This window comes from Lactuca virosa, chromosome 7 (assembly GCF_052849685.1).
Source record: "Lactuca virosa cultivar CGN04683 chromosome 7, Lactuca_virosa_CGN04683_v6, whole genome shotgun sequence".
Lineage (NCBI taxonomy): Eukaryota > Viridiplantae > Streptophyta > Magnoliopsida > Asterales > Asteraceae > Lactuca > Lactuca virosa.
In genome coordinates, this window is record NC_136432.1 from 170,902,372 (window position 1) to 170,974,460 (window position 72,089).

General features: G+C 40.4%; 3 protein-coding genes and 1 long non-coding RNA gene across 7 annotated transcripts; 2 read left to right on the forward strand and 2 right to left on the reverse strand.

Moving 5' to 3' along the window:
- The first annotated feature begins 14,568 nt into the window (after nt 1-14,568).
- LOC145123883 (transcription factor GTE4-like) lies at nt 14,569-18,533 on the forward strand. Of its 3 annotated transcripts, XM_079059075.1 has the most exons (6): nt 14,570-15,110; nt 15,263-17,052; nt 17,126-17,180; nt 17,282-17,401; nt 17,518-17,604; nt 17,948-18,533. In XM_079059075.1, the coding sequence occupies exons 2-5, from the start codon at nt 15,301-15,303 to the stop codon at nt 17,583-17,585; spliced, it is 1,995 nt and encodes a 664-aa protein (XP_078915201.1). In that variant the 5' UTR covers nt 14,570-15,110; nt 15,263-15,300; the 3' UTR covers nt 17,586-17,604; nt 17,948-18,533. The 3 variants fall into 3 exon arrangements, with proteins under 3 accessions (XP_078915202.1, XP_078915201.1, XP_078915200.1); XM_079059076.1 differs by having other exon boundaries at nt 14,569-17,052; nt 17,518-17,599; XM_079059074.1 differs by having other exon boundaries at nt 14,570-17,052.
- A 2,367-nt stretch (nt 18,534-20,900) lies between these two features.
- On the reverse strand, nt 20,901-22,797 carry LOC145124778 (multiple organellar RNA editing factor 8, chloroplastic/mitochondrial-like). Its single transcript, XM_079060237.1, has 4 exons — nt 22,368-22,797; nt 22,039-22,136; nt 21,883-21,948; nt 20,901-21,801 (listed from the first exon to the last, which is right to left on the reverse strand). Exons 1-4 carry the CDS (start codon nt 22,727-22,729, stop codon nt 21,152-21,154), a joined length of 1,176 nt encoding a protein of 391 aa, XP_078916363.1. The 5' UTR covers nt 22,730-22,797; the 3' UTR covers nt 20,901-21,151.
- Nucleotides 22,798-37,206: 14,409 nt separating this feature from the next.
- Nucleotides 37,207-39,827, reverse strand: LOC145124976 (cold-responsive protein kinase 1-like). Of its 2 annotated transcripts, XM_079060458.1 has the most exons (9): nt 39,696-39,827; nt 39,406-39,528; nt 39,126-39,245; nt 39,002-39,037; nt 38,783-38,898; nt 38,476-38,686; nt 38,149-38,386; nt 37,889-38,039; nt 37,207-37,811 (listed from the first exon to the last, which is right to left on the reverse strand). In XM_079060458.1, the coding sequence occupies exons 3-9, from the start codon at nt 39,181-39,183 to the stop codon at nt 37,425-37,427; spliced, it is 1,197 nt and encodes a 398-aa protein (XP_078916584.1). In that variant the 5' UTR covers nt 39,184-39,245; nt 39,406-39,528; nt 39,696-39,827; the 3' UTR covers nt 37,207-37,424. The 2 variants fall into 2 exon arrangements, with proteins under 2 accessions (XP_078916584.1, XP_078916585.1); XM_079060459.1 differs by lacking the exon at nt 39,696-39,827 and having other exon boundaries at nt 39,406-39,537.
- A 6,601-nt stretch (nt 39,828-46,428) lies between these two features.
- On the forward strand, nt 46,429-48,215 carry LOC145125793 (uncharacterized). The gene is made up of 3 exons (XR_013716154.1): nt 46,429-46,587; nt 47,624-47,744; nt 47,923-48,215. It is a non-coding gene; the product is annotated as an uncharacterized LOC145125793 (long non-coding RNA).
- The last annotated feature ends 23,874 nt before the right edge of the window (nt 48,216-72,089 follow it).

A 72,089-nucleotide genomic window follows, 5' to 3' on the forward strand; every position in this document is an offset into this window, starting at 1 on the left:
GAAAGTCAAGTTTTGGTCCTAAATCCCATCATCCTAACTCCCAACCAAAACCTAACTCTGTAAAGGATATCAAAGGAAAGGGAAAGCTCGTCTCAGATTCTGAAGTCCAAAATACCAAAAAGTCAGCTAACCCTAGGACTCCAAAGAAAACCTCAACTGTGAAACAATCTAACAATAACAAACACCAATTAAAACAAGATGAAAATAAAATCAAAGCTTACACCATCAAACGAAAAGATGAAACCACTTTAATAAAAAGAACATATATGGTTGATCTTTCGGTTGCAATTCCCTATTCTGTAAAAGACTCACCAGGGCCCAAGAGACTTTGGGTTCCTAAATCTGCTTAATTTTGCAGGTTATCAGTGACGAGCAGTTTGATGATGAATGGTATATTGACAGTGGCTGCTCTGCTTAGGGAGTTTCGGTCCCTTAAGAATTATGGATGTGTTAAATATGGAAACCACTCATACGGCACGATCAAAGGGTATGGGATGATCACCAACAGAGAATTCTCAATACGGAAAGTAGCCTACGTGGAAGGATTACAGCACAACCTCATCAGTGTTTCTCGACTAGTCATGGGAACCGGTTTGAAAGTCTCGTTCGATGATGAGGGATCAGAAATAATTGAAAAGCAAACAAATAAAGTTCTGTTGAAATCTGAGCGCAAAGGGGAGATGTATCCTCTAACTCTCAACCCGATAAAAGGAAAGCCAGCAATATGTTTGTTGTCGAAGGCGAACTCGGATGAAAGTTGGTTGTGGCACCGAAGACTATCGCATCTGAACTTCAAAGATATTAATAAACTGGTGCTTGGTGATCACGTGCGTGGACTTCCTGTTCTCAAGTTTGACAAAGAACACCTCTGTACAGCATGCAAGATGGGCAAGCAAAGCAGAAAGAGTCACCCTTCTCGTATCAATACAAAGATCATCGAACCTTTTGAACTACTGCACATCGACCTATGTGGTCCTTCGGCTATCGAAAGCGTCGGTGGTAGTAAGTTTATACTTGTAATTGTAGATGATTTTTCACGCTTCACCTGGGTTTTCTTTCTTAAACAGAAATCAGAGGAGACTCCCAAGCTGAAGGTTTTTATCAAGCAAGTGGAATGGCAGCTGCGAAAGGTGGTAAGAAACATAAGAAGCAATAATGGTCTAGAGTTCAAAAATAAAGACTTTGAAGAGTTTCTGGCTGCAAAGGGAGTAACTCACAACTTCTCTGCTCCCTATACTCCACAGCAGAATGGGATTGTTGAAAGGCGAAACCGTTCATTGTGTGAAACCGCCCGAACCATGCTGAGTTTCGCTTCCCTTCCGTTATACTTCTGGGAAGATGCTATAGCTGCTGCAAGTTACACACAGAACCAGTCCTTCCTCAACAAGCGATTTTCCATCACTCCATACGAGATTTTGAACAATCGCAAGCCCAATGTAAAGTTTTTCCACGTGTTGGGTTCAAGATGCTTCATTTTCAACTCCAAAGAGAACCGAAACAAATTTGATGTTAAGGCAGACGAAGGGATCTTTCTTGGCTATTCGCTTACTTCAAAAGCATATAGGGTTCTGAATAAACGCTCAAGGAAAATTGAAGAAACCTACTATGTAACTTTTGATGATAATTACATGAAGAAGATTCAAGCAAGCGAAGGTTCAACAGAAGAAATCTTTCCGGAATCAGGTAAAGTGTCAGTTCCCATTTCCAATCTGTTTGAAGAGTACATGCTGCTCTTTGATGAACCAGAGAAGGCGATCCACTCAGAAGCGAAAGCAGCAGATAACAAAATCGATACCTTGAAGAAAATCATCGATGAAGCTGCTAAAGACATGGAAAGCGAACCTCAACAACCAACCGAGAAAGTGACTCAAAGCAAACCTACTGCATCAGGTGATCATCCAGCTACTAATGACCCTCCAAGAGAAAGCACTATACTCCAGGGGGAGGGTTCGTCTACACCAAAAACAACCGACTTGCCTTTCCAGGGGGAGAATCCATCAAAAACCCCAACCCATGAAGATCCATTTGAGGGGGAGAGTAATAAACCTGACATGGGATTCGGTTCGCCATTTGAGGGGGAGAATGAAAATGCAAATGACGAAGGCGATCTGTTAGAACTGGAAGAAGAAGTCAATGCTGAGCTGGATCCTGCCTATGATCCAAATTACCCTCCTCTCATAAAATGGACAAAGGATCATCCTAAAACTCAAATCATTGGTGAATCATCTGAGGGTGTTCTCACACGCTCTCAAATGAAAGCGAAGCAAACTGCTTTATTCTCTCAAGTAGAATTCTGCATGTTTAATTCGTTTGTCTCTAAAGTTGAACCGAAGATGGTAAATGCTGCTCTTGATCACTCTGATTGGGTGCAAGCTATGCAAGACGAACTCCATGAGTTTGAACGAAATCGTGTTTGGAGGCTGATTCCCACACCAAAGGATGTATTTGTAGTCGGTTTAAAATGGGTTTTTAGAAATAAGTTAGATAAAGAGGGTAACGTCATTCGCAACAAAGCGAGGCTGGTGGTGAAAGGATATTGCCAGGAAGAAGGAATAGACTATGAAGAGACCTTCGCTCCAGTAGCAAGGTTGGAATCAGTGAGAATCTTTTTGGCATATGCTGCACATAAAAACTTCGAAGTTTTCCAAATGGATGTAAAATGTGCTTTCTTGAATGGAGAACTAGAAGAAATGGTATACGTTGAGCAACCACCAGGATTTGTGAACGAGAGGTATCCTGATCACTGTTACATACTGGATAAAGCAGTCTATGGATTGAAGCAAGCCCCGAGAGCCTGATATGAAACTCTAACACGCTTTCTCAAAATGTCAAAATTCAAACAAGGTTCGGTCGACCCAACCTTCTTTCGCAAGAAAGAAGGCGAACACTTAATGATAGTTTAAATTTACGTCGATGACATCATCTTCGGCTCCACGAATCCTAGCTTAACAGTTGAATTCATGAAGTTGATGGAGACTAAGTTTGAAATGAGCGCAATGGGTCTGATTAACTTTTTCCTTGGACTGAATATAAGACAGGGACCAGAAGGCATCTTCATTAATCAGGAAGTATACACGAAGACTTTGTTGGCAAAGTTCGGCATGACGGGAGATTCCAAAGTAAAGGTTCCAATGGCATTTGGCACGAAGCTGACTCCATCTCTTTAGAAACCGGCTATTGATGTGACTCTCTATCGTCAGATGATAGGATCTCTAATGTATCTAACAGCTAATAGACCGGACATAATGTTTTCTGTCTGCTATTGTGCCAGGTTTCAAGCAAATCCTCGAGAACCTCATATGGTTGCAGTGAAAAATATCTTCCGGTATTTGAAGCGAACCTCGTCTCTCGGTCTTTGGTATCCTGCTAAATCCGGCTTCTTTGTTCAGGCTTTCTCTGACGCTGATCTTGGTGGATGTGGATTGGACCGAAAGAGCACAACCGGCGGATGCCAGTTCCTTGATGGCAAACTTGTCAGCTGGCAGTCAAAGAAACAAACTTGTGTGTCTCTTTCCACAGCCGAAGCTGAGTACATCGTTGCAGCATCATGTACATCACAGGTCATATGGATACAAAGCCAACTTAGAGATTATGGCTTAAGCATGAAGAAGATCCCTCTCTACTGTGACTCTGAAAGTGCGATTCGAATATGTCACAATCCAGTGCAACATTCCAAGACTAAGCATATTGCACTGCGATACCACTTCATCAAGGTCCACGTTGAAGATGGAAATGTTGAAGTTCACTTCGTTCGGTCCTCAGATCAACTGGCTGACATCTTCACTAAGACCTTACCAGAACCAAGCTTTAACAAGATACTCCAAGGCTTGGGAATGATGGAAGCTGAGTCAGTACCGAAACCCCTTTCTTCTCACTAAAATTGAACAAGCGAAATAGAGCGAACGCTCGGTCTATTTCGGTTCTAGAATTTTCGGGAACCGAAATGAACCGAACGCTCGGTCTATTTCGGCTCTAGAATTTTTCAGGAACCGAAATGAACCGAACGCTCGGTCTATTTCGGCTCTGGAATTTTTCGAGAACCGAAATGAACCGAACGCTCGGTATATTTCGCTTCATCTTTTCTAAGGTATGGTTTCGGTTGTATATTTTTATAAAGCTTTCTTAATCTTTCGCGTGTTTATATTTAGTATTTATTTTCTTTTCTGTTTTTATTATTTTTTTCAGAAATTCCAAAAATCCAAACATATTTTCTTTTCTGTTTTTATTATTTTTCAGAAATTCCAAAAATCCAAAAACAATTTTTTTTCTGTTTTTATTATTCAGAAATTCCAAAATTCCAAAAATATTTTATTTTCTGTTTTTATTATTTTTCAGAAAAATCCAAAAACTACAAAAATATTTCTATATGTTCTTAAGGTTTATCTCTCAATTTTAAAATTTTATTAAAGTTCACGGATACGAAACACAATGACGTTGGGGCAGGTATAACATTCTTATCTATGTACTAGTTAAGAGTCCCTAGAAGCATGCTGCTGCATGTAGACCGAAGCCTCCATGACTCTGAGTGAAGCCTTAATGATTCGATAAACACCAATCGTTTCTTCCCAACCAGGCTACTAAAATCACTAAAGTCATGAGCTACCTTACTCTTCTCATAGTGAGTTAAGAGTTTTCTGCTTTGTCATTCTTATGTAGCAGAGGTACTTTCGGTTCCTTCACCATCTCCTCATATTTCTCCATTAAGTTTCGCTTCATAAAAGTAACCCTTGAGAATCTCAGCAATTGCCACTGAGGTTTATGGTTACACAATCTCTGTGTTGATGATCTTAGTTTCGTTTACCACGTGCTAAGTGAGACCCAAAATCCAACACCTTGAATGAATTGACGGTGAACGCTAAAATGTTCAAACTATTACTTGTTACCTCACGAAATCTCTTTTTATTTTTGTGTGATCTTTATGAAACTGTCTAACACCAGGACGTTTCTTCGCATAAGATCCAGTTTCTTTTTGTTTTTGAGATTTCTTATTATTATCCAGTCACTGAATATATTCTCCAAACCTACTTGTTCAACAAACCACATCGGTTTCACAAGTACTTCATCCAACTTTCGGTCTTATTTTAAGTATCGATGTTCGGTTGAAGATAAACTACCCACTAAAGCCTATAATTGAAAAGATGCCTTTCAATGTTTCTTTACAAACATTTGATTGTATTTCACGGGAAACCGCACAGACACTTCCCAATCTCTCTTGACTTTGAAGGAAGAGATTCGTGCCCGGGATCCACAGTTTCGTGTCTAAATAGACATCACTTAAACCCCACAAATATTTTGCTTTATTTCTTTTTCATTGGCACACTCTACCACGAAGATCTTTATGATTTTCCAAAGTCTTGTTTGTGGTACTCATGGCACTTTTCCAGATTTGTGCTTTTGGCTCTAACAGAGTTGGTTGTTCACTTTAATATGGAGCGAAGGTTCCTTAGTATGAAGAAAAAGGATGGGTCACGTTTATGGTGGTGATGATTTATTTTAATAATAAAATAAAATACGGGTGAGTCAGCATGAATTTGAAACGGTTCAAAATTTGAACAGGAGATAAGGATGGAAAGGCGCGTGAATTTGAAACGGCACCTAATATCACGCGTGATGACGTCTACTTCGGAAAACCCAGTTATCAAATCACGCTTTTTTAGGCGTCGATTCAGAAAATATTCAAATCATTACTGTGGATTTTTCTCTCTCCTAGCGACGGTATAAAAGGTTTTCTCACACCTCTTAAGTTACTTTACCAAATCTCACCTCTCTCAAGAACAAATCGGCGATTTTCCACTGTTCATATTCTTCTTCCCACCTGAAACAATGGCTGAATCTTCATCGGTTTACGAACAATCCGCTCAGTCCTCTCTTCTGACCATCAAACCCAATCAGAATTTGATCATCGAACTGAACCCCTTTGTCTACGATTCGTACATGATGCATGTGGTTGAATGTATCAAGTATTCACCACTGGTGGTGGCTCTCACACAGGTGGAAAGCGTTCCAATGTCGATGCTCTCTCACGTCTACTCCACTGTTATTTACGATAAATCTAAGGAGCGCATCTTTTTCGAGATCGTCAATCAAAAGACGTCGATTTCGAAAGCTAGGTTTTGTTTGCTGCTACGCCTTGCTGTCGCCGATTCCATGATTAACCCAGACTGCATTACAACAACTCAGCTGTTCTCGATGTTCTATGATATGGGGTACACAGAGCTTCTCACCACTGTCACCAAGTTCAAGAAATCTTGTCTTCCTCCTCAGTGGAATGGACTCTTTACTCTCCTCTCCAAGGGCTTATCGGAGAGGGTTGCAGGTTCCGATGGAACGAGCAGGGCATTCATGACCCTTTTATATGGTCTGTATCATGGGGTGAATATGGATTATCGGTCAATCATATGGTCTCAACTAGTTCAGAGTATAAGCTCTTTTTCAAGGTACTCTGAAATTTCGTGTGCTCGATTTTGGACTATCATCACTTATTGGGCGATGGAAAAGTTTACTGTTCCAACAATGGCGGATTCACTCAAGTCATCGTTGCTACCTTCCACACGACGAGGATCCTTTTCTCAGATCCCTCCAAGTTTATCTTCATTGGTTTAATTCTGGAGTCAATGTACAGATGTGTTTCCCCTGAAAGCAAGGTTATCAATGAGTATAAGAAGCTAACCCCTTCAGGGCCACGAAAGCTTACTCCAGAGATGCAAAGCTCGTTGGACGCTGCAGACAAAACGAGGGAAGAGGCCTGATAAAAAAGGGGAAAAGGACGGTCAATCCTCCAAAGTTTCTACTCCCAAGAAACGCAAGTCTTAGCAAGCAGCGCCTACTGCTCCAAAGAAACGAAAGCTCAAGATGAAAGCTCAAAGACCGAAGTCCCCTTCCCCATCTTCCAGTGACTCTGAGTATGTTCCTTCTGACGAACAGCCTGGACCCGAGTCAACTGACGACGAAGCTATTCAAACCGAAAGTCCACCTAGAGGTAATTCACCTCCACCCTCACCAACTAATAATAGTAACCGAAACTCACCTCCTCGTTCTCCTTCACATTCGGTTCCTATTACTATCACTCCCTGTCCTCCACCTATCTCATCTACCACTGCTACCTCAATCCCTATTCCAACCCCACTGTTCACTACAGTTACTACAACTACTACTCATCCAACCGAACCTAATGTTCGTGTCAACGTATATGATACGGGGGCATCTACTTTCGGTTCTGATCCTCCTGTTACCTCAGCACCTTTATCCCCACCTCCATCACATGAATCCGAACCTGTTCTTGGCGGGGAAGACATGGAATTCGACTCTGTTTACTTCAGTCCTTATCGAGTACAGAGTGATGATGATGATGATGCTCCTGTGACCAAAAAGCATCTCAAGGCCATGAATGACAAACTTGACCAACTGCTCTCTTCCTCTTCTACCAGTGCATATTCAGAAGCAACACTCAAGGCTCTGTTCGCATCTGTTGTCAAAGAGCATGAAACTTCCATCTCCAGTGCTGTTAAAGTCATTGAAGCCTCAACCTCCACCTATCAGAAAGATTCACTTGCAGTTGAAGCCTCCACCAAGGATTGCAAGCAGGCGATCGCAAATTTCGAAAAACTAGTTTCGAATGCACAGCTATTTCTTGATTCTCTTCAAGTTGTCGCCCAGAAGAATGCTCAAACAGTGAATGCTTCAGTTGATAATCTTACGCGTTCACTGGAGGCCAAAAATAAACACTTTGAGGAAGCTCGAAAAGCAATTCAGGCTGCCAACACTGAGCTTCACACTTCAGTTGATGCGCGTCTCACTCAACTTGAAGCTGAGCTTGCTGTAGAAAACAAGATTATGGATGAGCTGGATAAGCGCACTTCTCAACTTAAAATTCAGAATCTCAAGCTCAAGACTACAAACAAGGAGATTGAAGACTTGAAAACTGAGCGTGAAATAATTAAAAGTTCGGTTGGTGATGTCCACTCCTTTCTCTTACACCTCCTGGAAGCCCATTGCTCCATTCTTACCATCTCAATTCGTCGCAACTTAGCTGAGAAGTTGAGACCTGCTCTGGATGTTTTGAGCAAAATTGAGGGTGTTCCGGAGTCTGTTGTCCCTTCGAAACAAGGGGGAGATAATGTTACTCAGGGCAAGGGCCAACCTCATCCACCTCCAAAACCAAAAGTCACTACTGAGCCAAAGGTTAATGAAGCTTCGGGCAGTATGAAGGACAAGCGAAAGAAGAAAATTGGTGATGATGATGTGGATGAAAACGATGATGACGCTGATACAGAAGGAAATTCTTCTAAAACTGAAAGTCTGAAAGTCAAGCCTAGTGATGAAGAGATTCGGGCGAAGATTCGAAAAGAGAAGGAACTTCTTGATAAGGAGATGAAAGCGAATGAAATGCTTGAACAAAGGAAGTCTATGTTTCCTGAATGGACTATGGATTCGCTTCAGAGAGAGGTAATCGATGCACCGAGCACTCATTGGCTCGAACCAGTTCTTTCTTTCGGGCTTGAAAACTCCAAGGACTCACAGTTTGACATGCCAATCACCCGAAAGGCATTCATTTTTCACTGTTTTGAGTCAACAGCTGGCATTCCTTCCCCAGACCCGAAGGTTGATCGGGATTTGCTTGAGTATTATCTTGAGTTTGCTCAGCCGCAATACCTGACATGGAGTAATCAGAAAATCACAACAGTCAAGGTGCTGAAACCCACTTCAGCAGGGAAATTTATCAACATCAAATTCAAAGTGACCCGAGGCTCTGATAGCTCGGTTCATATAATTTCCCTGGCTGATCTGCCAAACCTGAATCCTCATGATTGGATACTCCTGAATAACATTTTGCTGACCAATCAAAAGGAGTATCAGCCTATTATTGATCACAGCAAGCGAATGCTTGTGTGCTATATTCATGAAGTCGCAAAGATGGATCAGGAAATCGCTTTTGCCATACATAAGAAGACCACTATGAAGCCGATAGGGAGGGCAAGTGATGTCAACATGATGGTTAAGGGAAAAATTGACCCCAAGTTTCATACTGTTATGTTCATTAGGGGTGAAGGTCAAAAATGCCTATTCGCTCTTATTAACAAACACATGTTCTCCACCGCTTGCTTGGAGCATATTTTGGAGATTATACATGGGTGTAATCAGAACAGTGAAGCTGATAAAAAGATGTTTACTGATATGCTTCGGTGTTATATTTTGTTCAACAAACTCTTCTTGCCATCATCCCCAGGTTGTTCAAGATTGTGAGGAAGACTAAAGTTACTCAACCGAAGTAGTCTCTTGCCTCTATTGACTCAAAGGGGGAGATTGTTGGGTTTAATTGTTGCGTCTTTGGGCTCGTTTAATAGTCCATTTTGTTTAACCGATTTGGGCCTGTCCAACCGTGGATTATCATTAGGGTTAGATTATATATAATGCATGCATGTATAGCTCTAAGGTTATCGTTCTCATTAATAGCTTTTGCATTGTAACCCTAGCACACCTCTACAGACGAAGTTCTTCATCGAGCTCTTCTGAGGTGTGAGATATTAATCATTCGACACCATTTGATCCATTCTTGTGTTCTTTACTCGATTAATATTGTTTTTCTGCTTAGAATCTATCGATCTATAGCGCTTTATTCTCATCAGTATTTATAGGGGTTTTTGTGGTAGGTGGTGGGGTCCACCCGACATTGGCCGTAAACGTGTGTACGGCCGTACACGGGTGTATGGCCGTGAACCCAAGTCTGACCGAGAATGGTTGTTTTTATCGACGGAAAATTCGAAATTTCGCGTAGTTTTGGTCCCGACTCATATATGAAGCTCAATTTTATAACAAAATGACTTTCCAGGCCAAAGGCATTCGACAGGACTCAATAAAAATCCAAATTTTATTAACGGAATTTGGATAACGGAAATGGAAAAAGGTTCGGGTTGTCACAGTTACGGTCGGATTATATAATATCAGTAGCTAAAAAGCCAGTTGGGAGGTTAGTGCAATGAAATGGGCAAAGATTCGGTCTGGGAGGTCTGTCAGGGAGACAGACCATCTCGAGACTTCAGGTTTTTGATTGAGTAAATGGGACCAGGTTTCAAGAAATTCGTTCATCTTTAAGTTTTAGAACCCTGCGGGGTCGGTTTTGGTTGCCTTGGAGAGGCTATGGTATGCTTGTGGTTGGGACCATGTCGTCCAAGTTGCCGGGCGTGCAAGGGATGGTAAGGAATGATTTCGAGGATGAAATCTAATTTAAGTGGGGGAGAGTTGTAACATTATGTTTATTTAATAAATAAATAGATAAATATTGATGAACGAATAGTCGCCCTAAAACCAATAATATTTGGCGGAGAGTGGTTTCGGGGAGCCAAATGATATATTTTAGACTTTCGGGGTTAAAGTGTAATTTCAGGACTTGTTTTGCAAAGGATTTTAGAAGTCAGGGGGTGTTTGGTATTATTTGGGCTTAATATGTAAGGATTTATGGAAGCATGGGCTGATTGGTAACATTTTGGACTTGATTTGAAAGAGGTTTCAGAAGGCCGGGGCTAAATTGTAAATTTTGGAGTTGGTTTGCAAAGATGCTGATGGGGAGGGACCAATTCTGCCATTATGGCAATATGTTTATGGTGTCGGGTATATAACCCTTAAGGGAACCCTAACCCTAAGAGGAGCAATCAGCCGCCACCACCACCTTATCTCTCTCGTTTGCGGCCGCAAACCTCATTACCCCCCCCCCCTCCTCCACCGTTGTTCGTTGCTGTTGAAGCCGGAGAACCGCCAAGATACACCGTCGTCACCCTTGTTGCTGTTCGGTTGCTAATGAGCCGAGAACGCTGAAGAATGTCGTCATGGCTGTGTGCTGCCATGATCGGACGTGCCTCACCTTCCTTCTTCTGTTCGTTCGGTTCGCCGTCATTCACGTTGCCGGTGTCAAACAATAGCTGATGTGTCCTTCTTCTTCTTCTGCTGCTGCTATGGTTGTGGTTTTTGGTGGTGGATTGCCACCATTTCCCCACCGTAAACGCTCCTCTACCTCCATTTTTGGTTACACCTGTCGCTTACTGCCCAAGCCACCGTAAAGCGCTCCTGCTACCACCTTTAGCCACCCCGAAGGGCTGCCATGTTCGTGTCTCATGTGGGTACAAGGACGTTGCTACTTCAAGTTCGTGTGGTGGGTGTTGTTGTTGTTGTTGTCATTCAGGAGCATGTGTGTGTTTTCGGTTGGACAGAAAACCCCGAGATGACCACCATGGTGGTTGTCGCCCTATTTTTGTTCAGCCACCACAAGGGTGGTTGTGTATGTGTTTATGTTAGTTAGTGTGTGTGTTTATTGTTGGATTAAAGCATTGTAAGTGTAATTAGCAAAAAGAATAATGAAAAGAAACTCTAACCACCACCGTGAGGTGGTGGCCGCCGCTGTAAGCCGCCATTGACCGCCACTACCCGAGGTGGTAGTGGGTGGTGCCCGACTAGCGAAACCCTAATGGGCCTAGCAAACCCTAATTGATCAAAAGACCTAGCTATTGGGTCTATTGGGCTATGACTGGGTTGAAAACCCTAATTAGGGTTTGGAAAACCCTAATTTTGGGATTATTGGTTTGGACTTATCGGGACCCGCATTTTGGATCATTGGAGTGAAGTGATGACTCAAGCCCGATTTCATTGTATGTTTGGACTTGATAGAATAAGCTCTTAAAGGATTAAGTCCTTAATGGGTTAAGTAGGAACACTTAACCCTAATCGACATTTTATGTGAAAAACCCTAATTGGGTTTGGGTTCTTATTGGGCCACTTATTGGACTAAGCTGTTGTGGGCCTTTGTGGGCCAATTGGGAACATATTATGGACCAAGGAAATTATTGGGCCTTAGGATAAGACCCATTAGAGAGGCTTGGGCCCAATTTGGAAAATTAGACCATAAGTGGGCTATAATTAGGCCTTGAGGATTATTAGCCATTGGGCCATCATAATGCCAATTGTTTGGACTGGACTAAATGGTTGGGCTTTAGAATAAGACCATGTAAAGGTTTGGGCCCAATTTGGAAAATTAGGCCATATGTTGGGCTTTGATACCTAGTTTGACTTTTGGGCCTTGGGCTTGAATCAAGCCAAGATGGGGTAATGTAGCCTGCTACTCCAAGAACTTATGGTTATGTGTTGGGACCCAATTATTAATTGGGTGTCATTTTGATGTTGATAGTTCGGGAACCTGTCAACCAGCAGCTAGAGTTTTATCCGCGGGAATTCAGCAGTGCGACGTGAGTCTCCTCACCATACCAATAGGTCTAAGGCACCAAGGCCGGCCCATTTTATGATATTTGGTTTACTTGTTGTGTAAAGGTGTGTGGCATATTTATGCAGTGTTATGTGGTAGAGATAACTTTTGCAGCTAATGGTAGAGATAGCCTTCAGGGCTAATGGTAGAGCTAGCCTTCAGGGCTAAGGGTAGAGATAGCTATTATGGCTAAGTATAGAGATAACCTTTGCAGTGTTATGTGGTAGAGATAGCTTTTGCAGCTAATGGTAGAGATGGCCTTCAGGGCTAATGGTGGAGCTAGCCTTCAGGGCTAAGGGTAGAGATAGCCATTATGGCTAAGTGTAGAGATAGCCTTTGTGGCTAATGGTAGAGATAGATTTGATAGCTGATTGATATGTGATATGTGGTAGAGGTAGCTTTTATAGCTAATTGACATGTGATATGTGGTAGAGGTAGCTTTTATAGCTAATTGTTATGTGCTATGTGGTAGAGGTAGCTTTTATAGCTAACATGATATGTGGATTGTGTGTGTGGTATGCTTTGGGAAACTCACTAAGCTTCGTGCTTATATGTTTGTTTATGGTTTCAGGTATCATCGTTTTGGAAAGGAAGAGCCCGGATTGATCGCAATGCACACACCTATGATTTTCGCAATGAATGATTTTGGGACGGACTCTGATAAAAGTTCTACTTAATGAGGATTTGAAATGTTTGAAATAATTGGTATCAATGTTTTAACTATATTAAAAATGAAATTTTTACCCTTGATTTTTTGGGTCGTTACATATTTCAAATAGCCCTTGCGATGGGTGTTACAAAATCATAAAGATACCATACATATCTTATATAACTTAAGAGGACTTTCGTTGATTTATCGCAATGAGCACGTTTATAGGCCACATGACGTGTCTAATGGAGCTCTATTTGATAATAACAACATCTGGTAAAACTTCATTTTCCAACGTGTCGTTATATTTAGTAGGTTGTAGTTACGAGTTATATTTGGTTGCTTAATGACAATCTTTCATCTTCCATCTATCATTGTAACCGGTCTTCTTGCATGTATAAATAAGATATCATATAGTTGTTACATGAATATAGTTGTCATTTATGTTCCCTTTATTGTTGAATTTTCAGGTATTGGGTATAAATACGGTGGCTTAGGTGTGAAGAATGACAATGGAATGAGTTTCAACTTTTTAAAAAATGATCAAGTGAATGTCAAGTTGTTCTACAATACATAATTTAAATGTCAACACAATTAAATAGTTTCAAAGAACGTTATAAGAGCTATAATACTTATAAAAAACACATACTAAATACACTTTACTAAAAACAATTTTAGTCGGTTTCTTTTTTTATATCTAATTACCACTCAAATTTTTATTACTACAAATCTATTCTATTATAGATACTAATTATTGGCTATTTGACACTTTAACCTAAATGTCATATCGAAAGAATAACATACTTTGGGTTATCAGATTTTTGTTTATTTGATTAGGTTTAATCATTTTTTAATATAATTTTGAAAGAATATTCAATCAAACAAAAGAAGATTCAGTTTTTCGGTTTGGTTAACCGGATAAGCAAAATAAAATTTTAATTATATATTTATTTATCAAGATAAAAGGTTAGTGAAATAATTTGAAATTACTTGCAATGGTTTAATATATTTTTATCAACACACGTTTATACCCTTTGCATTTGATACTTTCGGTTTCCTTGCGCCAGAAACTGTGGAGCTACTCAATAGAGTCCAACGGGTCATGTATAGTAATGTTATGACTTCAAGATCTATAGATGTTGTTTTTAAAAGAATTAGTTTTGTCATCCAAAAAGGGGTTGCGGCACAGTTTGTTGCTCGTTTACCCGCTACGTGTAATACTTTCTTTTTATGTTTTATATAATAGATTATCAGGAAATCTTCACAAAAATCTTTTGACTTTATTAACGAAAAAACCACTCCTGATTTGTGCTAAATGCAAACGTTAACAGCATATAAGACATATTTTGCAAACATTTACTCGAGCTTAATTATTAAAAAAAAAATCAAAAGTTATTTTTTCGTTAATAGTGCAAAAGTATAATAATTTTTCTAAATATTTCCCCACAAATACACATACAAAATTTTACCAGATATAACTAAATAGTAACATTATATTTTATATTACACTATTCATAACATCACATTTAATTTGAAAATGACGTTGATTGAATTAAATTACACCAAAAAGGATTTTCGGCTGAAGAATGCCCTATGAGTAGTATAACTTTTCCCAAACCGACAATAATAGAAAAAGGCTGATTTTGTAAAGCATTTTTTTTCTTGTGAACAGAAAATAAAGAGACAATAGTGGAAGGACCATTCCTGCAACTTACCTCTCGAATGTGTGTAGTGGCAGAAAACCCCCAATTTCCATCGAAAGGCGCGTCTACAAAAACATAAAAACCACATAAACTATGCCTTTACGCTGATGCAGAAAGAACAGTTCATCGTCTTTGGTCAATCGCAAACACAAGCGCGTGAGTTCCCAAATTCACAATCCCCCACTAACGCTTCATCAGCAAGAGAGCAGAGTTCGGATCGATTACTCCCTTCTGAATCGTTGTTTGATTTTCGGTTCCCCAAGAACTCCAAACCCTAATTTTTAATTTTTTTTCTAATGTTCTAATTTTCTATTTTATTTTTATTTTTTTAAATTTTTTTTGATTTTCTTTTCCCTCTTTCGTTCCAGATTAGGTAGATCATCATACCCGTTGAAAACCCTAGTTCCGTACCGATTTTGATCTCTGTTTTCCATTGAATCGAACGATTTTGTCCCAGATCTGATGTTATGGTCGGATTTTTTGGAATTCTAGGGCTTGAATTTAGAAGGTTTGAAATTCTAGTGTTTGATTAAATCGTAATTCCGTTTCTTCGTCGGTTTGAACCCTAGCCTCGTTGATCGGATTCGATTTCTTCGTTTCTGAAGAAATCGGATTTAAATTTTTCTGAATTCTCTTTTTCGATTGCGATTTTTGTTATAGCGTTCTCCGGGGCGGCCGGCGGGGGTGTTCGTATATGTATGGCTTCAGGGATATTAGATGCGGACAAGATAAGCAAAGGAAAGAGTAAGTGGGGAGAGGAGGGTAATAAAGTCTACACGAGAAGATTCAAAAGGATCGCCAAGAACACCACCGCCGATACCCCCTCCTCCCCAACCACTACCGACACCGTCACCGTCGCCGCTACATCTCCGCCTACTACCAGAACCAACACATCCAATCCAGCTTCTCCACCCACCGCCACAAACAACGAGCAAAATCTAGCTACTGAAGACGCGAATTCGGAACATCAACATACTCTATCGCCGGTAGTAGAGGTATCAGATGATCATTCGGTTCAAATTGCCGCTTCCCCAAATCGGCCCACCGGGAACGGTGTGATAAAACCGGTTGTTGTTATTGTCGGCGATCGGGTTAAGATTAATTTAAAAGCGGCGAAGTCTAAGAATGAGATTATCGAGCTTAGAGAGAAGCTGAGAGCCGAGCTTAATCGAGTCCGACGTGTATCTCAGAAACTTGAAGATAAAGAAGCTGACACCTTCTCCGCTGTTCTTGCTGTTCCTGCCGACGTTGAAGCTTACAGTCATTCACAGTATTCAGGTAATGATATCATCGAGAGGAGAGCTTTGCTCAGAGTGAATTCAGAAATGGGTACTGATTTTGTGGACAGGAGAGCCTTGATGAGACTGAATTCTGATATGGGTTCGGCTCCCAATACTGACATGAGGCCTTTTAGGCAACTAAATGTATCAGTTGTGGATAACAACAACCATGGAGTCGGTGAGTTTGTTGAAAAAGAAAAAAGGACACCAAAGGCTAATCAGTATTACAGGAATTCAGATTTCCTTCTTGGAAAAGACAGATTACCACCTGAAACCAACAAGAGGCAGAAAGCTAATGGTGGAAGAAAACACAGCAAGGAATCAGATTATTCTTCTGGACATGAAAGACACAGGAATCAGATGTTCAAGAACTGCAACAATTTGCTTCAGAGGTTGATGAAGCACAAACATGGTTGGGTGTTTAACGAACCTGTTAATGCAAAGCTTCTTGGACTCCATGATTACCATGACATAATCAAACACCCGATGGATTTTGGCACAATTAAGAGTCGACTTGCTCAAAACTTCTACAAGTCTCCAATGGAGTTTGCAGAGGATGTGAGGCTGACTTTTTACAACGCCATGACATATAATCCAAAAGGACAAGATGTACATGTTATGGCAGAACAATTATCAAATATATTTGAAGAAAGGTGGTCAGTGATTGAATCTGAATCAAACCCAGATTGGAGATATGGAATGATTTATGATGCAAACACTCCAACTCCAACAAGTAGAACACCCACTTCAAGAAAAGCTCCTCATTTTGCACATGCTCCTTCAAGAACACTGTACAGGTCAGAATCCATGTCTTTACCTTTCATGAATCGGCCAAAACCCAAAATTGCCCCTCCAAGTAGGACACCAGCACCCAAGAAACCCAAAGCTAAAGATCCCAACAAGAGGAACATGACATATGAAGAGAAGCAAAAACTGAGTACAAATCTTCAAAGCTTACCTTCTGAAAAGCTCGACAACATTGTCCAAATCATCAAAAAGAAGAACACTTCACTTTCTCAACATGATGATGAGATTGAAGTTGATATCGATAGTGTTGATATAGAAACTCTATGGGAACTCGATCGGTTTGTCACAAATTACAAGAAGAGTTTGAGTAAACACAGAAGGAGAGCTGAACTTGCTCAACAAGCTAATCGAACTGTGTTACAAGTAAGATTTTATCATTATACTGTCTCTTTTTCTTTTTATCCTCCAAATTTTACATTTTAAGATGTAAATGCAGAACCCGAACCCTGTGACATCCACTATGGAGGCCCCGAAAGAAAATAATAAAACAAGTAAGATTATCTTTATCTTTATCTTTATCTTTATCTATCTAAGAATCAATGATGTTATTGATTTGATAGTAAATTGTGAATGTTTGTTAATGGTGTTGAAGGAGGTGAGAAGAGCATTGCTGGAAGTGGTGGTCCTGGTGAAGGAGGAGATAATGGGGTTGGAAGTAGTAGGTCTAGTAGTTCAAGCAGTTCTAGTAGTGATTCTGGATCATCTTCAAGTGGTAAGTTTTTATATTAATTTGATTCTTAAGTTGTAATAATCAACATTTTGAGTAGTTTAGTTTTGTTGTAATGTATATGTTTGATATGATTATGAATTATGAATATGATTATGCAGATTCAGATAGTGATAGTTCATCTGAAGATGGATCGGATGCAGATGCAGCTCATTCACCTACAACTTGAATGGCATAGATTAAGTAAGGTAAGCCAAACAATGAATTATATGTAGTTTTACTCTTTCAAAACTGATTTTAAAAATTCAAAAAAATGATTATTGCATTTAGTATATAAGAAAATATAAAGTTGGAAATATTCAATTCCGACGGTTTTATGTGCAATTACGACGGGGTGAGAATCGGAATCGGAATCGGAATTGGAATTCTTTGAGTTCATTTTTCAGTAACTCGGTATTTAATTATTAATTTAATATGATATCTTTGATGGCAACTTGATAAATCTTTTTTCAACGTTACTAATCTTCCATATTTGCAGTTATTATGTGTTTTTGACTAAAAATTGTTTGTTTGGTTTATGGTTTGTTGCAGATTTTCATCAACAACTCAACTGACAGGTGTCCTAAGTCCTAACAAAGAAAAAGAAAAAGAATGTTTTTGTGCAAGTGCAATTGGCCGAGATTGTTGATTGTTGATTTGTAATTAAAGATGGTGCCTTGCCTTTTGTTATTAGCAAGTAGAAATTAGTAGTAGTAGTAGCAGGGTGTATGATATAAGAGAGTTGGATTGTGGGCCCCATGCGATCAATCAACAAAAATATATATATATATATATATATATATATATATATATATATATATATATATATATATATATATATATATATATATATATAAGTTGCCAAATAGGTTTTGAATTTGGATGGGGGTAGGCTTGGAAAACCACAAATGCAGTTGTGCTTTTTTGCTCATTCTTTGTGTATTATCTCCCTCCCTTTCTCTCTCATAAGTTGTTAAGTTGGAGGAAATGAAAACTATAGCACAAGGAGCAGCTAGTCATGACATGTATAGTTTTGGGTTTTGCTTGTTAGTAGTTAAATAGATGTTCTGTTGTTCTTCTATCACTTGTTTAAGCATTGTTAGTTAGTGTTTCAATAAGTTTAAAGATTTTGATATTATGCTTAAATCCCATATTTGCCCAAGACTTCTTTGTTAAACTTGCAAACTTAATGGGGTTTGAAACCTCCTTTTGCTTTAGAACAAGGGGTATTGCTATAAAAGCCCTTATATTTACATGTGTGGTTATGCCTTAATTTTGTTTTTATGTTTAGTTATGCTTCTATTTCCTTATGTTTTTTTCATTTTAACCGTTGTTACCAAAATTTGCATCCTCTTAGTCGGTTATTATCGTCATAGAAGCTCTCATATTTACACATCACAACCACCACCTTTTGCTACCAACAACACTGTCTACTACCACTAGCACCACCATCTGCCATAACAACCATCGCCACACACCACCATATTTTGAGATCAAAAGACTACTATTTGCCACCATGGGGGAAATCTACACACACACAAACCACCACCACCTAATGCCACCTTTATCCCTCCATCACAATAACCCTTAACCACCTTTTTAAAGACCACAAACACCTTAACATCATCACCCTTAACCTCCTTTAAAGCCACTGTTCACCCACCTTCATAAACCTGTAATAATCGACATTCTAGCTGCCATCATCTTCTCCTTGACCTGCACACACACAAAGATTTACCGCCATCACTATAGCCCATCTGAATCAAGAGGTTGTGGTGCAATTCAAATCAGAAAAAGAAGATGAAGGGAGTGAAACGAACAAGACGAGAAGGGGGTGCACTCTATTGTTGTTACATACATGCATGAGGGGGAAAAAATATAAACACAAACCATGAAATCGATACACTCCATCATTCAAAGCTACCTTCAACGCTCAACGCTAGAGTTCTTCATTCGATGGAGGCGGCTAGGGTTTCGTCTGAGGGGATGGTGGTGAAGGCAAACAAGGTGTTGAAGACGAATCCTCCTAAAGGTGGTAGTGGTGGTGGTCGACTACCCACATGTGATGGTGGTTGCTTTGTGTTAAGATGTACAGGTGACCTATTACCCACATGTAACCTGATAAAAAGTCATAAGTGACAAAAATTATCCAAAATACAAGGTATTAATTGACATAAATTAGAACTTAGGACATAATCACACATTTTATGTAAATATAAGGGTTTTTATGGCAATAACACTTTGAACAAACATGAAAACTTCAAATGTTTTGTTTGTGCATGTTTATCTAGGTGTGGTGTTAGGTTCAAATCTAGGCATCAATTTGTTAAACATTTAATCTTGATAGATATGATTGGTTGTTTCTTTTCTATTTTATCCAACCTTTTTAATTAATATTGATGAATATTATGAAATTTGTTTTTTTTTTTTTTTGGAAAGTGAAAGTAACTTGTCATTTATATTGTGATATAGCCCTAATTATATTCATTCTCATTCTAGAAAAGAAAGACGGCTTGTGCTTGTTCTACGGCATTATAGTATTAAGATATAGGGAGTGTTTGAGATATGCTTATTTAAAACAAGTTAGGTTTTTTTTTTTTTTTTGTAAAAGTGTTAGTTAGCAAATTAGGTTAAAACTAAGTTTAAAAATTGTTATGATTAACTTATCCGGTACCAAACGTAATAATCTAATAAGTTATTTTTAGTATATGATAATGTCTATTTAATTTTTAATTGAATAAGAGTATCAAAAACACTTTATTTAAATCAGTAAGAATGAAGTAACTTGTCAAAAACTAAATCAATAAATGGTTTTGATATTCTTGTATCTAAACATTTAAAATAGTTTATTACAGATGACAAATTGTAAAAAATCAATAACTACTTCAACTAAATAATGTCAAACACTTGACGCTTGTCAGATGAACCAACTCGTTGTTGAATTTTATTTTCCCATTAGAAGGGGCTCACACATGTTCTACAATACCCTTTGAAAAGTTATTTTTAGTACTATTATATGATAAGTTATTTTCAGTCTCTTTGTGGTGTCTGCCTGTCTGGTGGAATTTTCAAGTCCCTTCCTTTGTTTTGACTAACAATTGCATTTATTGGACAGGCGATTTGAATCTTTCTTCTTTAAAAGAAAGGGTTTTGATGCTTAAAATAAATGCTTATATATTTCAAAGTTTAAAATCCTAAGAAAAAAAAACCTTTTACTTTCATACCATCGTTTCTCAATTCAATTGTTTCTTTGAATTTTCCTTGTAGAATTCAAGGAAATACATAGATTACACAAGTTGAAGTGGAGCGACTTATGAGTCCACTTTCCTTTTAAAAAAACTGTCGATGTACAACTCAAATTATAAATAACTTACAGAGTTGAAACAGGAATATAAGATTTACAGATCCTTCACAGTTAAACATACTAAGATGAGATTAGAATAATGTTTGTGGAGGACAAGATGAAAGAAATCATACGCAAATATGACAAAATCACAAATCCAGATAAAGCTAATAGCTAATAGCTGCAATAGCATTAATTAAAATAAATCCACATCACTTGCAACCATAAATAAATAGGTTCATAACTAAATGCAGCATAAAATAAATAGACCCATCATGATTGTCACTAAGCTATACAATATACGATGATACCTCAAGTTTGTGACAAAAACCTTTTGAACCAAAGTACCATTACTCATTAACTAAACCAGAACAAAAAACACACAACCGGAATGGAATCAGCCATTCCCATTATTAATAGTTGGCTGCAGGGGGCGGCATAGGCATGTCTCTCCCAGGTACATCCTGATTCTGGTATGGATTCCCACCACCTACATTCTGAGGAGGAGGAGGAGGAGGAGGAGGATAATTACTATTTTGCCCTTGATACCCTTGTCCTCCATTGTTCTGTCCATTCCATCCTCCCTGCTGCTGGTAATTAGGAGGCGGCGGCCTCATTCCTCCTCCCATGTTTGGCGGCCCTCCATTGTAAGGTGGCGGTGGTCCATTCCAGTTGTTGTTGGACTGAGGACCTCCATACCCCATGTTACTAGGTGGTGGACCTCCTCCCATGTTATTGGGTGGTGGACCTCCTCCCATGTTATTGGGTGGTGGGCCACCTCCCATATTGGGTGGTGGTCCACCCATGTTGCTGGGTGGTGGACCACCCAAGTAGTTAGGTGGTGATGGTGGGCCGCCCATGGGTGGTGGTGGACCGCCCATAACTGGTGGTCCACGGTTGCTCTGCATGTTCTCTCTTCTTCTTTCGAAATTTCTTGACCGGTCAAAGTTGCGAGGCCTGTCATTCCTCCTGTTCCTCTCATTGGCTCGAGCATTGTTTCTAATCCACTCCTCATGGTACTTTGGATCATAAGGAACAGCCTTCCCATCAATAAATGGTTCACCTACACCAAAAAAATACATAATAATATATTAAATCTAACATTATAATTCAAAGTCAAGAATGTAGCTGTTTAGTGAATTACCTCCATAATCTTTGTTCTTAACATCCAAGTAAGAATCAGGAAGCACCCAACGAACTCCAGGTAACTCTGATATATAAACAATGAGAATTTGATCAGTCAATGTATCACTATATCATTGACAAATTAAATGATTTGAGGATTCAAAGATTTGATTACCCTTAATCTTGTAAGAAACTTCTTCAGACACAAGGGCTCCAAATGCATAATAGCATCTTGTCGAAACCGAGTAGATCTTCATTCTTGCTTCATCGTAACTAAAAAAAACAAATAATGGAGTTTAATCGAAGCATATAACTCCAACCAGGTGTTTAAAAGAATAACAAACACAAACTCCGAAAGCAGATGTGACTATTGACTACTACACAGTCTAAAGTTACATCCTTGATCCTTGTCATAATCAAAAAGAAAACCATCGAGCAATTTGTATAAACAAGTAACATATTCGGTTAATAAAAAATAGGGAAAAAAAATATAATCATTCTTACCTGCCAACAACCTTGGCTAGGGTATTGATATACGAATCAATTATCTCATCTCTAGTCGGTTCGCCTTCGGGTTTCTCCACCACGACAAGCCAGTGCTCAAAATCGCAGCCATCGAGAAGAATTGTCTCCTTTGGGGGGCGATTTGACCAATTAGGGTTCGAATCATTCAGAGAAGATGTGGTGAGTCGGGTAGAGAAAGCACGGGTATTGGTAGCCGCAAGTGAGGAGTGACGGATATTAGCGGCGGCGATGGTGACAATAGGGCGTAAACGTTGAAGATAAGCAGAGGTAGTGAATGAACGAGGGATTAGGGTTTGATTGGCGGAGGAGAGAAGGGTGCGAAGGAGAACGCGAGTCGCCATTTTTAGCGATTTTCGAGTGTCTTTGGGGTTCTGGACGTTTAAAACCCTAGTTATCGATGAGGGTTTAGGTTCTCTTCATAGACGATGAGGTGCAATGTCGAAATTGCCCTTTGAGCGAGTCGGTAGAATTATCTTCAAGCGAATTGCGTGAATGGTCCATAAAGTATTCTCTAACTTACATTTTCGTTACAACTTTTTAACAAGGTTACATAAAGGATAAAACATGTCAAAAAAATAATAATAATAAAATAAAATAAATTAGGTTTAGTTTCTTAAGTATTCTTTAATCCACATATTATGATTGAACTTGTTTGGATTCATTACGTCTTTATGACAGTTGACGTAGGTAACATAGTTTAGGTTTTGTTCAAATTTAGTCTCATAAGTTTTTTTGTCTGTATATTACCATTGAATTTGTTTGGACTGTCTGCATTACATTTTTATAAATTTGTTTGGATTATTCATATTACATCCTTATTATCTGGCAGCTCCATTTGTCTTCTATTTTACAACTAAATTGCATTTTTATTAGCTTGTATGAGAGGGTTTTCAGTTTGAGCTCGATCGTACACTTCTACTTAATCTTTCATCTTCTTTAAACTCCCATAATTCTTTCGTTTGAAGTCGGAATGATATTTTTTTTTTTCAACAAGTAGTGTATAATATTTATACTTCATTCTAGTTAAATGGTTCTAATATGATTATCGATTATCATTATTGGTCTAAACTGGCTCTGATTCCAAACTAGGACGGACCAATTGCTCACCCTAGTTCCAACTAAGCATCATTGGTTTGGTCGGTCTTTAAGACCTAAGCAACTACCTAATATTATGTGGTGTCATCAAATATTCGTGTTTTTGCTAATACATTTTTGAAGAAAAAAATATGTGTGCTTTCATAATTAATCATGATCCATGAAGATATAAGTTATGTCTATTTTTAGGTTAATAGCTTATAAGGATAACATAGTTTACCTTTATTTCAGGGTTACCCCTGTAACATCCCAAAATTTGAGGCCAAAAAAAATGTTTTAAATTAAGTAATTCTCAACATAGTTTACCAAAACATTTCCCATGTCATATCATTTGCAAACAAAAATATAACAATGTGTCTGAAAATCATAATGTCAAAGTAAAATCAATCAGAGTACAATCCCATAAAACTCCATGCGGAAATCATGTGTGTGATGCGCTGCTACGCCGCCGGCTCTTTCCCCTTGGACGAAGAGGTACCTGAAACAAAAAGTGAAATTGTAAGCACAAAGCTTAGTGAGTTCCCCCATCATACCACATACCACATAACACCGTCGGTATCTTTCAACCGGTAACTGCCATCAGTATCTTTCAACCTGTAACCATCATCGGTATCTTTCAACCGGTATACGCCATCGGTATCTTTCAACCGGTAATTGGGGACTATTTCACCCCCTAGTACTAGCATACCGTAACGAGAGGTAATCATACAGTCAGGCATAACTGGGTAGGGACAACTAATCCCTTCTACACACATAGCATATCACACAGGCATATCCCATGACCATAACACATTAACATACCAAGATAATTATCACAAAGACAATCATCTCAAACATAACTACCCACTGGTGGGCCGGCATTGGTGCCTTAGACCCACCCCTACTGGAAGGTAACTCACCTCGTAGTAGTAGCTGCCGATCTGTGCGGGAACTCTCTGTCTGCTGCTGCTGCTCCGTAAATCCTCCGGCTATAATTCCCACAAAACACTCAATCAGGGTCTGATAACTACTCTTATGGTAGAATGACTATTTTACCCCTGACCTAGTCAAAGTCAAGCCAAAGTCAACTTCCAGCTGACCTGACTCGCCGAGTTGGGCCGCCAACTCGTCGAGTCCTTATCCATCTAATTGTCCTCATTCCCGTCCCTACTCGTCGAGTTAGGCAATGACTCGACGAGTTCTCCTCCTATTCGAACATCGAATGATCCTTTATCCGACTCGCCGAGTTCATCTTCATCTGAAGAATAAGTCCTATCCTAAACTCGCCGAGTTGTATGAACAACTCGTCGAGTTCATCTTCATATGCTGGGAGATTGCCTTGGACTCGTCGAGTCTGTTCATGCACTCGCCGAGTCCCATGAACTCCAGGTCCAAGGCTAAGTCTAATACGTTGGGTCACTCCTTTGGATCCTCTAAAACTCTTACATCACCCAACTGGGTTCCTTCGAACCCTAACAGAAAAAGGGAGTCAAGTCTTCGACTCGCCGAGTCCCAAGAACGACTCGTCGAGTCGATAACGTCCAGCTCTAATTCTTCGATTTCTGAAGTGCAACTCTTGTCCAAATGATAGATCTATGCCCCTAAGATCGATCTAGCACGTAAAGTTACAAACTTTACGTGCATGCATGGGACTTTGAGCCTAAAATGCCCAAAAAGAAGCTCTTAAGATGCATGGAGCCTTCCATGGGTGCAAAAGCAACCCCTAACTGCCTTGTGACCCCTCCAAGGTCCTAGATCCGAAGCCTTGACCTCCCAACCATGCTTGCAATCATGGTTGGTTACAAAATATGGCTTAAAAGCCCTAAATCTCCCCAAAAAGGGATCTAACAAAAGAACAAGCAAGGTATAGACTTTATACCTTCTGGAGACTGCAAATGATGAACCAACAAGGACTCCTTTGGTCTTCTCTTGATCCCTCTAAGTTCTTCCTTCTTCCTTGTGATCAAAACCACCAAAAATCACCACAAATACCTTAGATCTTCACACACACAATTAGGGTTCACTATGGAGGGTTTCTGGGAGCAATAGGGACGAGTGGGGGCTGTATGAGATGATTAAATAGGGTGCAAACCCTCAGATTAGGATTTTTGTCCAGACAGCGTCTACTCGTCGAGTCTGGAAGCCGACTCGACGAGTCCGTCATTTAAATCCCGGATCAAATCCGCTTCTACTCGACGAGTTGGGCCTTCAACTAGCCGAGTCCCAGGCAAAAAATGCAAAATACTTAGATAAAAATACATACCAGGAACCAGGTGCTACAAATCTCCCCCACTTATTTTAGACTTCGTTCTCGAAGTCTGCTGCTCGTTCCTGGAAAAGCTCTGGGTAATGCTCCCTCATCTCATCCACCGGCTCCTAGGTCCATTATGAGCCCTTCCGGTGCTGCCATTGCACCTTCACCAGCTCGACCCTCTTGTTCCTCAAATCCTTCGACTTCCGGTCGAGGATCGCTACAGGCCGCTCGATGTAATTCAGGCTGTTATCGACCTGAATATCCTCTAAAGGTACCACTGCTGAATCGTCCACCAAACATTTCCGTAACTGGGAGACGTGAAAAGTGCTATGGATCTGACTGAGTTCGGCCGGCAGGTCCAACCTATACACCACCTTGCCCATCCGGGCTATAACCCTGAAGGGTCCAATGTACCTGGGGCCCAACTTGCCCCGCTTCCTGAAACGGATGACGCCCTTCCAAGGCGACACTTTCAGGAGCACCATATCTCCGACCTGGAATTCTAGGTCTGATCGACGCTTGTCGACATAACTCTTCTGCCGACTCTGAGCAGTCTGAAGCCTGCCCCGAACCTGTTGGATCCTCTCCGTAGTCTTGAGTATCACCTCGGTACTCCCCATGACTCTCTGACCAACCTCACCCCAGCATATCGGGGTCCTGCACTTCCTCCCGTACAACATCTCGAAAGGAGGACGGTCGATGCTCGCATGATAGCTATTATTATACGAGAACTCCGCCAACGGAAGGTAGGTATCCCAGCTACCTCCGAAATCTAAAATACATGCCCGCAACATATCCTCTAGCGTCTGGATGGTCCGCTCGCTCTGACCATCCGTCTGCGGGTGAAAGGCGGTGCTAAAATGCAAACGAGTACCCAGCTCGTCATGAAACTTCTTCCAAAACCTGGAAGTGAACCGCACATCCCTGTCGAAAATCACTGAGACTGGCACTCCGTGCCGAGCTACTACCTCTCGGATATAGATGTCGGCCAACTTCTCGGCCGAGATGCTCTCTTGGATCGGTATGAAATGGGCACTCTTGGTCAACCGATCCACGATCACCCAAATCGAATACACTCCCCGTGCAGTCCTGGGAAGCTTGGTGATGAAATCCATGGTAATATCTTCCCATTTCCACATGGGAATATCTAACGGCTGCATCTTGCCGTGTGGCCTCTGGTGCTCGGCCTTGACCTTCCTGCAGGTCAAACACCGCTCCACATACCATGCTACGTCCCGCTTCATGCAGGGCCACCAATAATCAAGACGAAGATCTCTATACATCTTCGTCGCTCCGGGATGGATAGAAAATCTGGATTTGTGTGCCTCCTCCATCAGGATCTGGCGCACGCCTCCATGATAAGGGACCCACACCCTACGTTGAAGAGTCAATAATCCTCGGCTATCATAGTCGAAGGAGGAAACCTGACCCACTATACGCTCGCTCTTCTGATGTTCCTCCTTCATAGCCTCCTGCTGAGCCTCCCGGATCCGCTCCAACAGTGGAGTCACCACTGTCATCCTCAGACAGATGTCCCTGATCGGCGCTGCCTTGCGGCTAAGCACATCAGCCACGACATTGGCCTTCCCTGGGTGGTAAATGATCTCGCAATCATAATCCTTCACTACGTCCAACCATCGACGCTGCCTCATATTCAGGCTCGACTGATCCATGAGGTACCTCAAACTCTTGTGGTCTGTGTAAATGGTACAACGAACACCATAGAGGTAGTGACGCCAAATCTTGAGGGCAAAAACAACAGCCCCCAGCTCCAAATCATGTGTCGGGTAATTCGCCTCGTGAGGCTTCAGCTGCCTCGAAGCGTAAGCTATAACATGCCCTCTTTGCATCAATACCGCGCCCAAACCTGAGATGGACGCATCACAATATACTACAAAATCCTCCACGCCCTCTGGCAGGGCTAAGATTGGCACCTCGCACAATCTCTGCCTCAAGGTCTCAAACGTCGTTTGCTGCCCAGTCCCCCAGCGAAAGACCACGACCTTCCTCGTCAGCCGGGTCAGGGGCATGACTATATTGGAGAAGTCCTGAATGAATCTCCGATAGTAGCTTGCCAATCCCAGAAATCTTCGAATCTCAGATGGAGACCTCGGAACCTCCCACCTCATCACGGCCTCAACCTTGGCCGGATCAACCGATATCCCGTCCTGGTTGACAAGGTGCCCAAGAAACTGCACCTCGCGCAACCAGAACTCACACTTGGAGAACTTAGCATACAAGTTCTCCCTTCTCAAAGTACCCAAAACCTCTCGCAAGAGCTCCTCATGCTGCTCTCGCGTCTTGGAGTAAACCAAGATGTCATCGATGAAAACTATCACGGACCGATCCAACATCGGTCTGCACACGCGGTTTCATGAGGTCCATGAACGCAGCAGGAGCATTGGTGAGCCCGAAAGGCATCACCACGAACTCATAGTGGCCATAACGCGTCCGAAACGCAGTCTTCTGCACATCCTCCTCTCTGACCTCATCTGATGATACCCCGAACGCAAATCAATCTTGGAGAACCAAGATGCTCCCTGTAGCTGGTCAAAGAGGTCATCAATCCTCGGGAGTGGGTAACGGTTCTTCACCATTACCTTATTCAGCTCCCTGTAATCTATACACATCCTATGCGACCCGTCCTTCTTCTTCACAAACAGAATCAGGGCTCCCCAGGGTGAACTGCTCGGTCTAATGAATCCCTTATCTAACAGCTCCTGCAGCTGTGTAGACAACTCCTGCATCTCAGGAGGAGCCAACCGATACGGTGCCTTGGCTATCGGAACCGCACCAGGGACTAGGTCGATCCTGAACTCTACCTGCCTCTCCGGAGGTATCCCGAGCAACTCCTCGGGAAATACATCCGCAAACTCTCGTACCACAGGCACATCGCCTACCGTTGCCTTACCCATCTCTTGGGTATCCATAACATAGGCAACAAATCATGCGCAACCCTGCTGAAGGTAACGCCTAGCTCTCGCTGCTGAACATAAAGCGGGTCCTCGCTGTGGCCTCTCGCCCTGAATTACCAGCTCTCCCCCACTTGGGGTCCTGATCCGCACCAACTGTTGCGCACAGTCAATCACTTCCCCATTGGGGCTTAGCCAATCCATACCGATAATAACCTTGTTCCCCCGCAAAGGTATGGGAACTAAATCTACCAGATAACGTTCCTCAAACAGCCGCAGGACGCAATCTCGGTAGACCTTTGATGCTTGCACTGACCGGTCGTCCACAATCTCGACCTCTAGAGGGCAATCCAACGTGCCCGACGACTCAGGAAACTTCTTGTTAAGCGCAAGAGAGACAAACAATCAGGTAGCGCCCGAATCAAACAATACCTGAACTAGGGTACCGTTCACATGGAACGATCCCGTCACCACATCGGGTGCAGCGTGTGCCTCCTCGGCTGTCAACTGAAATGCTCGGCTCCACACCACTGGAGCCTTTGACTTGGCCTTCCAGCCATCTGCAACTCGCGTTGTCGCTGAAACCGACGCCACTGCTAACGCTGCTGTCAATCTAGGGCAGTTGGCCTTCTTATGGCCTCTCTGATTGCAATGGAAGCAAACCAGGTCTGACATCTACACTGTGGGGGCGGGGGTAGTACAATCCCTGCCAAAGTGCCCCGTCCTGCCGCACTTGTAGCAGCCGGTCGATCCCGCTCTACAAGCTCCCTCATGCGGCCTGCCGCATTTCCTGCAGCGGCTCTGGCCTGGCTGGCCCTTCGACCTAACGTCGGATCCCTTGGGTTTCTTCCCCGAAACCCCTGTAACCTGCTCAGACTCAGCTTTCCTCTTCCTGACATGCTCCAAATCGAGCTCCCCCTCCCGCGCCCTGACAATCATGGACTTCAGGGTCGGGCAAGCTGAATAGCTGACATGCTCCCGAATATCAGCCCTCAACATATCATGGTAGCGGGTCTTCCGCATCTCCTCATCCCCCGCATACTGGGGTACCATTAGGGCCCTCTCCCTGAACTTGGCGGTGATCTCCGCCACTGTCTCAGTCGTCTGCCTCATACCCAAAAATCCCTGGCCAGCTGTTGAAGCTCCACAGCCGGCGCAAACTCAGCCCTGAATCTGGTCACGAAATCTGATCAAGTCATAGCCTCGACGGCTGGGGCTCCCAACGAGTCACCAACCGACTCCCACCAGTCTCTAGCTCTATCCCTCAAACATCCCACAGCAAAGCGGACCTTCGACCCTTCCGGGCAGAAGCTCGTCAACTGCGCAGACTCAATGTCTGCGATCCATCTCCTGGTAGCAATGGGGTCCTTCACCCCGTGATAATCCGGCGCACCGCTCCCTCGGAAGTCCTTGAAGGACAGTGTGCGCGTACTCGTCTGGCTAGATGTCAGATCACTCCTGAATGCCCGGAGGCAATCCTCCATCATCTCAACAATCCCCTCCTTGATCGACCCGAAAATGACCGGGGTCGACTCAAGGATGCCTCTCGTGATCTCAGACGCCACAAACTCGCGTAGCCCGTCATCAACCTGCTCGGATCCTGCACCCGAGCCTGATCCTGATCCTGACCCGGAACCTCCTGCTCCATGTCGCGTGGTCACCATACTCGAAATAAACGCATAAGTGTCAGGATTATACATGCTCTCGAGAGGTCTCGCACACTTTCCAAGTTCCCTGGTTCTATCTCGGCTCTCCATGACTCGAGTACGGATCCTCTGCTTCCAGTAGTACGGGCCCTTACTACCTTCCACATCTATCCGTACTTTCCTTAAGGATTGCTTCAACTTCGCCAAGTCCCTTTACCGATACCCTTTTCTACTATTCTCGTCCTAGGCTCTCCTAGGACACCTTCCGACCTACTCTCCACCATCAGCTGCACAAGGGGTCCCTGCTATCCTTCCCTATCTAGCTTGCGAATACTATTACATATTTGCTCACTAGATAGTTAAAGTTAGCCAGAACCCTTATAGCACGAAGCATGTAGCATTCGGGCATTGAGTAACCAATTCAGGCATAACCTAAACAGGCCATCCTACTACTGACTAAACAGTCCTAGCATACAGCTCATACCACAGGCACATAAAGAATCCTTCCTAGATCCTTAGCCCTACTCTAGCATGCAGTTTTCAGAATCATACATCATATAACTTATCATAACAAGTATGGGTATCTTGAGGAAAACTTACTTGAGCTCGGCCGGTCACACGCATCACACACCTTGTTCTTTCTCAAAATTCCTTAACTTAGATTTTAGAAAACTATTTTCTTTGTGAAAAATCTTTTAATCCCTCGGTTTGAGTCCAGACACCCCCGTGGGTGTGTCCGAATCCCTCAAACCAGGGCTCTGATACCAACTTGTAACATCCCAAAATTTGAGGCCAAAAAAAATGTTTTAAATTAAGTAATTCTCAACATAGTTTACCAAAACATTTCCCATGCCATATCATTTGCAAACAAAAATATAACAATGTGTCTGAAAATCATAATGTCAAAGTAAAATCAATCAGAGTACAATCCCAGAAAACTCCATGCGGAAATCATGTGTGTGATGCGCTGCTACGCCGCCGGCTCTTTCCCCTTGGACGAAGAGGTACCTGAAACCAAAACTGAAACTGTAAGCACAAAGCTTAGTGAGTTCCCCCATCATACCACATACCACATAACACCGTCGGTACCTTTCAACCGGTAACTACCATCGGTATCTTTCAACCGGTAACCATCATCGGTATCTTTCAACCGGTACACGCCATCGGTATCTTTCAACCGGTAATTGGGGACTATTTCACCCCCTAGCACTAGCATACCGTAACGAGAGGTAATCATACAGTCAGGCATAACTGGGTAGGGACAACTAATCCCTTCTACACACATAGCATATCACACAGGCATATCCCATGACCATAACACATTAACATACCAAGATAATTATCACAAAGACAATCATCTCAAACATAACTACCCACTGGTGGGTCGGCATTGGTGCATTAGACCCACCCCTACTGGAAGGTAACTCACCTCGTAGTAGTAGTTGCTGATCTGTGCGGGAACTCTCTGTCTGCTGCTGCTGCTCCGGAAATCCTCCGGCTATAATTCCCACAAAACACTCAATCAGGGTCTGATAACTACTCTTATGGTAGAATGACTATTTTACCCCTGACCTAGTCAAAGTCAAGCCAAAGTCAACTTCCAGTTGACCTGACTCGCCGAGTTGGGCCGCCAACTCGTCGAGTCCTTATCCATCTAATTGTCCTCATTCCCGTCCCTACTCGTCGAGTTAGGCAATGACTCGACGAGTTCTCCTCCTATTCGAACATCGAATGATCCTTCATCCGACTCGCCAAGTTGTATGAACAACTCGCCGAGTTTATCTTCATCTGAAGAACAAGTCCTATCCTAGACTTGCCGAGTTATATGAACAACTCGTCGAGTTCATCTTCATATGCTGGGAGATTGCCTTGGACTCGCCGAGTCTGTTCATGCACTCGCCGAGTCCCATGAACTCCAGGTCTAAGGCTAAGTCCAATACGTTGGGTCACTCCTTTGGATCCTCTAAAACTCTTACATCACCCAACTGGGTTCCTTCGAACCCTAACAGAAAAAGGGAGTCAAGTCTCCGACTCGCCGAGTCCAAAGAACGACTCGCCGAGTCGATAACGTCCAACTCTAATTCTTCGATTTCTGAAGTGCAACTCTTGTCCAAATGATAGATCTATGCCCTTAAGATCGATCTAGCACGTAAAGTTACAAACTTTACGTGCATGCATGGGACTTTGAGCCTAAAATGCCCAAAAAGAAGTTCTTAAGATGCATGGAGCCTTCCATGGGTGCAAAAGCAACCCCTAACTGCCTTGTGACCCCTCCAAGGTCCTAGATCCGAAGCCTTGACCCCCCAACCATGCTTGCAAGCATGGTTGGTTACAAAATATGGCTTAAAAGCCCTAAATCTCCCCAAAAAGGGATCTAACAAAAGAACAAGCAAGGTATAGACTTTATACCTTCTGGAGACTGCAAATGATGAACCAACAAGGACTCCTTTGGTCTTCTCTTGATCCCTCTAAGTTCTTCCTTCTTCCTTGTGATCAAAACCACAAAAAATCACCACAAATGCCTTAGATCTTCACACACACAATTAGGGTTCACTATGGAGGGTTTCTGGGAGCAATAGGGATGAGTGGGGGCTGAATGAGATGATTAAATAGGGTGCAAACCCTCAGATTAGGGTTTTTGTCCAGACAACGTCTACTCGTCGAGTCTGGAAGCCGACTCGACGAGTCCGTCATTTAAATCCCGGATCAAACCCGCTTCTACTCGACGAGTTGGGCCTTCAACTCGCCGAGTCCCAGGCCAAAAATGCAAAATACTTAGATAAAAATACATACAAGGAACCAGGTGCTACAACCCCTTATGTTTTTTTTTTGTCCACATATTACCATTGAACCGGCTAAACCTACACCAACTAGTTATAAGGATGTAATGTAAACAGTTCAAACAAGTTCAATGATGATCGCGAGGTATACATTTTAACTTTATAGTCTTGAAGAAGCATGTTTTTTTCCTTTTTAATGGCTTTTTTTTATCATTTCTATCAAGCTACTAAAGGAGGATAAGGTTGACAAGAAATGGTGAATTTAAAGGTGACACAATGATGATGATGATGAAGCTCCAATATTTACTTAGTGGAGTCCCTTAAAAGTGTGGCAAAAGTTTTTTAGATGCTCCCCCATTAAATATTTCAATACATGTTTCAAAACTTAATTTATTTATTTGAAAATGATTGGGAATAACTTGAACAAGTATGCCGATCCTCAAATACTCAAACCTATATAAGTCGTTATCTTCATTTTTTACAACTGTAATACGTGAAATATTTTTATGTTCCGGATTCATTATAGAATGATACTGCTAGATAATATATGATCCTAAAGTGTCACACTAACAACAACTTGATATAAATATATTATTTATAAGAATTTGATTCTTTATATATATATATATATATATATATATATATATATATATCTTGTAATTAATTGGAAATTATTTATTTCATAGAAATATTAATTTTCAATGTTAAGTATCATAACACATCATGATATATCATAAGCTATGATTTATTGTGTTATGTATATTCTTTTGGACTATAAATACTTTTATCTTTTAGCTAATTGGATAAAGGTTTATAAGTTATAAAAGAATGAGAGATTTTTATAAAATCTCTTTCTTTTTTATAAGCAAAATCATAGGTTGTATGGAGGGGGACAAGTTAAGGGCTTTTGATGATTATATTAAGGCATGCATGCTTGTAAGGTGTGTCTTGCATAATGATAAAGCATGGGTCTTAAAGTGTTAAGACCCATGGGATAAAGGCTTAAAGTAAAGCGTATAATAAGCTAGTTATTCTCTTCCTTCTTGATGGATGAAATCTGGATTCTTCCTCTCTCTCTCTCTCTCTCTCTCTCTCTCATTTCACTTAAAGCGTTAAGTCATTTGTAGAGAAAAGCTTTGATATTTGAACTCTCTTTTAGAACATAAGCTCTGTTTTTTGTTTTTAAAGGCTTAAGAGTTTTGTTATTACAAGAAGAAGACTAGTATCTTATCAAGTTGAAAATTTATTGGTGTTTCTAGCTAAGATGGAGTTCTACTCTGTATTCTTCATCAACTTTCAATCTTCCATGAGAATCAAAGTTTTCAAATGTTGTATTCTTTTTTCCTATGGTTGTGTTTTAATCTTTCTAAGCTTTGCAAAATGATCATTGATGGTTAAAATGATTTTAGTTTATTCAAATCTATAAAATGTTTTTGTTGCTAATTACATTGAATTTGTCACTATAATGAGATTATTTTTGAATAAAAACCCAACAATTTGTATTAGAGTCATTTTTGCAAGTTTGGTTAGATTATTTGATAAGTTGATATTATCTTTGTTTTTGGAAAACATTGATATTTTTTTTTGTAAGAAAATCCAAATCGATATAATAAAAAACTAATTTTTTTTCCCTTTAAAATATCAGTTCATATTTACACTATGAATCTAAAATGTCATTTTTTTATCGAAAATAATTCACATGTAAATATTCATTATACTTATTTTTTTTCAACAATTGATGATTATTCACAAATTAATCGTTAACATATACTTTTTTTTATAATTAATATTCAATGTGAATGATCATTATGTACAATAATCGTATAATATCTATCGATTTTTTAGTATACATGATTGTGATTCACATGTGAATGATGAATATGAATTATAAATATTTATGTAAATTATAATGAATCTAAACCATGGTTCTAAAATATGTGTTATTGTGTGTCATAGCGTGAGGCGTGGTGTAGTCATCTCGAAAACGTCAAATACGAGTTTGTTAAGCATGTCACTCAAATAACGTGTCATGGTACGCCTTATCGTGTTATGACGCGAGTTTTTTTTCATGGTGCAAATTTTTGTTTGTTTTTTTTATCGAACATGAAACAATTGAATTTTTGTTAACTTTTTCATATTAAGTGTTGATATAACACTTCTAAAAACTTGATATATTTGATATAATTTTATAATTATGTGATTGTAATGTATATAAAATTGTCGCCCCTTGAAAAACTTCATGACTTGCCCATGCTCACCATGGCTTGAAGTTTGACCTTGCCATCACACCATGTCCACACCATTTAGAACCTTGGATTTGTTTTACTATTTCAATTTTTTGATCATATACAAATGAATTACTCAAGATAAAAAATAATAATAAATAAAATAAGTGAAATGGTCATTTGCATATGAATTAATGTGTACAAATTAGATACAATTCAAATTCACAATTCACGAATGATCGTGAACCTAAAGTTTGACCGATCTGAAAACTTATGATACATTGTTCTCTTTTAAGAAAACAAATGACTATTTACAAAAGAATAAGGGATAATGTTACTGTAGCACAATAAAATTTTGGGTTTGGTCCGATCTGACCAATTATGTTATTTTTTTTTACGCAATAGGTCATCTAATTTTTATTGTACATGTTAATTAAGTCATTATCGTTAGTTTTTAATCATTCATCCGTTAAGCAGTTATTATAAATTATACAATAGCCCCTATGATTTAACTTTCTTTCGTAGTTGATCCCTTACCAACTATAGTTTAAATTACACAACCAAAACTGCCACATTTCTGAAATTATGGGGACCAGAGTGTAACATTGTCATTGTCTTCCCCATTAAATCTGGTTGAAACATACTAGGCAGAAATTACAATTTCGGGTTTATCAGATTCAACCCATACCAGACAATTTTTCTTTAAATTGATTAACGATTGACGGTTCATCAGATTCAATTCGATACACATTGCATCATATTTTGTATATAATTGTTATGACTAGACTATTTCCATTACAGTAGAAGAAAGAATATGCAAAATCAAATCCATACGGTAATAACTTTGACAGATGGAGCACCAGTTACAATACATAAGCTAGAAATTCTAAAGTTTAGAAAAAACTTGGAAAGAACACTAGTTGCACACCAGTTTCAAACTAACGGCTCCCTTTAATCATATGAACACACATAAACAAAAGAAAATTTGGCTTAGTGAAGATTAACAAACCATGGATCTTGATCGTCGTCTTTGGAGAGAACTCTACGGTAAAACAGATCTGAATATCTGACTTAAATCATGAGAAAATAAATCACAGATTAAGAAACCTTATCTTTCTCGGAGAGGGAGGTTTCCATCGTAGAATTGGAGTCGGAATTGCATATCGTAGACGAGATCAAGGAGTTGTGATGATTAATTCTAGGACATCGTTGATCGTTGAGATGTTTGTTTCCATATAGATTTGAATTTATGATTGTAGAAACGTTACGATGATCGATCTACAATCCTTCAGGTCTCGAGAAACTATATTTGTCGATAGGAGCATATTTCATAGCTGGAGAGACGAAGTGATGAGGTCGGCGATAAACTATGGGTTTCTTAAAAATTATATTAATTAAGCTACTTAGTAATTATTAGGAAATGTTACACTTTGGTCCCCATATTTTCATAAATGTGGTCGTTTTGGTCATCTAATTTAAACCATAGATAGTAAGGAACTAAGTACAAAAGAAATTTAAACCATAGGGGCTATTTGTGTAATTTAGAATAACATGTTAACGGATGAATGATTAAAAACTAACGATAATGACTTAATTGACATGTACAGTAAAAGTTAGGTGACCTTTTGCACAAAAAAAAACATAACCAGTCAAATCGGACCAAACCCAAAACTTCATTGTGTCACAGTGATATTATCCCAAAGAATAACATATATTAAGAGAATATGAGGGAAACATTATCATTTTTAGGGTTATTTACATCATGAAAACGTAGCTTGTATCTCATTCTCTTGGAGAAAACGACCCCATGATATAGTTAGAATATATTACAATAATATGTGATTACTTATGAAATACCTAAAATACCCCTGGTTAGAGAAGTCCAAACCAAAAAGATTGTTTGATGACATGATACTACAGGTTCATATATACCATCAAACAAAGGAATTCAACTTTCCTCTCTTCAAAACTATCCAAATAATTTTCACATACAATACTTATCTACAAACAAAATAATAATAATAACACATCAACAATCCTCCACCATTCTTAGCATGTCTTAATGGCAAAGTCATAATTACTAATAAATTCTGTTTCCAAAAAATTTACAACTATAAAAAGACAGAAAAATGGTGTATTGTAGAATCATCGATCATTAATTGTGGTAAAACTCATAGTGGCGAATGATGATGTTGAGTGTCCATACAATGAGGAATCCTTATCCTCCTGTTTTCCTGAGTTACTAGATGATGTGTTGTTACCTGATGTGTTGGTAGTTTTATTGGATTTAAAGTTTTTTAACTCTGAAATTAACCCTGGATCAGATAAATCTTTTTCATCAAGGTCCATTTCGTCATTTAACATCATCATCACACTAGACATTGATGGTCTGTTTTTTGGAAGACTTTGGGTGCAAAGTAACCCAATTTTTAAGTACCTACAAGCTTCATCTTTATCAAAATCATCATCATCATCTACCATTGAAGTGTCAACCAACCTTTCTAGCTCCCCTTCCGTATATAGTTCCCATACCTGAAAAAAAAAATATTAAAATAAATAAATAAATAAATATAACTACATTGCTACAATTTAAATAAAAAATTGCATACCCTTTCAAGAAGATATTGTTCTTCAACTGGTAATCGTTTGTTTTGATTGGGTCTTCCAGTAACAATTTCCAAAAGCAAAATACCAAAACTGTAAATATCTGCTTTCCTTGTCAATTGGCCTCTTATTGCATATTCAGGAGCCAAATAGCCTCTACAATAAGTCATTACCAAAACATTAGTGGGAATGTTTAATAATATCTGGAAGTTTAATATTCATAGTGGAAATGATATTATGTTTTTAAGATGTAAATAAAGCTTACTGAGTTCCAGCAATACGTGTGCTAACATGAGTCAAATGAGATGGGAAAAGCTTTGCAAGACCAAAATCTGAAATCTTTGGTGTAAAATCTTCATCGAGTAAAATATTGCTTGCTTTAATATCTCTATGAATAACATGAGGTTGCACTTCTTCATGAAGATAAGTAAGCCCCTTTGCAACACCTATACAAATCTTCCTTCGAATTTCCCAAGTGAACTTAATGCTACAATGATTCCCCCCTATTACAAAAACCAAAATTATTTTTTAAAAAAATCGTAGAAGAATTAGTACAAAAAAGATGAAAAAAAGTGAGTCGATTTTCAATTACCAAGTAGGGTTTGATCTAGACTACTGTTTTTGAGATACCCATAAACCAAGATTCTATGATCTTTCTCCACACAATAACCATGCAACTTTACCAAATTTTCATGTTGTATATCTGAAATAATAGTTATTTCAGTCAAGAATTCACGCAAACCCTGTCTTGATTCAGCAGAGAGGAGCTTTATAGCAACTATTTTTCCATCTTTTAGTAATCCCTAGAGATTAACAAATGTGTATTTAAGATATTAGTAAGTAGTTTAGTGATAATCTAAACACATGAAGGAAAATGATTAGAAATTTTTGAAATTTACCTTGTAAACAGAACCAAAACCCCCTTGCCCTATCTTATTTTCGGGTTTAAAATCTCCTGTAGCAATTTGCAAATCTTTGTATGTATACAATCTCATATTTTCAACATCCAAAAGTTCTGCATTCAAATAAGTATATGTAATGTAAAGTGTAAAGTCACAACAATTCTTATGAAACCAAAACCAATGTTTTTGTCAATGATCTTTTAGAGGTAGTCTTACCTACACTAAGATCAATGTTGCTTCCTCCATTGTTTGCTGAAAAATTTCAAGAAAATGATTAGCATTGAACAAGCATGTGTAAGTGTAAAAAAGGAGTTATAAAACTCTGAAGTTAAGATTTTACCATGAACACCCTTTTTTGGGGTAGCTGCCTTCCAAAAACAACAACTGAATTTATCCATAACAAGGAGTTCTCTATGTTGACTAGTAGATTATGTCAAACGCCTGTGATGCCAAAACGAACCTGTAAGCATAAAACCATGTAATGTGTCACTGAAGATGAAAATAGAAATCATAACCAGAAGATTTATAGATCATCTTATAACATCATGCGACGAAAATTCAAATTCAGGGCAACAACAACATAAACGAAATGAAATTCATCTCAAAATTAGGGCAATTACATCAAGTTCAGGATCCTGGATGGATTTAAAACCAGAAGCGCGATATATCACTTTTCGATAAGCTCCGTACAGTTCAAAACCGGATTGCGCTCAAAGTCTTCGAAATTCTCTAGACAATAAGTTCTGTAAATGAATCACAAGATATAGTTCATCCGTTCTAGGGTACATACATACACATGAGAGAAGTAGAAGTATGAAATCGATGGAGTTAATTTTGTTATGAAATTGAATACAGAAAAAGGAAAGGAATATAAAATCAATTAAAGAAAAATATGAACAACAGAGCTGACCAAAGAAATGTTATCAAGTTCATCGGCGTGTGAAGAAGAGAAATGTCAATAAAGGAGATGGAAGAATGATAGAAGACTTTGAACACGAAAGCTTGGTTTGACTTTTTGCGAACAGGTAGACCAGTAGCTCGCCGGGTGTGCATTGAAGAACAGGCCCCACGCTCCTCAGGGTTACGGTAGACGACTAGTACGACCACAATAATGCTTCGATCAATGATTTCTCCTTTCCTTTTTATTTTATTTGGGTTTTAGGCTATTTATTTATTATTAATTTTTTTTTCTAATCCTCAACATTCGATAATATATATATATAATAAAATGAAATTCAAACGATTCCCATTATGATTTTTCCTTTCGTTTTTTTATTTTTTATTTGGGCTTTTGGGTTTATTATTATTATTATTTTTTTCTAATTCTCAAACATTCGATCCTATAATCAAATGAAATTCAAACGATTCCCATCATGATTTCTCGTTTCCATTTTATTTTATTTGGGCTATTGGGTTATTATTTATTAATTTTTTTTTCTAATTCTCACGTGTCAACTAGGAATATCTTATGAGCGGCCATATAAATCCTTGTCGCCAATTTCACCTTATCACCAAATGGGGAATATATTATAAACTCTATGAGGCGATTAATTGACTCTAAATTGATCTATTACAATGGACAAGTAACTTGTTGGGAAAATGTGATCCCTTTGAAATTGTGCTTCGTTTGGAGGGCCTTGATGGGTAGAATTCATGTGGCTTTAAGGGGTATTAACCCCACAAATTCAGAGTGTCCGATGTGCAATAAGGAGTTAGAATCAATTGATCATCTCCTAGTTCGTTGTGAGTATGCTCAGGTGGTTCTTGAATGAATTTTCAAGTGGTGCGGTTTTCAATCTAGGAGTTTCACTTGTGTGTTGGAATTCACTGATCACGTGGCCTCATTTGCTAGTTGTCCGAGGAAAATATTGATAACAGACACGGTGTTCTATTGTCTTCTTTGGAACATTTGGAAGGCTAGAAATGATAAAGTTTTCAAAAATATCTGGACTCCTCCAACAAATTGCGCTGATAATATTATCTCCCAATCATATATTTGGTGCAAACACAGGAGCAATTTCGGAAGTTGTTGCTGGGTGGAATGAAGCTGTTCACCTTTCTCGCATTCTAATTCTACCTTTACATAATGTTTTATTTTCTTTCCTGTTTTGTTCTCATGTTTGCGTCTTAGTTGTTGGCTAAGCTTATACTTTTTCCTTATTTTATATATATATATATATATATATATATATATATATATATATATATATATCATTTATTTGTCGTTAAAAAAAACGAAAAATCAAAGAACATTAGGCTGTGGTGTATTATTTACTAGAGGTGTTTGTGGTACTGTTTGGTACAGTTTCGAGTTGAAACTACAAGGTGCAAACTGCACCGCAAATGCGGTTTACTATTTTTAAAAACTAGTTTATAAGAACATTTCAAATGAAGATTTTTTGTAGCTTATTATTTTTTTATTGATCTATAAAATCATTTGAACACGTAGTTTATATCACTACAAATAATATTACATTTAGTGGCATAATCTTTTAGTGTCATTTTTTTGTGTCACTATAATGTTTTTTTAGTGACACTTATTTGATGTGCCACTTTATCACTTCAATTTTAGTTTTGCCGCTTTGATTCCCCAAAATTAAAAGTTTCCCCGCCCCAAATTCGTTTCATTTTCCCTCTTAATATCCAAATTTTATGACCTAATCCCCCTCCCAAAATCGACACCATCATCTCAGTCTCCACCCAAGCCCATATCCACCTAAGTTGTAGCTTCACGCTTCACAAAAATGTAATAGCACACAATATATATCAAACTACTCTTTGATTAATTTGGAAATATAACTCAAAAACCAAATTAGTTTACAGTGTATTTTTGTTTCTCTGTGTTGGTGTGTATTACCCTCTTGATAATGCACTGTATTTATAAGATGGACTAAATCATTTCCAATCCTATAATAATAAACATGAGACCCAACCAATTTGTTGGTGTCCCCTACTTTATTTGTGGGTGGAAGACATGAGTGGAATGAAATGAGGAATTAAGATTCCAACAATCACCCCCGAATCTCTAAGTCCTTCTAGAGATGTCTTCAATCCCGATCAAGTCTCGCATTATCTTGAACTTGGTTCGAGCCAACGGTTTTGTGAGAATGTTTGCCTTTTGTTCTTCACCTGGAATGTACTTCACCTCCACTTGTTCCTTTTCAACGCAATTACGAATGAAGTGAAACCTAGTGTGAATGTGTTTACTTCTTCCGTGAAAAACGGGATTCTTTGTTAGTTCGATAGCCGACTTGTTATCAACTCTAAGAACCACCTTCTCTTACGTTTTGTTCAAGATTTCTCCCAGCAAATCTTGAAGCCATATTGCTTGACATGCAGCCGCAGTGGCTACCATGAACTCTGCCTCGCAAGATGATAAAGCAACAATATCTTGCTTTTGCGAACACCATGTTATTGGAGACAACCCATAGTAGAAAATATGACCAGTTGTGCTTCTTCCATCATCTGGATCAACATTATGACTACTATCACTGTAACCAATTATTCGATTTTGTCCCATCCTCTCGTACTTGATTCTGTATCCCGTTGTTCCTCGTAAATACCTTAGGATGTGTTTGATTGCAACACCATGTGGTTCTCTTGGATCTTGCATGTATCGACTAACAACTCCAATCGCATATGCCATATCGGGTCTTGTCTGCAAGAGATATCTAAGGCATCCTACCAACTTTTGGTATTGTGTCGGGTCGATTTCGGGTTCATCTTCGGCCTTCGACATTTTGGTTCCTGGATCCATGGGAATGTGGGTAGGATTGCAATCATGTAAATCGGCTTCCTTCAGAATGCGTTGTGCATACGCTTCTTGGTTTATTGTAATCCCCGATTCATCCTGTTTGACTTCAATGCCCAGGTAGTAAGTTAATCTTCCAAGATCAGACATCTCGAAGTTCTTGGACATTTCAAATTTGAACCTTTTGATCATGCTCAAATTTGTACCTGTGACAAACAAATCATCAACATAGATTGCTAAAATTAGCAAGTTGGATCCTTCTTTCTTCCGGTACACCGATGGTTCTTTCATGCACTTGTGAAATTTCATTCCTTTCAAAATCCCATCAAGTTTCGTATTCCATGCTCTCGGTGCTTGTCTAAGACCATATAGTGCTTTTGAAAGATGGTTACCTTGTGCTCGTCGCCTTTCCTTATGTAGCCTTCCGGTTGATACACATAGACGGTTTCTCTCAACTCTCCATGTAAGAAAGCCGTCTTGACATCCAAGTGGTGAAGCTCCCATCCATTGGTAGCGGCTAAGGCAATGAGAAACCGTATGGTTTCGATGCGAGCTACCGGAGCAAATACTTCTTGAAAGTCAATACCAGGTTGTTGTACGTACCCTTTAGCAACCAATCTTGCCTTGTGTTTGTTTATGGTGCCATCTGCATTTTTCTTCAGCTTGAACACCCATTTGAGTCCAATGGGCTTCACCCCCATAGGCTTGTTTACGAGAGACCAAGTATTGTTCTTGTTGATCGAATTGATCTCTGTATTCATGGCTTTGACCCATTGTGGTTCTTTCTTTGCCTCTTCAACCGATACCGGCTCGTCATTGGTTGCTAGGAGAAGTTCTTCAATATCATCAACATAAAGTACATAATCTCGTAATCGAATTGGAAGCACCTTTGGTCTTGTGGGCCTTTGGTTTTGAACATTGTTTACGTTGTTGTTGACCAGACTTGGGTGCTCATTTTCTTGTACCTCCACTCCGTCTTCAATCTCGTGATCCGATTCGTTTGGTTCAATTGGTTCGTTGTTTACATCGTTTCCTTGGTTGTTGTTCGCCTTATCTCCCGGTAAATCCCATGGTACTATGAATGATCCTGGTTCTTCATTGTCGGGTGTAGCTTCGTTAACCCAATTCCACCCTTTGGTTTCATTAAAAATAACGTATCGAATTACGATTATTTTTTGTGTAACCGGGTTAAAAAGACGATAAGCTTTCGTACCCGGTTCGGAACCAAGATGCACCAGTGGTCTTGATCTATCATCCAACTTCTTCACGTTTACCGGTTCAACTTTTGCATACGCTAGACACCCAAAGATGCGTACGTTCTCCAAATTAGGTTTTCTTTTATACAACTTCTCGTACGGAGTTGTATTACCAAGTACTCTTGTGTAAACACGATTGATCAGGTTTGTGGAGTGTTTTACCGCTTCTCCCCATAGATAGTTTGGAACATGCATCGCCTTCATGATACTTCGTGTCATGTCCATAAGTGTTCTGTTTCTTCGTTCCACAATACCGTTTTGTTGTGGTGAATATGGGGCGGTAAGATGACGTTTGATTCCATTTAGATCACAAAATGAATTGAACTGGAGTGAGGTAAACTCACCCCCTCGATCACTTCGAAACACCTTCAAAGACTTTCTAAGCTCATTCTCCGCCAAAGCTTTGAACTTTTTGAAGTGTGAAAACGCCTCACTTTTCTCTTTTAAGAGAAAAATCCACATATACCGTGAAAAATCGTCAATTAGTGTGAAAATGTACCGATTTTGACCCTTCGTTGATGGTGTTATCGGACCGCATAAATCACCGTGAACTAGCTCCAATGGCCGTGTTGCTTTGTACGTCGTCATTAATGGAAATGACTTTCTTGTTTGCTTGCCCACCAAACAAGACTCACATAATTGATTTTCATTGTCAAAATGTGGTAACCCTTTAACTAGACCATTCTTGGACATCTTCTTCATAGACTCGAAATTGATGTGCCCAAGTCTTGCATACCAGCGCCACGTGTCTTCACTTAGTCTTGAATGAAGGCAAATAGGTACTCCAATGGGCAACTGTATTTTATAAAGGCGGTTTGGAGTTCTTTGTACCTTCATTAATAAGCAGTTGTCGGCATCATGCATTGTCAAATAGTTGTCTTTCATCCGAATATCGCACCCGGCTTCGGTTGCTTGTCCGAGACTGAAAATATTATTTTTCAAATCTGGAATAAAATAAATCTCCGTTATCAATCGTTGTTGCCCCGATTTTCCTTGGAAAACAATTGAGCCTTTCCCTTTTATTTCGACACACGAATTATCACCGAATTTGACCTTTCTGGTTATTCCTTCGTCGAGTTCGGAGAAAAATGAACGATTTCCCATCATGTGATTACTCGCCCCGTTGTCCAAATACCACACATCGTTGTCTTGTGAGTTGTATTTGGATGGCATCACCTTTTCTTCATTTAGAAACACTTTTTCATGAAAAAATACAGTTTCATCAGCGTCGTCTTGCTCGGTGAAATTGCTTTCTTGGAATTTTTGAATTCGTTCCGGACATTTGGATGCGTAATGGCCCGACTTATCACATCTGTAGCATATAATCTTCGACAGATCTTTTTTCGGGTTTCGGTTTGAGTCCGAATTGGAATTGGGCCGGTTATTGGGCTGTTTGGGCTTATTATTGGGTTGGGTCGATTTTGACCCGGATCCAACGGTTGACCCGGATCCGCTACCCGACCCGCTTGAGCCGTTTCGATTAAAGCTTCCCGACTCGGTGCCATTAGAACCCTTCCCCCGTTTTCCCCAATTCGTCTTCCCCGACGATCCAGAACCTCCTCCGCCATCGTTTCTCCATCCGCCACCACCACTCGTTCTAGCCATCAACACCTTTTGTTGCCCGTCTCCGTCCTCATCTGCTTTGATTCTTTCTTCATATGCTTTCAGACGTCCTACGACGTCGTCGAAGGACACCGTCTTCAAATCGAGCACTTGCTCGAGGGAGGCGACGATCTGAATGAACCGGTGAGGTACCACCGTCAAGAGTTTCTTCACGAGTTTCGTTTCTCCGATGGGTTCTCCCAGTAACGCTGTCTTCGAGGCGATTCCAGCGAGCTTTCCGGCGAAAGCGTCTATCGTCTCTGTCTCCTGCATCTTCAGTCGGTCTAGATCGGCGGTGAGTGTTTGAAGTCGGGCCTCTTTTTACTCTGTCGGCTCCAACATGTCGAGCCCTAATCGACTCCCAGAGGACCATCGCTTTATCAACGTCCCCTATCTGCATTATCAAGCTCTCAGGGATTGCTTGATACAACAATCCCATGGCAAGGTAATTCTTTTCTTCATTTTCTTCTCCTGGATCAACTACTGACCAGCTTTTATGAATTCGTAGGACAACTTTCATACGGAGGGACCAGACCATGTAATTGGTCTGGTTTAGCATTGGGCAAGCCACTGATGTGGTTCCAATTTCTTTGATTCTGACCGGAGGTGTAGCAGCACCGGTACCTCCAACATCTTCAACGTCTGACATCTTCTTTTACTGGTGTCCTTCTTGATCACCAGGTATTGAATTCAAGGCCCCTGTTCTTGAGCTCTGATACCAATTCACGCTTCACAGAAATGTAATAGCACACAATATATATCAAACTACTCTTTGATTAATTTGGAAATATAACTCAAAAACCAAATTAGTTTACAGTGTGTTTTTGTTTCTCTGTGTTGGTGTGTATTACCCTCTTGATAATGCACTGTATTTATAAGATGGACTAAATCATTTCCAATCCTATAATAATAAACATGAGACCCAACCAACTTGTTGGTGTCCCTTACTTTATTTGTGGGTGGAAGACATTAGTGGAGTGAAACGAGGAATTAGGATTCCAACATAGCTCATTTCTTCCATTGCCATTGTATGTGAATACATTCTTCTCATTTCTCTCACACGCGCCTTACACTATCCTTGACTCTCTTTACGTCTCTTATTGTCTAGATCTTCCTTTTCACCAAATTTTGTAACTGGGGTTTGAAAATTATCATATTTGGGATTTGGATTGGATTTTGAAGATTGTTGTAAGGTAAAATTCTCTCCATAGTTTCTGTTTTTACTGTGTATTGATTTTCTATTGGGTTGTGGTGTTTGAAGATCAATCGATTTTGGAAATAGGTTTCAAATTCAAGTCCATATTTCTTTCTCTAATGGGTTGTGGGGTTTGAAGATTAGCTTTCAGTTTTTTTATGAACGTTTGTTCTCTTTTTCTCTTCGGTATGTCTTGATTCTACCTTTGGCTTCACGTTTTGAAGATTAATCGTAGTGGAATTAGGGTTCAGATTTTGCCAAAAGCTCTTTCTCGCCATCTGTTCTCCGATTGATATATATATATATATATATATATATATATATATATATATATATATATATATATATATTTTTAATTTCACATCTGTTTTTATCTAGTACGGTTCTCTCTTTGTTAACCGTCCTTTGAAGATTAGGAAGTATAGGAATGGGGTCGGGATGTAACTTCTAACTCCAATTTTTTTCTTTCTATTATTATTCCAATAATTGCTTTAATTTGGTATAATTGTTACTCCGTTTTTTGGGTTTTGAAGAGGAATCAATTTGGGTTTTATATTTTGAGAGTTGTTCAAACTTCACAATCATTTTCCTGATTTTATAATGAAAATGCATCGTTGTTTACATGGTTACTTTACGTTCATCCAATCTGTTTGGTTTATGAGTTCACAAGAAAACCCAATTTGGAATCTTGGTTTCAGTTTTCATACAGTCATAGTAATAGGAAGTAAAGCACATTATTATAAACAGTGTATAGAAGATGTATGGTGTGCTTATGTTTTCGATTCATCATACATTTGAAGAAATCCAATATTTAAGCTTTTTTATATTTTCTTTTCATTAGTTTTTCGTAGATCCTTGCCATAACATATTTTAACCAGTGAAGTTAGGGTAATATTTGTTAGTATTATTTTTTAGTTTATTAGTTCAACAAACACACATGATAACTGTTAGTAAGGTAAAATTAGTTGAATAATCTCTACAAACTTTCATGAAGTTTATAATTTTTAGTTTATTGTTTTAATATTTTTTGGCAGGGGTCAATAATATATTCAAGTTTCCATGCACATATTGGTCAAACCGGAAGTAGAGGGATGACCTTTACACACCCAGTCAAGCATTTCTAAGAATTTTGTATGATTTATTAGTTTTCAACATGTAAGTTTTTATTTTTATCTGTTTTTACTGAAATTCTATTTTTTACTAAATATCTGTTTTTTATTATTGCTGTGTTTTTCATATTGAAAGTCTGTTATGTTCAGCTGAAAAATTATTTTTTAGATATTATTGCTAAAATTCTATGTTTTATAATTCTTACTTTCTTTTCTTCTTGTAGCTTCACACAAAGAAATGAAATAGATTGAAACAATCTAGGTTGAATGACATGGTGTTAGTCAAATTCAGTCGTGCTTGGGACCAGGTGAAAGCTTTGTAGATTGACCATACTTGGGCATATATGAATAATTTTGAAATAGAGTACATAAGTGTGTTGTAATACTATGTATCTTAATAATGTATCTTGATGTAATAGAGTATGGTTATATTGAGTTAATTATAAGTGTGATGCATGGAGTGATTGTTGGTAGACTAGTAAAAATAAAAGTAATGATATTGTGTTTCCATTTATTATCTTAATTGTCTTATTATTATTTTATAGTATATAAAAAATTAAAATAACACTTAACCTAGTTTAATAATATAAAAAATATGAAAATAATATTTATTTTATCAGTTAAATAGTGTCACAAAAATAGTGCCACTAAAACCTAAAAGGGCTGCAGCGACACAATCGAGAAGTGCCATTAAAGACCTTTAGTGGTATTTTTTTTTGTGCCGCTGATTCCCAGAGGGCCTTTAGTGGCACTTTTTTGGTGACACTTTTTCTGTGCCACTAAATGTCATTTTATTTGTAGTGTATGTTTTTTATTGACCACTCAATATATATTGAATGATCAATATATATTTATATTTAGTACATCTCCCTTTTTATTTTTTAATCATATTTTATTTTACACCTTTTAGTTTTATTTGTTAATTGAATAATCTAACCACAGTGTAATTGTTTTCGAAGAAAATAACAAAAAAAAATATTTTTGATAAAAATAACCACCAAGTCCGGAATTAACATTCCGGTTAGAGAAAAAAATATTTGACAAAATTGCAAAAATGGTCACTGTGTTTGTCAAAATTATGTAGTTTTTGTCCAAAAAAGTTTGATGGTGCATGAGGGGTCTAATTTTGAATACCTTATGTGGCTTTAGTCCTTATAGTTGGTATTTTTTTTTGTGTTTTTGGTCCACACCCAACCTAAAATGACTAATATGCCCCTTAAATAATTATTTTTCAAATTTATTTATTTATTTTCTTTATTCTTGTAATTTAAAAAACCACAAACAAAATAAACTTCTCTCTCTCTCTCTCTCTCTCTTGGACGTTATCTCCCTAATTGGAACCACTGCTACCAAAAACAAAGTCAAACCCACACCGCCACCACCAAATCTTCTGCCGAAACCCTGGCTTCCCCGGTGTCAAGTTCGTTGGAGCAACCTTTTTCGATTGAGATTTTTCTAGTACATACATCTTCATCTCCTACGCCTTCAAGATGGTTGCCATCCCAAACCTCCATCTTCACCCATTTCCTTCTTGGCCTGCATTGACCTCTACCCAGATCGATAGAGTTGTTGATGGTCGAGTCGTTTCACCACAACGGTGCTTCCTGATGAACTTAAATCTGAAAATTAAAGTCCACATCGAAATGAAACATCCCAAAAATTTCAATAAATATAAACCTTTCAAAAACAACCCCTTTATTTATAAAAGTCTTCAGAATTTCCAAAACATTATTTAAAATTGGAATCGTTTACAACATAATTTTCAAAACATTTTCATTATCAGAGTTTCCCAGAAATCATAAGTTCCAAAAACACGAGGATGTATACAGTCACGCCTTCGCCTTGTCACGGACCACTTAAGTACCTGAAATGTAACATCCTCAAAATCATGTCCAAAAATTTCATTTTAAAATCATTAATCAACCATAATCAAGTCATACATAAATCCTTATATGAAATCAAGTATCATTTCAAACATATTTATTTTATCAGAGTAAACATCCTAGACTAAAACTTATTGGTGTGTGTGCCATGTGATCATCCCGAGATTTTCCCTCCGCTACCGGAAGTACCTGAAACAAAAACTGAAAACCGTAAGCACGAAGCTTAGTGAGTTCCCCAACCTACCACATACCACATACATAACCACATACTGGGCCCTCGCCCGCTGCATCGGGACTTGCCCGGCATCGGGCCCCGCCCGGCATCAGGCCCCGCCTGGCATCGAGCCCCGCTCGGTATACAGATCTGTTTCTCTTAGGCCTCGCCTGTCTCTGGGCCTCACCCGCTGAACACATATAACATATAACCTAACACATAACAAATAGCTAAACATACTCTACTATACTCCTGATCTAAGGCCTCGCCTAACTTGGGCCTCACCCCTGTCCTGCTACTGATGAGTCATGGAACCCCGTCCACAACCCTGCTGATAGTGAGATACGGTTCCCGACCCACACTCACCTCCCTCCTAACTCGGGCCTCGCCCCTGCTATGCTAATAATTAGATACAGAACCCCGTCCATACTCAGCTAGTGATGAAATGCGGGACCTCGCCCACACTCACCTCCCTACCAGGCACATACAAGTATCACACAGACAACAAGTATAATAAGCATACTAACATTCCTCGGGCTTGCCCCGGGATCGGCTCGTAATCCGGAACATGTATCATAATAATGCCTAGGGCTAACCCCCGGGTCTTCCTACTATACACAAACATAATGGGCCGGCATTATGGCCGTAGACCCATGCACACAGTGAGGAGACTCACCTCGCACTGCTGAACCCTGTTGATACTCCTCTGACTGCTGACTGGCAATTCCCGAACTGCTGACCCTCCGGCTCCCCGAGCTACCAATACCAAGATAACACTTAGACCAAAACCAATAATTCTCCTTAGGGTAAAATGACCATTTTACCCCCTAGTCCAACTTGGTCCATATCTAAGGCCTAATACTAGGTAAGCTTCCCACGCCCACTAGTGGCCCACTAATGGCCCAATTTGCTAAATCGGGCCCAATCCCTCTAATAGGTCTAACCCTAAGCCCAAAAAATTCCTTGGCCCATATTATCTGTGTAACATCCCAAAAATACATGACTAAAAATTTCGTTTTAAAAACATTACTTAAACCACAATTGTCAATTCATAACATAAAATCATAATGTGAATTCAAACATAATCTTCTTATCAGAGTAAAACATCCCAGGCTGACTAGTTATGGTGTGTGCCATGCGATCATCCCGAGCTCTACTCTCCGCTACCGGAAATACCTGAAACCAAAACTGAAAACTGTAAGCACAAAGCTTAGTGAGCTCCCCCAAACTACCACACACCATACAATAACATATAAAGCACATACTGGGTCTTGCCCACTGCATCGGACCGAAGTCTGGACTAACTGGGGCCTTGCCCCTGTATCGGACCGAAATCCGGACTAACTGGGGCCTTACCCCCTGCATCGGACCGAAGTCCGGACTAACTGGGGCCTTGCCCCCTGCATCGGACCAAAGTTCGGACTAACTGGGGCCTTGCCCCCTGTATCGGACCGAAGTCCGGACTAACTGAACATAGCATAGCATAATCATAACTACTAGCATAAACACATATACTGCATACTGTATCGGACCGAAGTCCGGAACACATAACACAAAAACATGCTTGAATCACAAAGACATCAAGCACACTGAACTACTGCATCGGACCGAAGTCCGGAACTACTGCTAACTAAACGGGCTGGCATTGTGGCCGTAGACCCGTTCCTACTGGAAGGAAAACTCACCTGTACTGCTGAACTCTGCTGATAATCCTCTGGCTGCTAATCGAATATTCTCCGAAGCGCTGCTCTCCTAGCTCACCGAGCTACCAACACCAAATAATAGAACTTAGCCTAAACTGTCCTCCAGAGGTCAACTAAGTCAACTCTGGTCAAGGTCCTGGTCAAAGTCAACCTTCCAGTTGAATCGACTCACCGAGTTGTTCTACCAACTCGCCGAGTCCATGCTCTTCAAATCCCAAACAACCTCGACTCCACTCGTCAAGTCTAGCGAGAACTCGACGAGTTCTCCTTCATCTAACGCTTCGGGACTATCTTCAACCGACTCGCCGAGTTGTTCTACAACTCGCCGAGTCCATCTTCATCAGCTAAGAAGATTGCCTTGGACTCGCCGAGTTCCTCCTTAAACTCGTCGAGTACCATGATATTCATGTCCATCACAGACACAGACTGGCTGAATCCTTTACTAACTCCACTCACTGATTTGTATCATAAACAGAAGGGTTTGGGTTTACGACCCGACTCGCCGAGTCCAAGACTGACTCGCCAAGTCGATCTTGAGAAACTCTATTCTGTCGATTTCAGTCTATTCCAACACTCCTAACTCATAGATCTGGACTCCTTATGCTAGCATTGCACGTAAAGTTGCTAACTTTATGTGCATGCAAGGTGCTATGAGGCTAGAACACCAAATCCAAGGTAATAAGAAGTTCAAGGTCAAGACATGGAACCTTAGCTAGATAAAGCCAACAACTTTGAGCTTCTAGAGCTCAAAAGTGTCCAGATCTAATGTCCAATCCATCCTCCAAGGCTTATCACCCGGATTCCACTTGGGAATGGTCCAAAAGTAACAAAAGATAAGCTAGAAAAGGGATCTAGATGATTAACATGCAAGGTATAAGCTTTATACCTTCAAATGATCTGGAATGTCACCCAAACTCTGGATCTATACTCCTTTCCTTGCTCCTTTTCTTCTACAATCTTCAAGATGCACACCAAGAGCCTTAATCTTTTCACACAAACTCAAGAATGAAGTTGGGAGGCTAGGGTTTCGTCTCTGGACAATGGAGGCTATAAATGAAACCCTAGAAATGAGAATGAGATGCTTAAATAGGGTGCCAAGTCCCGAAATTAGGGTTTCTCAACCCAGACCAGACTCGTCGAGTCAGTCTCCCCGACTCGCCGAGTCGGTCACTTAATCCGCGACACGGGTCACGCTCAGACTCGTCGAGTCAGTCTCCAATGACACTACGCCCCGCGTACGGCTTATGGGCAGCCTACATCTCTGCCCACGAGTCTTAAGGTCCAATCCAAAGTGTCAAGTCCAACCATAGTCCAATATCTTTTAAGTTGCATAATTAATTAATTAATTAATACCTCGAGAGACGGATGTTACAATTCACCCCCACTTGAATCAGACTTCGTCCTCGAAGTCTGCTGCTACTAAATCTGAAAACAACTCCGGATAATGCTCCCTCATCTCCTCCTCGGACTCCCACGTCGACTCTGAACCCTTCCGGTGCTGCCACTGCACCTTTACTAGCTGAACTACCTTGTTCCTCAAGGTCTTCGTCTCCCGATCCAAGATCGTAATGGGTCTCTCGATGTAATTCAGGCTGCTATCAACATGAGTATCCTCCAATGGTACAACTGCTGACTCGTCCACCAAACACTTCCATAACTGAGATACATGGAACGTGTTGTGGATCTGACTGAGCTCTGCTGGAAGATCCAAACGGTAAGCAACCTGACCCACCCGGGCCAAAACCCTAAACGGTCCAATGAATCTGGGGCCCAGCTTGCCCCGTTTCCGAAATCTGATAACACCCTTGCAGGGTGACACTTTCAGGAGGACCATATCGCCCACCTGAAACTCCAAGTCCGAACACCGCTTGTCGGGGTAACTCTTTTGCCGACTCTGAGCAGTCTGGAGCCTGCTCCGGACTTGCTGAATTCGCTCCGTGGTCTTGAGTACTACCTCCGTACTCCCCATGACTCTCTGACTGACCTCACCCCAACAGATTGGGGTCCTGCACTTCCTCCCATAGAGCATCTCGAAGGGAGGTCGGTCTATACTGGAATGATAGCTGTTGTTATACGAAAATTCCGCTAACGGAAGATACTAATCCCAACTGCCACCTAAATCTAGCACACATGCCCGAAGCATGTCCTCGAGAGTCTGAATCGTCCTCTCGCTCTGTCCATCCGTCTGAGGGTGGAAAGCGGTGTTGAAATGGAGACGAGTACCCATCTCTTCGTGAAACCGCTTCCAAAACCTGGAAGTGAACCGGACGTCTCGGTCTGACACCACCGAAACAGTCTCGGACTGACACCACCGAAACAGGCACTCCATGACGTGCCACTACCTATCGCACATAGATCTCGGCCAGCTTCTCGGCCGAGATGCTCTCCTAGATCGGTATAAAATGCGCACTCTTGGTCAATCAATCCACAATGACCCAAATCGAATCGACCCCTCGTGCGGTCCTGGGAAGCTTAGTAATGAAACCCATGGTGATATCCTCCTATTTCCACACGGTAATATCTAATGGTTGCATCTTGCCGTGGGGTCTCTGGTGCTCTGCCTTGACCTTCCTGCAGGTCAGGCACCTCTCTACGTACCAAGCTACATCCCGCTTCATGCACGGCCACCAGTAACCGGGTCGAAGATCTCTGTACATCTTCGTCGCCCCTGGGTGGATGGAGAACCGAGACTTGTGGGCCTCATCCATCAACACCTGCTGTACTCCGCCCCAGTACGGTACCCAGACCCTCCCATGCAGGGTCAATAATCCTTGACTATCATAATCGAAGGAAGCTACTCGGCCCACGATCCTCTCACACTTCTGCCTCTCTAATCTGCTTCAGCAATGGAGTAATCACTGTTATCCTCAGGCGTATATCTATGATCGGGGCCGCTACCGCCTTGCGGCTCAGGGCGTCGGCCACTACGTTGGCCTTGCCCGGATGGTAAAGGATCTCACAGTCATAATCCTTTACCACATCTAACCACCGACGCTGTCTCATGTTCAGATTCGGCTGATCCATGAGGCACCTCAAACTCTTGTGATCCGTGTAGATGGTACAACGGACCCCATAGAGGTAATGTCGCCAAATCTTGAGGGCGAACATCACTGCCCCCAGCTCTAGATCGTGTGTCGGATAGTTAGCCTCGTGAGGCTTCAATTGTCTAGAGGCATAAGCTATCACATGCCCTCGCTGCATCAATACTGCTCCCAAACTTGTGATCGAAGCGTCACAATAGACTACAAAGTCATCCACTCCTTCTGGAAAGGTAAGAATTGGCGCCTCGCACAGTCGCTGTGACAACCCGAAATTTTTTGCTTTGAAAGCTCAGTCAATCAACTCAACTGATTGTCAGACTCACTTCTAATGAGTTCTAGCCTTGTTAAAGGTCATTTTAAGGAGTTTTAGCCTAGTACACTTAAGGAATAAGTGTTTGGAAGTATCAGCGGAAGTTCTAAGCCATCCAGCAAACTGTAAACCTCTTTATGAGGAGTTTACGGTCAAGACCCTCCTATATAAATACTTTATGATCATTTTGATCATTTCTTCCCTTTCAAACTCAAGAACTTCCAAATCCTCTCAAGTATCATGAAGTTCATCATCCTAGATCATCAAAATCGTAAGTGTTCTTCCTTTGATTTATTGATACATCTCTTAATCTAGTATCATCTCATGATTTCATCCATATAAATCATCTTTTCTTAGATCTTCAAGAAACACCAAGAACACACACTAGTGTTCTTGGACCTTAATCACCATTTTAAGCCTCTATATCGTAAGTACTCCCTCCTTAGCTTGTTATCTAGTTGAAACACCTGATTAGATCCTTGAAAAACATCAAGAATCCAAGAACAAAGGTGTTTACGGTCTAAGTGTATCTCCTTAGACCGTAAAACCTAATGAAAGGTGCATTAGAGACCTTAAACCCTCGTAAAACCTAGAATGGAACTTAGAACCCTTCGAAATGCTTGGAAATCATCCTATGCACAAAAGGATGTGAGTTTACGGTGGTAAACTCACTAGACCGTAAACCTTATGACCGTATGGTCAGAGGACCGTAAACAGATGGGACCGTGAACCCATTTGACTGTAAGGTCACTAGACCGTAAACCTTATTACCGTAAGGTCATAGGACCGTAAACACATGAGAGCGTGAACCCATTTGACCGTAAGGTTATTACACCGTAAACTCATGACCGTAAACTCCATTGGTGGCCGTGAACTCTCCCTTGATCAATCACATGTGATTCAACACTTCATTCCAAGTGTTTCCTAGTCCCGTGAGGTGTTTCCTTGCCTTTGGTTGCCTCTAAACGCTATATTTAAGTCAATATATGCCATTATATGTCATTACGCTATATTTAAGTAAATATATGCCATTATATGTCATTTAGGAGTCGTTAAGTCTCGGGACTTCATTCGTGGAACTTCTCATCCTTACGCGCATATTCGTTTGAATCACCCACATAAGGTGAGTTCATACCCCGTAATCAATCATTTAAACTGTTTTAAATGCTTTTAAGGGGGGGAATACAAGTTGAACACAATGATAATTGTGTAATTGTTTGTTATAAACATTTCCCAAAAGATTGCTTATGTCATTAATAAGTAGTCAAAACATTTCAAAAACTCTTTTAAAGTTATGTTACCTTATAGTTTAACCAAATTCCGTTTTTAAAGTACAATCATAACTTAGTAGTAAAATGAGTCTTTTCAATAATAGTTCAAGTAAAACACTAGTAAACTATAAGGGGTATAGTTTAGAGGTTCAGTTCATACTAGATACAATACACGATAACATAAAAAGAAACAGGGAGGTAGATACAATACACGATAACATAAAGAGAAACAAGGAGGTAGATACAATACTTCAAAGAGAACATACTAAGATACTATAACACAACAAACATACTAAGATGCTATAGCATAGAACAACTACATGATCTAATTATACCAATGAATCACTAACTCATTGTTCTTAACAAAAGGTGATAGTTAAATTGGGTATACATAATCATATAACATTAATGTGAATTACACGATTAGCAATTGTTTGCTACAGTCGCGTTTGGTCCCCAGAATCTCTTGACAGGGAGAGCATATAGTATGGGTACTAGCCTTCACATTATGACCTTACTAAAACAAACATGTTTTAAGGTAATTAGTACTACAGGATGTCAATTCAAAAGACAGCTGCGTACTTATAAATTCCCATTACTTTCAGTAAGTGACAGTTCCACTTGAAAGCTAATACAAACTATTTTCGAGTCAAGATAGTTATAAACTAGGGAAAACTTACATTTTACAAACGACACACAGAACAGTCGAGTCTAGTACATTCAGTAGAAAGGGACCTATAATGCTAACTTTATGATTCCTTAGTGTATGCATTCAGGGATATATATTGATCGAGTCCGACAGGTAGTAGGATGTGTGTTTTCCGCTTCATTTCATGTTCCTTGTTTGGTTGTGGGCTTAGAGCAGATACACCCAGCCTACTATCTATCCGATCTTAGCTATATATATGTTCCTTGTACACCAAGAAATCATAAGGGGTACCATGTATGGGTCAGGTCATAGGACACTAATTCAATGCACAGTTTTCTAGTACAAAACATACTTTTCAAATGAAGAACTTTTGGAATACAAAACTAGAAACTTACCAGTTAAGGGTTTAATCCATTTTATTAAACCAGTATAAACTTAAAGGACCTTAGGTGATTAACTCTATAATACCTTAGTTTATACATCATGGTTATATATCATTAATACCCAATAGGTAGTTGGATGTGTGCTTTCCGCCTTACTTCATGTTCCTTGTTTGGTTGTGGGCTTAGGGAAGATTCACCCAATTAACTATCTATTCGATATTAGATCATATATAGCCAGTATAAACTAAGTGATTATAGAAGTAATCACTGTGGTCACCATTTTAATATAAGAAATAAGGGTTTTCTTAAAGAATATTTTTATCAAATATAAAGGAACTATCACAATTAACTCCATGCGTAACAAGTGAATACGCCAGGGTTATATGCAATAATGATCTAACAAACAATGGGATGTGTGTTTTCCGCCTTAATTCTTGTTTCTTGTTTGGATGTGGGCTTAGGGCAGATACACACAATCGATTGTTTGTTTACTCTGAGTTTTATATAACTTGTATCCATTTAGTACTCATAGAAAGGATTGTAGAGTCATTTTTACTTATCTTTCATCAAATTAGGAAATATAGGATTTTCTGAAGGAACAGGGGAACTTTTCTAAACAGAACTTACAACTTACTACATCTTACTACAACTTTCTACAACTTACTTACATCACTAAAATCTTATGAACTCACCAACTTAAATGCTGATCAACTCTTTCAAATAACTTGTATTCTCAGGAGACCAGTAGACAGGTTCGCGCACTGGGATTCAGAAGATGGAGCAGTATAGCTTCATGTCTTATTGTTATTTGCTATGTATTCTATATTATGTGAATCACATACTTTGTAAACACTTTCTTTCTAATGAAATGGTTGTTTATTACTTTGCTTACTATGATGCATGACTTGTGATACTAAACATGACGTCCTTCGCCCCAGAACGTTTCCGTCGTTCCGGTTTTGGGTGTGACAGTCGCTGCCTGAGCGTCTCAAAGGTCGCCTGCTGCTCAGGGCCCTAGCAAAACACCACCGATTTCTTGGTCAGTCGGGTGAGTGGAACTGCTATCTTCGAGAAATCCTGGATAAATCTCCTATAATACCCTGCCAAACCTAGGAAGCTCCGAATCTCGGATGGAGACCTCGGGACCTCCCACTGCATCACGGCCTCAACCTTGGCCGGATCTACCAATACACCCTTCTGGTTGACAAGGTGCCCTAGGAACTGCACCTCGAGCAACCAGAACTCGCACTTGGAGAACTTTGCGAAAACTCTCTCCCTCCTCAAGGTCTTAAGTGATGGGTTTTGAGCATTCTAACACTTCCTAAGTGTACATGCAACCCTAATAACCTTGAATCTTTTTCTCTATATACATGCAAATTTCTTTTTCAAGGTTATTTCCTAACTAGCATGGCATGGGGATTTCATAAAACATAAAACTAGTAGAAATACATACCTTGTTGTTGCTTGGATTCCTTCAAGACTTTGTGAGCCTAGCACCCCAAATGTTGTGCCTCAAATGCTTCTCACAACACCACAAAACTTGGAATAACTTGAGAGAATGCTTCTTACACTTGAAAATCGGTTATGCCCTCTCTAGAAACACTCTAGTGCCAATTTTACTAGCCAAAGGGTTCCTTTTATAGTGTAGTCACAATTAGGGTTTTCATATGAATACTCTTAATTGTCATGACTCTTGATTTCTCATGACCCATGGGTTTGTAACTCCCATGGACTATCCTTGGAGCTCCATATGGTTACAACCAAACCCATAAACCATGGATCATTAATCCACCATAAAAGAATTGATGATTGTCATAATCAACCCTTTGTATTTAATTAGTATCACTTTGATCACCAAATTAATACTAGATTAATATTTGATCAACACTAATTAAATAATACTATTATTAATATATTAGAACTTATAATATATTAATAACCACAAGTGTCCTTTCTCTCATTTAGTCTATCCAAGTATTGCAATGCCATGCAACCCAAATAGACCATGCTGGGTCGGGTCAAGTACATACCAAAATAAGTTATGGACTTAGACACTATATCCAACAGTCTCCCACTTGGATAAGTCTAATAACTATATTTGCAAATATGACTTCAAAATCCGACTAGCAATCGTAGCTCTTTCAAAGTCTCTCGGAACTGAGATGATGATGATACGCCATTTAAGATAAGTGATCATATAATCCTCTGTTCTCATGATATCAGCCGGACAAACACATGGAACATGGTCTTACTTATTGTCCAACATTTGTTTCTCGATCTCTGATTTGTTTCGACATAGAACTAAATTGAACACATCAATTAGGTTCTGACCGGGCCCGATACATAAGTCAAAACCAAATCATCGAGGGGCCCAGATATCGCTTCTATTTCTAGAAGGAACAGATAAACTTCGACTGATATGCTTGTACTAACTACTTGTTGAATTATTCACAAAGGCACGTTTTATAACATCGAGTTACCAATGCATTTTCGTACAATCAATGAATAACCAACTCGTAGTCAACAACTCATATCTCTATGTTTGAAGATTTATATGATATTACCGTCTCACGATCACTCGAGATAAATTCCATGAAGTGATGCAAGTGAGCGTGGGTTGAATCCAATACCCAGAACTTATGAGCACTCATGAATGTTGTAGCAACTATTGCTATGTCTAATACCCTTTAGACATATCATACAAACCAAATTCATGACAGTCTTGATTCATATCTACTTCCAACATATGACCGACTGTGGAGAGTTCGAATAAAATAATTATTCTGGAAGTCAAAACATGCAAAATTGAAACCATAGTAAACGATTAACATAAGATAGTAACACTTTACTCATAAATAAATAATAACTTTTATTTAATCATCAAAATGTCAATTACATTTTACAAGTTTCAGAAATCTAATTATTGAAACTAATATCATCCTTCAGCCCGATGCGCCTTGCATGCTGTAAATGCTTAACCCTACTCAGTCCCTTCGTGAGGGGATCTGCTGGGTTCTCATCTGATGATACCCTCTTAGCGACGAGGAGTCCTTCTTCTATTCGATGTCTGATGAAATGGTATTTTCTATCAATGTGCCTAGATCTCCCGTGATCTCTTGGTTCCTTAGACAAAGCAACCGCACTTTCACTGTCACAGAAAATTTTCATTGGATCCTTTATAGCTGGTACAACTCCAAGGTCTCCGATGAAGTTCTTTAGCCATATCGCCTCCTTTGCTGCTTCACTTGCAGCTATGTACTCTGATTCACAAGTAGAATCAGCTACTGTCTCCTACTTGGAACTTTTCCAAGTAATCGCCCCTCCATTTAGGATAAAGACCCAGCCTGACTGAGAGCGGAAATTATCCCTATCAGTCTGAAAGCTAGTATCGCTATATCCTTCCACTCTCAAGTCATCACTGCCCCCGAGGGTAAGGACCCAGTCCTTAGTCCTCCGCAGATACTTGAGAATGTTCTTTACCGCTGTCCAGTGTGCCTTGCCAGGGTTCCCCTGATATCTACTAACCATGCTCAAAGCAAAGGCCACATCAGGGCGAGTACAAGTCATAGCATACATGATCGAGCCCACAGCGGAAGCATATGGTATATGACTCATTTCAGCTATCTCAGCCTCTGTACTCGGACTCTGAGTCTTACTCAGCTTGGTATTACTCTGGATTGGTAATTATCCTTTCTTGGAATCTTGCATACTGAACCTCTTCAGTACCTTATCCACATAAGTACTCTGACTAAGTCCAATTAGTCTCTTACTCCTGTCTCTTAATATCCTTATCCCTAGGATATATGCAGCTTCCCCAAGGTCCTTCATAGCGAAACACTTCCCAAGCCAAGACTTAACCTCTTGCAAAGTTGGGATGTCACTTCCTATGAGAAGTATGTCATCCACATACAACACCAAAAAGCTGACTATACTCCCACTGGCCCTAACATACACACATGACTCATCCTCACTCCTAGAGAAGCCAAACTCTCTGACCTTCTCATCAAAGCAAAGATTCCATCTGCGAGACGCTTGTTTCAATCCATAAATGGATTTCTCAAGCTTACACACTCTATTAGGATATTTTGGATCGACAAAACCCTCTGGCTGAGCCATGTAAACATCGTCAGCCAACTTCCCATTAAGGAAAGCGGTTTTGACATCCATTTGCCATATTTCATAATCATGAAATGCAGCTATGGCTAACAACACTCTAATAGACTTAATCTTAGCTACTGGTGAGAAGGTATCATCATAGTCAACTCCCGGAGTTTGAGTAAATCCTTCGCAACCAGTCGTGCTTTATAAGTGTGTACTTTCCCATCCATGTCGGTCTTCTTCTTGAAGATCCATTTGCACCCAACTGTCTTACGACCTGGTACATTGTCAACCAAGTTCCACACTTGATTGTCATACATGGACTGAATCTCGCTGTCCATAGCCTCCTTCCATTTAGCAGACTCAGGGCCTGCCATGGCTTCCCTGTAATTATTAGGTTCATTCAAATCTATTAGTGTACTATCACTAATAAATGTATCACCTTCAGTGGTGATGTGATAACCATAATAAAAATCAGGTGTGTTCCTCACCCTAGTGGAACGTCTTGGAGGTACAGACTCATCTATCAGCTCAACATGAGTTTCCTCCTCAGGTTGGTCGATAGTATTTGAGGTTCCTTCACCGCTTGACTCTTGAAGCTCTTCAAGGTCAATTTGCCTCCCACTGTCCCCTTGGCTTATAAATTCTCTCTCACGAAAGACTCATCTTCTTGCTACAAAGACCACATTATCATTGGGTCTGTAGAAGAGGTAACCAAAGGATCTCTGTGGGTAGCCGATGAAAATACACCTCTCACTTCGAGGTTCAAGCTTATCATGAGTCTCTCGCCTCACGAAAGCTTCACAACCCCAAATCTTGATGTGGTCCAAATTGGGTACTTTCCCAGTCCACATCTCGTGAGGTGTTTTGGCAACCTTTTTAGTATGGACTAGATTAAGGATATGGGTGGCAGTCTCTAAAGCATACCCCCAGAAAGAGATTGGTAACGAAGCTCGACTCATCATGGAACGAACCATATCCAACAAGGTTCTATTGCGCCTCTCAGCCACACCATTCAACTGTGGTGTCCTGGGAGGTGTCAATTGTGAGACAATCCCACATTCCTTAAGATAGTCAAGGAACTCAATGCTAAGATACTCTCCTCCCCGATCGGATCGGAGCATCTTGATGTTCCTGCCCAATTGATTCTCAACTTCCTGCTTAAACTCTTTGAACTTTTCAAAGGTTTCTGACTTATGCTTGATTAAGTAAATATATCCATATCTACTGTAATCATCAGTAAAAGTCACATAATAGCAATTAGCTTCCCTTGTAGCAACTCTGAAGGGCCCACACACATCTGTGTGTACCAAGTCCAACAAGCCTTCACCCCTATCACATGTACATGTGAAGGGTGATTTTGTCATTTTTCCAAGTAAACAAGACTCGCAACTATCATCTGACTTTAGGTCAAACGATTCCAAGACTCCAGCCTTTTGAAGTTGGCCTATGCGCTTCTTGTTAACATGTCCAAGATGATAATGCCACAAGGATGCTTTATCCAAGCTATTTGAAGAATCAATATACAACACATTATTCCCTAGATTGTCTACAACATTCACAGCTTCATATACACCATCATAAGGTAATGCTTTAAAGTAAAATACATCATTGTAATAAACATTAATAGCACCATTATTATTATCAAATAAAAATATAAACCCTTGTTTGTACAAGCCATGAAAGGAAATAATATTTCTCGCCATTTCAGGCGAGTAACAACACTTATTCAAATCTAACATTAACCCATTATTAAGCAATAAAAAATAAACTCCTATCTTGGTAACAGGTGATGCTTTCCTGTTGCCCATGACTAAGTTTATCTTCCCGTGCTCCACTTGCTCACTTCTTCTTAGGCCCTGCAAATCAGTACAAATGTGAATACCACAACCTGTATCAAGCACCCAAGAATTAGCATTAGATGAGTTATTAGACAATATTGTATAAATACCTGCATGGGTGGGTTTAACTTTCCCATCCTTCACATCTTGCAAGTATTTGGGGCAGCTTCGCTTCCAGTGCCCCTTTTCTTGACAATAGAAGCATTGTGCTTCCTTTGGGTTTGAGGAAGGAGTAATGGGACCTTTCTTTGTCCCACTAGAAGAGGAACCATCAAGGGGCTTACCCTTGGTACCCTTCGAAGGGGTTTTCCTCTTCTTACCCTTTCCCTGCCCAATCGCAAGAACATGGGTTGCTGAAGGAGTAGAAGTAGAAGTAACAACCGCTTTACTCTTAAGGCCATTTTCAGCTGTCCTTAAAAGTCCTTGAAGTTTACTCAGTGTGACTTCCTCCTTGTTCATAGGATAAGTCATATGAAACTGATCATAACTTGGAGGTAAGGAATGGAGAATGATATCAATCGCCATTTCTTCAGGAAAGTCCACCTTAAGCTTCAATAACCGGTCAACGAACCTTTGCATCTTCTGCAAGTGACCGGTGATGGGTTCACCATCCTTCATCCTTGCGATTATCATGGATGAGATGATTTCATACCTCTCCTGACGCGCGCTCTGATGGTACCTTTCCATCAGATCCAGGTGCATCTCATAGGGGTAGAAATCTTCATAGGATTTTTGAAGTTCAGGAGTCATGGAGGCCATCATGATGCATGCTACTTTAGTAGCATCCTTTTCATGTGAAACAAACTCCACAAACTCTTCACGAGTAGCAGTGGCTTCATTCACAACCTTAAGCTCCCTATCAAGGACATATTCTTTGTCCTCATAGCGGGTAATCATTCTGATGTTTCTGATCCACTCATTGAAATTGGATCCATCAAAGATGACCTTACCACACAAGTTCATAAGGGAAAAGGAGCCTGTTGGGTTTGAGCCAGAAGCATTGTTGGAAGACATCTGAAAGGAAAGAAAGACAAGTTTCATTAGATTAGGAATCCTTAATAATTCACCCAAATGAAATATTAAGGCTAGGATCCAACAAACTATTTATAGTTGGAAGAGGGATGCCGTAATCCATACTATAAAATATTTGAAGGTAGGTAAATGACGATTTACCAATTTCCACCATAAGAACGAAATATTTTATTATTAGGTTTTATTGGTTTTGAAACTCCTAGATCTTTTGAGATACATTGAACTTTTCAATGGCATGTTTGAATCTCGATTGTGCCCTCTCAAGTTTGTGATTGGGATGTCGAGGATCACAAACAAGGTGTGAATAACCATACAAATTGACTTGGTACCCTCAACAATATTACCTAATCGATGTGCCGGTTAACCACACACGCTCCACCGATCTATAATAAAGTTAAGTTACCCTTTGCCACTCTTACTAGTCCATGTTAGTGTGCCGGTTAACCACACACGCTCCACTAACGACTTGGTAAGGTACAAAGTGTAATTTTATGGGCTAGCACCAATTTCACATTTTCCTAAAGTAACTAAGATTGGGAATTTATAATGTATAGTTACTTTATAATTCATTATACTTTTAACGAGTATTTAAAGTCGTATCCTACCCGTTCGGCTAACGACTCTCCACCGATCAAGGAAGCGGTGGATGAGAGTGGACACCCATTAAGTCGCCATTTTATAGGCAACAACCTTATACCCCCCTTATAGACCGGCTTCGTGAATGAGGCCTACTAACGGTAAGAATGACATATTCTTATACATATCTATATAATAAAATTATAATAATAGTATAAGTGTTGATTTTTAAACCTTTTAAAAAATCTAAGGTTTAATTTGGAATTAAAGTATTAAAGTGTAAGACTTTTCAAATTCCAAAACTTGAGGGCAAGATTTGAAACTATTCCAAGTCTCTTCAATTTGTAACTTATGAGTTTTAATGGTTCATAAAAATGAAGACTCTTCATTTTTTAGTTCTTTAATCACAATTTAAAGAAGTGACTTTTGGTTATCCATAACTTGAGGACAAGTTATGGACACCATCATTGCCATTAAGATCATGAATTAAACACACATGGAGGTTACACATAATTCCTATGATCTTCTAAAACTCATAAGAACACAAATTCATGTAAAGTAATTTCAAGAAATCATATAAACATATACAATACTTGAAAATTGATAAAAGTCATGTAAAATGGGTTAACATAATCATTATCATTTTGAAAAACAGATTTTACAACTCCAAAACAGATTGGGATAATGATTTTAATCCATTTCCAGCAACAAAACTCGGAAAACTGCCCAGCACGCTCCTACTCGCCGAGTGCATTATCCTACTCGACGAGTAGGATGAATTTTGCCTTGGACTCGTCGAGTTCTCCCCTTGCACTCGGCGAGTCCAGTCGAACAGTGAACATTTTTTCGTTTTTTTTAACAGTTTTGCATCAAGTATATAGAAAACAATCCTAGGCTCTGATACCACTGATGGGTTTTGAGCATTCTAACACTTCCTAAGTGTACATGCAACCCTAATAACCTTGAATCTATGTTTTCTCTATATACATGCAGATTTCTTTTTCAAGGTTATTTCCTAACTAGCATGGCATGGGGATTTCATAAAACATAAAACTAGTAGAAATACATACCTTGTTGTTGCTTGGATTCCTTCAAGACTTTGTGAGCCTAGCACCCCAAATGTTGTGCCTCAAATGCTTCTCACAACACCACAAAACTTGGAATAACTTGAGAGAATGCTTCTTACACTTGAAAATCGGTTATGCCCTCTCTAGAAACACTCTAGTGCCAATTTTACTAGCCAAAGGGTTCCTTTTATAGTGTAGTCACATTTAGGGTTTTCATATGAATACTCTTAATTGTCATGACTCTTGATTTCTCATGACCCATGGGTTTGTAACTCCCATGGACTATCCATGGAGCTCCATATGGTTACAACCAAACCCATAAACCATGGATCATTAATCCACCATAAAAGAATTGATGATTGTCATAATCAACCCTTTGTATTTAATTAGTATCACTTTGATCACCAAATTAATACTAGATTAATATTTGATCAACACTAATTAAATAATACTATTATTAATATATTAGAACTTATAATATATTAATAACCACAAGTGTCCTTTCTCTCATTTAGTCTATCCAAGTATTGCAATGCCATGCAACCCAAATGGACCATGCCGGGTCGGGTCAAGTACATACCAAATAAAGTTATGGACTTAGACACTATATCCAACATTAAGCACATCCATCAAGTGCTCCTCATGCTGCTCCTGAGTCTTGGAATACACCAAGATATCATCAATGAACAATATCACGGACCGATCCAGCATCGACCTGCACACGCGGTTCATGAGGTCCATGAACGCGGATTGAGCGTTGGTGAGCCCAAACGGCATCACCACGAACTCATAATGACCATAGCGGGTCCTAAAAGCGGTCTTCTGCACATCCTCATCCCTGACCCGCATCTGGTGATATCCGGAGCGTAAATCAATCTTGGAAAACCAAGATGCTCCCTGAAGCTGGTCAAACAGATCATCTATCCTCGGAAGTGGGTAACGGTTCTTCACTGTTACCTTGTTCAAGTCCCGGTAATCTATACACATACGGTGCGACCCGTCCTTCTTCCTCACGAACAGGATCGGGGCTCCCCATGGTGAACTGCTCGGCCTGATAAATCCTTTGTCTAGCAGCTCCTGCAGCTGCATAGACAACTCCTGCATCTCGGGAGGAGCCAGCCGATACGGTGCCTTGGCTATCGGAGCCGCACCAGGAACCAGGTCAATCCTGAACTCAACCTGTCTCTCAGGAGGTATTTCAGGTAAATCCTCTGGAAATACATCTGGGTACTCCCGTACTACCGGTACATCGACAACTGTTGCCTTACCGTTCTCTCGGGCATCCATAACATAGGCGACGTACCCCGCACATCCCTGCTGGAAGTAACGCCTCACTCTCGCTGCTGAACAAAGAATCGGTCCGCGCTGTGGCCTCTAGCCCTGAATCACTAACTCTCCCCCACTGGGAGTGCGGACCCTCACCAACTTCAGCTCATAATCAATCACTGCCCCATTGGGGCTCAGCCAATCCATACCCACTATAACCTTAATAGGAACCAAATCCACTGAGAACTGTTCGTCAAATAACCGCAGTGAACACCCCCTATGTACTCTCGCGACCCTGACGGTCCTGTCATCAACTATCTCAACCTCAAGTGGGCAATCCAGCTCCCCTGGAGCTCTGCTAAACCGCTTGCAAAGCGCAAGCGAGACAAATGATCGGGTAGCCCCCGAGTCAAACAATACTATAGCTGAAATGCCGTTCACTAAGAACGACCCTATACACAAACACATAACCATAAGAAACAATCAATACTAAAACAAAGATAAGAGGAAAATTCATACCTGTCACCACGTCAGGAGTCGCTCGTGCCTCCTCTGCTGTCATCTGGAACGCTCTACTCTTCGCCACTGGCGCCTCAGCCCGACCCTGACGGCCGTCTGTAATCCTCAATGTAGTAGGGGCAGGTACCGCCACCTTCCCTGCTGCTAAGCTAGGACACTGGGACCTCTTATGGCCCCTCTGATTGCACTGAAAGCAAATCAGATCAGATGCTGAGGTGGGAGTCATAGTAGTAGTAGCTGCACAATCCTTGCTCATGTGCCCAGTCCGACCGCACTTGTAGCAGCCGGAACTCCCTGCCTTGCACACTCCATCGTGCAACCTCCCACACTTGCCACACCGACTGTGGCTCTGCTGTCCCCTAGATCTGTGATCCGATACATTGGGCTTTTTGCCCGAACTCCCTGTGCCAGATACCACCTCTGGCTTCCTCTTCCTCTCCATCTCTAAATCAATCTCCCTCTCACGAGCCCTCGCAATCATGTTGTCTAACGTTTTACAGCTGGACCGGCTCACAAACTGCCTGATATCACTCCTCAACATCTCATGGTATCGGTCCTTCATCATTTCCTCATCTGCCGTGTACTGAGGAACGAGAAGAGCCCTCTCCATGAACTTGACGATAATCTCCGCCACTGTCTCCGTCGTCTGCTGGAGATCCTGAAACTCCCTAGCAAGCTGCTGCACCTCAATAACAGGTGCAAACTCGGCTCTGAACCTGGTCGTGAAATCAGCCCATGTCATCGTATCAAGGGCTGCGTCATCCCCAATGGCATGTCCGACCTCCTCCCACCAATCACGTGCCCTGTCCTTCAAAAGACAGGACACTAATCTGACCTTGTCCCCCTCGGGACATCTGCTAGTGCGGAATACGTTGGCGAAGTCCGCCAACCACCTAGTACTGGCAATGGGGTCTCGAGCCCCATGATAATCGGGAGCCCCACATGCTCTGAACTCCCTGAAGGTGAGCGTGCGCGACCCCATCATGGCCGCCGCCTCAGTGCGAAAGGCGCTCAGCTTCTCGTCCAGAAGCTCTAGAATACCCTCCTTGACCGTACCGAAGATCACTGGAGTCTGCTAGAGTATAACGCGAGTAACCTCTGAGGAGAGGAACTCCCTAGTCTGCTCATCTAGCTGCCCGACTCCAGAGCCCGAGCCTGATCCCTCCCCGACTCCTGAACTGCCGACTGCTGGTCTGGATCGTAAAACCACCATTCTGAAAATACATCATAACAGATATCATAATACTAATATAACTGGAGGGGTCACATACACCACAAGTTCCCTGGTCTCATCTCAGCCTTCCTTGATTCGAGTACGGATCCTATGCTTTCAGTAGTACGGGCCCATACTACCTTCCACATCTATCCGTACTTTCCTCAAGTACTGTCTCGACTCCACCAAGTCCCTTCTACTGCTACTGCTCTTTGCTATTCTCATCCTAGGCTTGCCCTAGGGTAATCACCAACTTACTCTCCGCCATCAGCTGCATAAGAAGTTCCTGCTTTCTTCCCCTAACTAGCTCGCGAACACTATTACATATTACTCAGACTAGATAATTCTTCGAATGAGAGATCCTACCCTACAACGGTTGGACTCAAACAAGAGTTGCGAAATAGGGCTAGACCTAACCTTCTGAAATTATTTAGTCCTTGCAATATGTAACTTAACATATTCGTTTACTAGTTAGTAAAAGACAACTAGAACTCCTAAAAGCACAAAGCAAGCAGCATTCGAGCATCGAGTGCATATAATCAAGCATATATTGATCATGCTATCATACAGACTAATCTGTACTAGCATGTAATTCATAAAGCTTAGATACATATAACAGGCACATAAGGCATCCTTCCTAGATCCTTAGTCCTAACTAGCATGCAATTCTCAAAAAGCTGATATAATAGGCACATAAGGCATCCTTCCTAGATCCTTAGTCCTAAATAGCATGCAATTCTCATAAAGCTGATATAATAGGCACATAAGGCATCCTTCCTAGATCCTTAGTCCTATTCTAGCATGCTGTTCTACTGAAACTGATAATCATAAACTTGTATTGGTAATTTGGGAGTACTTACTTGAGCTCGGCTGATCGCATGCACCACACCCTTTTCTCTTTTTCAAAAACTCTTTTCTTCTTAAGTTTCTTTTTCAAAAATTTCTTTCAAAAATGTTTTTCTTTTGAAAACCTTATACCATTTCCTTAGTTTGATTTCAGACACACCCGAAAGTGTGTCCAAATCCCTCAAACCAAGGCTCTGATACCAACTTGAAACATCCCAAAAATACAAGCCAAAAATTTCGTTTGAAAACATTACTAAAACCATAGTATCCAAATATCATATAAGAAAACCATAAGTCGTGTGTCTCAAAATGTCATAAAATATGTCTCATATCACAACTGATGTCAAATCATGTCAAAAATATCAGAGTCTAACTCCCAGGCTAAAACTGTGGTGGGTGCCATGCCATCATCCCGAGCCCTTTACCTTGCTAGCTGAAGTACCTGAAACCAAAACTGAAACTGTAAGCACGAAGCTTAGTGAGCTCCCCCAAACTACCACATACCATACAATAACATATAAAGCACATACTAGGCCTTGCCCACTGCATCAGACCGAAGTCCGGAACTAACTAGGGCTTTGCCCTCTGCATCGGACCGAAGTCCGGAACTAACTAGGGCCTTGCCCTCTGCATCGGACCAAAGTCCGGAACTAACTAGGGCCTTGCCCTCTGTATCGGACCGAAGTCCGGAACTAACTAGGGCCTTGCCCTCTACATCGGACCGAAGTCCGGAACTAACTAGGGCCTTGCCCTCTGCATCAGACCGAAGTCCGGAACTAACTAGGGCCTTGCCCTCTGCATCGGACCGAAGTCCAGAACTAACTGAACATAGCATAACATAATCATAACATATAACAATAACACATATACTGCATACTGCATCGGACCGCAGTCCGGAACACATAACACATAAACATGCCTGAATCACAAAGATATCACGCATGCTGAACTACTTCTCGGAACCACCCCGGCATCGGACCGCAGTCCGGAACTACTGCTATCTAAACGGGCCGGCATTATGGCCGTAGATCCGTTCCTACTGGAAGGAGACTCACCTCGAAGAACTGACTGCTGAAAATTCGAGTGAAGGATCACTGACCGCTGTCCCGGCTACTCTTCGGCTATCATGACCAATAAAAAACTTAATCAAAACGAGGATCCTTTATGGGTGAAATGACCATTTTACCCCCTGCTATGGTGTGGGTCATAACCAAGGTCCAAACCCTTAACTTCTTTATAAGTTCACTAACGGCCCACCAAAGGACCACTAATGGCCCAATTTTATAAATTGGGCCTAACTCCTCATATGGCCCTACTTAAGCCCAAAAATGCCTCTGGCCCATACTATGACTCCTGCTGGCCCACTAAGGCCCAAAGTCCAAGATACAGCCCACACCGAGGCCCAAATACCCGAGGCCCAAACTGACTGAGTTACGCGGGGCGTACTACGAAGTACGCTTAGCGTAACTGTTCGATGACGAGTACGTTGGGCGTACTCCCATTTACGCTCAACGTACTACCCTGCTAAGTTCTTTCTCTAATAAGTGCTTAATATTCCGAGTCAGAAGCTACAAACTTAGATCCAAGTCTTATTCCATGCCTTAAACCATAAAGTTGCTTACTTGATGGCTTACATGACTCACATAAGCTCAAACTCTAAAAACAATAATCTATTTCCATGGAAATGGCTAGATCTCATGCATGGCTTCATGAAAGCCTCAAAGATTGAAACTTTATTGCTAAGAAAGTGTTTTGAGCCTCAAGGATGGCAACCCCAAGCTCAAAAACGGATTCACAAGATCAAGGTCTATCCTTTGGACCTAAAGAGGTCCAAAACTCCTATAACCCTAGATCTAGAATATGAGGAAGAAAGTTAAGTGCTTTATACCTTCTTTTATGATAAAAGGGTGAGCTTAGTCCAGATCCTTGAGCTCAAGCTTCTTCTCCAACCTTTCCTTTCCTTCTTCACAACTTTCCTTCACTAAAAGCACTCACAAAAGCGACTTCACACAATGAAAAGGGGTAAGAACGAGTTAGGGTTTTCTTGTGGGTGAGGAGGCTGATAAGAAACCAGGGGGGAGGCTATAATGAGGTTTATATAGCTCTTAAACCCTGAAATTAGGGTTTAGTGTCTGATCGCGTACGCTGGGCGTACCTTATGGTACGCTGCGCGTACGCCTCTCATGTCCCGCGCATCCAATGACACTACGCCCCGCGTACGCCGGGAAACGCCCCGCGTACGACTTATGGGCAGCCTACATCTCGGCCCAAGAGTGTTAAGGTCCAATCCAAAGTGTCAAGTCCAACCATAGTCCAATATCTTTTAAGTTGCATAATTAATTAATTAATTCATACCTCGAGAGATGGATGTTACAACGCGTATGCTGCGTGGCGCAACACTTGATTTGCCTCTTCAAACCTCTTCAGCTTTCATTTTTTTGAAGTGTTTTTTTTAGAATTTTGGTATAACTTATTTTTT

Bases quoted from the DNA above. Each gene is read 5' to 3' on its own strand.
- LOC145124778 (XM_079060237.1), bottom strand. From the start codon at position 22,729: ATGGCGACTCGCGTTCTCCTTCGCACCCTTCTCTCCTCCGCCAATCAA. The intron at 21,949-22,038 runs GTAATCAAATCT...TTTATATATCAG, and splicing joins AGTTTCTTACAAGATTAAGG to AGTTACCTGGAGTTCGTTGG. The intron at 21,802-21,882 runs GTAATTCACTAA...TTTTTGGTGTAG, and splicing joins TAAGAACAAAGATTATGGAG to GTGAACCATTTATTGATGGG.
- LOC145124976 (XM_079060458.1), bottom strand. From the start codon at position 39,183: ATGGATAAATTCAGTTGTTGTTTTTGGAAGGCAGCTACCCCAAAAAAG. The intron at 38,899-39,001 runs GTAAGACTACCT...ATTTGAATGCAG, and splicing joins CAACATTGATCTTAGTGTAG to AACTTTTGGATGTTGAAAAT. The intron at 37,812-37,888 runs GTATGCAATTTT...TTTTTTTTTCAG, and splicing joins AACAATATCTTCTTGAAAGG to GTATGGGAACTATATACGGA.
- LOC145123883 (XM_079059076.1), top strand. From the start codon at position 15,301: ATGGCTTCAGGGATATTAGATGCGGACAAGATAAGCAAAGGAAAGAGT. The intron at 17,181-17,281 runs GTAAGATTATCT...ATGGTGTTGAAG, and splicing joins GAAAGAAAATAATAAAACAA to GAGGTGAGAAGAGCATTGCT. The intron at 17,402-17,517 runs GTAAGTTTTTAT...ATGATTATGCAG, and splicing joins TTCTGGATCATCTTCAAGTG to ATTCAGATAGTGATAGTTCA.